This window comes from Scylla paramamosain, chromosome 25, assembly GCF_035594125.1.
Source record: "Scylla paramamosain isolate STU-SP2022 chromosome 25, ASM3559412v1, whole genome shotgun sequence".
Taxonomy (NCBI): domain Eukaryota; kingdom Metazoa; phylum Arthropoda; class Malacostraca; order Decapoda; family Portunidae; genus Scylla; species Scylla paramamosain.
This window is the reverse complement of record NC_087175.1, coordinates 15751191-15813392: the sequence shown is the minus strand read 5'-3', so window position 1 is coordinate 15813392 and position 62202 is coordinate 15751191. Positions and strand designations below refer to the sequence as shown.

Sequence of the window (62202 nt, the reverse complement as noted above, 5' to 3'; positions counted from 1 at the left end):
CAGAATGATAATTTTGTTAATGGTAAATGTAAATGTAAAAATATAACAGCGAGGTTGATGCAAATTCATTTGATCTCAATAATAGGTTTATGAGTATTACAAAATCACAGTATATTTTTTTTTATAACAGTTCTCTACCAAACAGTAATATTTCAACAATATGTAACATGAACATAAGAACTATACCAAAGAATCTACAATATTTCAAAGACAATATTATAGATAATGCTTCTATTGGTAAGATGTTCTTTGTTTAACTGAAATTGGGCTCCATCCTCACTTCTCTACATTATATCAACTTAGTGGCTTTTGCTCGTATACCAGTTTTAGAAAACCCCCAGCGTTGGCGTTGCTCTACAGAGTCTACACGATACAAATAATTGTTTCATTTGTTGATAATCAGTTATCGATTTTAGACTCTCATTGTAACTTCAGGATGGTAAATCTACAATTTTGTCTAAGAACTACATGTTTTTGTGTGTCTACAGATCCCCTAAAGGCAATTATACCAGTTTTCTTAGGATAATGACCGACATTCTTCCCATAATGCGTGAGATAAAATATCACAGTATACATATTTTCGTGGACTTTAATTTGAACTTGCTGAAAAGTAACGAACATAATGTCTCGGAATTTGTTAATGTATTCTTTCGCCTTTTTCCCACTATTTATCAGACGAACGAGGATCGCCAACACCACACCGACTAGCTGATGACAATTTTGGTAACTATATAATTCAAACTAATATTTCCGATCATCTACCCACAGTCTCTCAATTTAAAATTGTACTTCCAGAACAAGAACCTCAGTATATTTATAAACGATTAATAACTGCAGTTTCTACAAAGCATTTTTTGACTGACCTTGCTGCTGTTAACTGGAATCAGGTATTATATTCAAGAAGTATTTTATAATGAATTTTATAAACTATTCGAAAAAAAAATCTCAATTAGAAAGGTGAGTTTAAATAAAAAAAATAAAGTAAGTTCATTATTATTGCAGAAACCAGTAAAAAAAAAGAAAGGCTTGAAAGACGAAATTTCAATTAAATGGCTATCAACATTTGAAAATGTATTTTCACGAAATATATATAAATTAACGTCAGATTTAAGAGCAGGGAAAAAAATATCAAAAGATTTTCAAAGAAAATCAAGTTAATCCTAAAAGGCAATGGAAAACAATAAATTATCTTCCGGAAGAACCATGATTCATAACAAACAAATAATATCAGATCCTTGTTTAAGGATCTGATATATATATATATATATATATATATATATATATATATATATATATATATATATATATATATATATATATATATATATATATATATATATATATATATATATATATATATATATATATATATATATATATATATATATATATATATATATATATATATATATATGATTTTCATTCTGTAGAACACCACATCTCCTCTTCTAAACTTCATCTTCTTTTCCTCACTGGAACACAGGTGTCTGAGGCAACTGACAGTTGCCCCTTTTCTGTTCGCTCCTAGTTTTCCTATCCTCATTTTCAATCCAAGGGTAGATGTTGTGTTATGTGCGCAACCACTTAACGTGATCTAGTGCCCACGCTCTTGAATCTTCCGTGTTTTCCACCATCTGTCAACGACTACAGAGTCACTCTCAAACTAATTTTATTTGTGCTGTATATCTCTCACCTAACTCCTCTGACTATAAGAAATTCTTTGACTACTTAACTTCCAAAGCGGAACACATTCTGACCCTCTTCTCTTTTGCGGAGATCTCCATTCTTGGAGACTTCAATGTTCACCACTAGCTTTGGCTTTCCTATCCCTTCACTGATCATCCTGGTGAACTAGCTAACTAACTAACTGGTGAACTTTGTTATCCTCTACGTCTACGACCTAAAGCAACTGGTGCAACACCCTACTCGTCTTCCTGACCGTCTTGGAGATACATTCTTGATCTTTTCGTAACCTCTTATCCCTCTCCTTATGCTATCACCTTCTCTTCTCCGTTGGGCTCCTCCGATTACAATTTCATATCTGTATCTTGTCTTATAGTTCCAATCCTTCTTCAGGATCTCCCTAAGGAGAGGTGACTTTGGCGTTTTGCCTCTGCTAATTGGGGTGACCTGAGGAGGTATTTTGTTGATTTTCCTTGGAATGACTACTGCTTCCGTGTCAGAGACCCGTCTTTGTGTGCCGAGCGCATAATAGAGGTGATAGTGTCTGGCATTGAGGCGTACATTCCTCACTCTTCTTCTTGACCTAAACCTTCCAAACCTTCCAAACCTTGGTTTAACACTGAACTAGCCTTCAACTTTGGTATCCTCGATGACCTAGAGCAACTGGTGCAACACCCTACTCGTATTCCTGACCGTCTTGGAGATACGTCTTCTTGATCTTTTCCTAACTTCTAATCCCCCTCCTTATGCTATCACCTTCTCTTCTCCGTTGGGCTCCTCTGATTACAATTTCGTATCTGTATCTTGTCTTATAGTTCCAATCTTTCCTCAGGATCTCCTTAAGGGGAAGTGCCTCTGGCGTTTTGCCTCTGCTAGTTGGGGTGACCTGAGGAGATATTTTGCTGATTTTCCTCGGAATGACTACTGCTTCCGTATCAGAGACCCCTCTTTGTGTGCCGAGCGCATAATAGAGGTGATAATCTCTGACATGGAGGCGTACATTCCTCACTCTTTTTCTTGACCTAAACCTTCCAAACCTTCCAAACCCTGGTTTAACACAGCCTGTTCACGTGTTATACTTGATAGAGAGGTGACCCACAAAAGTTACTTCATTACCAGAATGTCATTCATTTTATATTTTTGCCCGGAACCATGCCAAGTCTGTTCTGCAACTAGCCCAAAACTTCTTCATTAATAGAAAGTGTCGAAATCATTACAAAACCTAACTCCCCTCATGATTTCTGGCATCTGCCCAAAAATATCTCCAATAACTTTGCTTCTTCTTCCTTCCCTTCTTTATTTCAATCAGATGACACCACTGCTTTCACATCTTACTGAACAGCTGAACTCTTCGCTCATACCTTTGCTAAACACTCCTCCCTCTCCTCCTACTTCATACTACCTATAAAAATTCTTCGCATTGATGTTTCCCATGCCCTCGCTGGCCTAAACCCTCGGAAGGCTTATGGACCTGATGGTGTCCCTCCTATCGTTCTCCGAAAATGCGCCACCGTGCTTGCTCCTTGTCTTGTCAAACTCTTTCAACTCTTTCTGTGAACATCTTAGTTTGCTTACATTCAGATTGTTCCTATAAAAGGGTGACCGTTATAATTCCTCAAACTATCGTTTTATTGCTATAAATTCTTGCCTGTCTTAAGTTTTTGAATCTATCCTCAGCAGGAAGATTCTTAAACATCTATCACTTCACAACCTATCTGATCACCAGTATGGGTTCCGTCAAGGCCATTCTACTGGTGATCTTCTGGCTTTTCTTACTGAGGCTTGGTCATCCTCTTTTAAAAATTTTGCCCAAACTTTCGCTGTTGCCTTAGACATTTTAAAAGCTCTTGATAAAGTCTTTCACAAAGTTTTGATTTCCAAACTCTTCTCCTGCGTCTTCTGTCCTTTTGTATAACTTCATCTCGTTTCATTTATGACCGTTCTGTTGTTGCTGTGGTAGTCACTGTTCTTCTGCTAAGTCTATTAATAGTGATGTTTTTTAGAGTCTTGTCCTGTCACCCACTGTCTTCCTATTATTCATTAATGATCTTCTAAGCCAATCTTTTTGTCCTGTCCACTCCTACGTTGATTATACCCCACTGCATTTTTCCTCGTCTTCTTGTTGACGTGTCCAAGCATTCAGCAAATAAAGGAGGGAAGCAACAAAACGCTTAACGTCTATTTCTTTTTTTATTGAGGCAGAGCAAACTTAGCATTATTTATTGCCTCAGAAACTGATTTACTCCATCTATCAACTAGAGATAAGATTCCAGATAACTATCCTCTTTTCGTCAGTGACACTCAACTGTTCCGCTCCTCTACATTGAATATTCTCTGCCTGCCCTTTACTTATAATCTAAACTGGAAACTTCACATCTCATCTCTAGCTAAAACAAGCTTCTAAGAAGTTTTCTCATCTCCCCTCCCCCTCTTAACTGCTAATTTACAGCTTTATCCGTCATGTATGGAATATGCTTCATATATATATGGGGGTTGGGGGTTGTACTCATACCACTCTTTTAGACAGGATGGAATGAAAAAACTTTTTGTCTTATCAGCTTCTGTCCTCAAACTCTCTCTCATCTCCGCAATGTTGCATCTCTTGTTACCTTCCACCGCTACTTCCATACTAACTACTCTTTTGATCTTGCTAACTGCATCCCTCCTCTCCTCCCGCGGTCTCGCTGCACAAAACTTTTTTTTCTTTCTCTCACCCATATTCTGTCCACCTTTCCTATGGAAGAGTTAACTAGCATTATCATTCATCACTTTTTTTTCTGGTAAACTCTGGAACTCCCTATCTGATTTTTTTATTTCCTCCTTTCTATGACTTAAACTCTTATCCTCTCCTATATCATTATTGTATTTGACATTTTCTATGTAGGAAGGACACTGGCCAAGGGCAACAAAAATCTAATAAAAAAAATGCCCACTGAAATGCCAGTTCCATAAAAGGGTCAAAGCAGTGGTCAAAAATTGATGGATAAGTGTTTTGAAACCTCCCTCTTGAAGGAATTCAAGTCATAGGAAGGTGGAAATACAAAAGCAAGCAGGGAGTTCCAGAGTTTACCAGCGAAAGGGATGAATGACTGAGAATACTGGTTAACTCTTGCGTTAGAGAGGTGGACAGAATAGGGGTGAGAGAAAGAAGAAAGTCTTGTGCAGCGATGCCGCGGAAGGAGAGGAGGCATGCAGTTAGCAAGATTAGAAGAGCAGTTAGCATGAAAATAGCGGTAGAAGACAGCTAGATATGCAACATTGCGGCGGTGAGAGAGAGGCTAAAGACAGTCAGTTAGAGGAGAGGAGTTGATGAGACGAAAAGCTTTTGATTCCAACCTGTCTAGAAGAGCAGTTTGAGTGGAACCCCCCCAGACATGTGAAGCATACTCCATACATGGACGGATAAGGCCCTTGTACAGAGTTAGCAGCTGGGGGGTGAGAAAAACTGGCGGAGACGTCTCAGAACACCTAATTTCATAGAAGCTGTTTTAGCTCGAGATGAGATGTGAAATTTCCAGTTCAGATTATAAGTAAAGGACAGACCGAGTATGTTCAGTGTAGAAGAGGGGGACAGTTGAGTGTCATTGAAGAAGAGGGGATAGTTGTCTGGAAGCTTGTGTTGAGTTGATAGATGGAGGAATTGAGTTTTTGAGGCATTGAACAATACCAAGTTTGCTCTGCCCCAATCAGAAACTTTAGAAAGATCAGAAGTCAGGCGTTCTGTGGCTTCCCTGCGTGACATGTTTACCTCCTGAAGGGTTGGACGTCTATGAAAAGACGTGGAAACGTGCAGGGTGGTATCATCAGCGTAGGAGTGGATAGGACAAGAAGTTTGGTTTAGAAGATAATTAATGAATAATCAGAAGAGAGTGGGTGACAGGACAGAACCTTGAGGAACACCACTGTTAATAGATTTAGGAGAAGAACAGTGACCGTCTACCACAGCAGCAATAGAACGATCAGAAAGGAAACTTGAGATGAAGTTACAGAGAAAAGGATAGAAACCGTAGGAGGGTAGTTTGGAAATCAAAGCTTTGTGCCAGACTCTATCAAAAGCTTTTGATATGTCCAAGGCAACAGCAAAAGTTTCACCAAAATCTCTAAAAGAGGATGACCAAGACTCAGTAAGGAAAGCCAGAAGATCACCAGTAGAGCGGCCTTGACGGAACCCATACTGGCGATCAGATAGAAGGTTGTGAAGCGATAGGTGTTTAAGAATCTTCCTGTTGAGGATAGATTCAGAAACTTTAGATAGGCAAGAAATTAAAGCAATAGGACGGTAGTTTGAGGGATTAGAACGGTCACCCTTTTTAGGAACAGATTGAATGTAGGCAAACTTCCAGCAAGAAGGAAAGGTAGATGTTGACAGACAGAGCTGAAAGAGTTTGACTAGGCAAGGTGCAAGCACGGAGGCACAGTTTCGGAGAACAATAGGAGGGACCCCATCAGGTTCATAAGCCTTCCAAGGGTTTAGGCCAGCGAGGGCATGGAAAACATCATTGCGAAGAATTTTAATAGGTAGCATGAAGTAGTCAGAGGGTGGAGGAGAGGGAGGAACAAGCCCAGAATCGTCCAAGGTAGAGTTTTTAGCAAAGGTTTGAGCAAAGAGTTCAGCTTTAGAAATAAATGTGATAGCAGTGGTGCCATCTGGTTGAAATAGAGGAGGGAAAGAAGAAGAAGAAGCAAAGTTATTGGAGATATTTTTGGCTAGATGCCAGGAATCACGAGGGGAGTTAGATCTTGAAAGGTTTTGACATTTTCTGTTAATGAAGGAGTTTTTGGCTAGTTGGAGAACAGACTTGGCATGGTTCCGGGCAGAAATATAAAGTGCATGAGATTCTGGTGATGGAAGGCTTAAGTACCCTATGTGGGCAACCTCTCTATCATGTATAACACGAGAACAAGCTGTGTTAAACCAAGGTTTAGAAGGTTTGGACGAGAAAAAGAGTGAAGAATGTATGCCTCCATCCCAGACACTATCACCTCTGTTATGCGCTCAGCACACCAAGACGGGTCTCTGACACGGAAGCAGTAGTCATTCCAAGGAAAATCAGCAAAATACCTCCTCATGTCCCCCCAACTAGCAGAGGCAAAACGCCAGAGGCACTTTCGCTTAGGGGGATCCTGAGGAGGGATTGGAGTGATAGGACAAGATAATGATATGAAATTGTGATCGGAGGAGCCCAACGGAGAAGAAAGGGTGACAGCATGAGCAGAAGGATTAGAGGTCAGGAAAAGGTCAAGAATGTTGGGCACCAATTGCTCTAGGTCATGGAGGATAGCAAAGTTGTAGGCTAGTTCACCAGGATGGTCAGTGAAGGGAGAGGAGAGCCAAAGCTGGTAGTGAACATTGAAGTCTCCAAGAATAGAGATCTCTGCAAAAGGGAAGAGGGTCAGAATGTGCTCCACTTTGGAAGTTAAGTAGTCAAAGAATTTCTTATAGTCAGAGGAGTTAGGTGAGAGGTATACAGCACAGATATGAGAGTGACTCTGTAGTCGTAGCCAGATGGTGGAAAATTCGGAAGATTCAATGGCGTGGGCACGAGAGCAGGTTAAGTCATTGCGCACATAAACGCAGCATCCAATTTTGGATCGAAAATGAGGATAGAGAAAGTAGGAGGGAACAGAAAAGGGGCTACTGTCAATTGCCTCAGACACCTGAGTTTCAGTGAGGAAAAGAAGATGAGGTTTAGAAGAGGAGAGGTGGTGTTCTACAGATTGAAAATTAGATCTTAGACCGCGAATGTTGCAGAAGTTAATGAAGAAAAAGTTGAGGGGGGTGTCAAGACATTTAGGGTCGTCGACAGAAAGGCAGTCCGACCTGGGGACATTTATGGTCCCCTCCCAAGATGGGGACTCCGAGGCTGGTGTAGGAGTTGGAGGCTGGTGTAGGAGTCATACATATATGATTTTAAAATTTTTGAGTGAAGGGTGTGTGTGTTATTAGGTGCTTGTAGTTTTGTGTGGAGGAAGAGAGTTGTCTTTAGAGGGCAGGCTGTGACTGCCCCCTTGTGTTGTGAGACACAAAGGGAAACGTTCAGTGAGGTCACAGCTGGGTTTAATGATAAGTTCACAGCACCCCCTGAACAGTGCTTTAGACCTCACTGGGAGTAATTATCGTTTCGGCAGGTGTCTACTGCCTCCTCCGCATTGCTCTGGGAACTGACACTTAAGTGGACCTTATTCTTATTTATTTATTTTTTTATTTTTGTTGCCCTTGGTCAGTAGACCTCTTGCATAAGAAAAAAAAGAAAGACCATTAGGATATTATTCCATTTAATAATCTATAAGTCATGCTTTAAGATACTTAGAGTATGATGAATTATTTCCCTCTAAGGGGTGTGGGATTATGAACTACATGCCTAAATTGTGATAATTCTGTGAAATGGTCTGATATATCAGATGTGGAAATTTCCAGTAGTATCACGCATAATATGAATGCGTTTTTGGTTTGTGTTGTTATATATATATATATATATATATATATATATATATATATATATATATATATATATATATATATATATATATATATATATATATATATATATATATATATATATATATATATATATATATATATATATATATATATATATATATATATATATATATATATATATATATATATATATATATATATATATATATATATATATATATATATATATAAAGTTATATTGAAGGGTAATTAAGGCTGATATAATACAAACTAAATTAGTTACCATTATAAATAAATTGGGTAAGATGTAAATGTTTGCGTACATAGGTAGCTTTTGTTACTAACGTGGTGGATTGGGAAACAAGATCTCTGTTTGGTCCCTATATCACGATGGAGGGGTGGGGGTATTGCTGGCTTAAAGGATAAATTTAGATTAAGTGTTGTTTCTTTGTTTTAATTAAGAGTTTTTATAAAATTTGGATATTTATTTAAAGTTGTTATTGAATTATTTGCTTTGATTTAGTTATTATATATATATATATATATATATATATATATATATATATATATATATATATATATATATATATATATATATATATATATATATATATATATATATATATATATATATATATATACACACACACACACACACACACACACACACACACACACAAACATACACTCATGGTTTCTGCCCCCCAAAAATTGATCTTGCTTTATATGGTAGCGCTTTTCCCGGTAGTCTATAAGGCAATGGAAAAACTCCATGACAACCAGACTGAGTTTTATTGATGTTAGCTTCTAAATTACAAATAGTTTTCAAAATATTTATCTCTCCTGATACATAATGATATCTCTAGAAATTAGTTCTGTTACCTTGGAATTGTGGAACCTACTATAACGGGGACTATGTTACCTACTCTGTTCATAATATTAACAATTTAAAAGAATATGTTATAACAAGTAATTGGTGCATCGGGGGTTTACCTTATTTATTTATTTATTTTTTTTTATAGAAAACACCCTAACAGTGTAGGGGTTACATTCAATTATGTGTGTCACTAGTGTTTGATTACTACCTTATCATAGAACAATTTTCTTAATCTGTTTACATTCAAAATTTTATTTACCCCCTTCAAACAAAATGGCATAGGGAATTTTACATCCTTCTTCTCTGTAGACAACGATGTCAGTTAGACTCTCACACAAATAATTAATACATGTAGATACAAAAATGGTTATTTTCATATGAAGCAGCTTTAAAGGATCCTGACGAAGGTACCTGTGGACAACGATGTCAGTTAGGCTCTGACGCCGAAATCTCGCGTTCGGGCTTATATAGGACGTGGTATCTCGCGTTCGGGATTATATAGGACGTGGTATATCCCAGAAACTAGTCTTCCACCTATAGCAAAGACTTAATTTTGCAATATTCTTAAAAGACTCCTTCTACATTCACAAATTATTTTTAACATTTTTGCTAACAGTCCCTCGTACTCCTAGATTCTAACACTATAATATGTACCTAAATATTACAAAGAATTTCTTAAAATACATATTATCATCAGTTCTGGCATATTTTCTCCTAACCTACAATGTTTTGTGATTGGAATTTTTCATGTGACTGGCTCATGAGAAACCGAGAATATGGTTATTTTCCAGTTGCCTTGTAAACGAATGGATATTACTCCGCACCATCCCCGAATATCAATAATTAATCTAACGATTTGTAGCTTACAATTTCATTTAATTTTATTGTTGTAAAGTTTTACGAATTCCAAAAGTATATACAAAATTTTGTTTACATAATCAAGAAAGTAAATTTTTATACTCATGACCGTTTCTTTATGGTATAAAATTTATTTCATAGAATTATTATTATTTGAATGGTATTGCCTTCTCCCCCTCCGCCTTTTTTTTGTTTTCTGATTACTATTTTGTCCCATGACACCTGTTGTAGATAGCAGCCGCCAGTGAGCCGTCTTTCTAGTCAGTTCTCCGGCATTCTTAAAATTCATTAATTTAAAAAGGAGCTAAGAAGCACAGAACATTGGATGATAGGAAGGAAAGCTATATTTGATGCATAACATGACCAGCCACTGGCTTCGAACACCAGTGACTATACATTTCTCCACCGCGGCGGTCACCGCTCCCGGTAATTTTGTGCAAATAAGTTATCTATTATATATCATTATATCTAGCGATGCTTTTTGTGTTTGTGTTAGCTGGGAGACGGTAAGGTGAGTGCATAGATCAAAAAAAGCTCCCACATTTGATTTAATGATGTTGATCCCAAGATTACCTTTACTTTGTGTTGTCCTAACATGGTCTATTAATGTAACATTTGCATCGAAATCTAGTCCGTTTTATGGTTTGTGGACGTAATAAAAAAAATGAACCCATTGCATTACAAAACTCACAATATCATGCGGTTAGTAAGATAGAAGAGCAGTTAATGTGAAACAAGTGATAGAGGATAACTATAGATGTTGGATTTCGTTGAAGAGCCAGAGAGAGTTACAACGCTGAAGAGGGTCAGTTAGAAGAGAGTAGTTGATAAGACGACACTGTCTAAAACTGACCCTACACAATCAATATTATTGCTCAATATCCCGTATTGTACAATATTATTGACAGTGAAGAGGTGGTACTGAAGAATGGCACAATATATTGAAAACATCAAAAAGTTTGATATTTTATTGTACAATAAAAATTAGTCAATATATTATGTCAATAATATTGATCGTGTCCACTTTAGTAGTAGAGTGACTTGGGAACTTGAGAGTGTAGGATTTTTTGCCTAGGGTTTGTGTGAGGCGAAAGCAGGAGGTATGGCAAAAGTTAAGGTGATGTTTGAGACAAGAGAAGAGCTGTGTGATTTTTTAACTTATAGAGTTATACAAGTTGTAAGGTGTGAAGTGGTTATGGGGACGAGAGAGAATGGAAAAGGTGAATGAGGTTAAGTACCATAGCCCATATTTACAAAAATATCTAAGTAGAGGAATTGTGATTAGCAAAAAAAAAAAAAAAAAAAAAAAAATTCAAACACGGCCCATTGCGTGTTTGAATTTGTTTTTAACTAAGAAGTTAAGAAAGCAAGATGGGTGACCGTCAAGGAGCCCGAGCTCGCCGCTTCAAGAATTAGCGACCCCGTAAGGATGTTCTCGATGATCTGAGTGATTGTGAACTTTTGAAAAAAAAAAAAAAAAAAAAAAAAAAAAAAAAAAAAAAAAAAAATATATATATATATATATATATATATATATATATATATATATATATATATATATATATATATATATATATATATATATATATATATATATATATATATATATATATATATATATATATATATATATATATATATATATATATATATATATATATATATATATATATATATATATATATATATATATATATATATATATATATATATATATATATATATATACTAAATCGTACAGGAGATAAATGGTGGGAGAGGCTTTGGAGAGCCCTACACACAGGAGTGATGCCCTGACGCCAGAAATGAGAATGTTAATTACACTGCGTTATTTAGGAATCCGTAATGTATATAATATATATAAAGGAAAAATGCTGCTCTGTAATAGTGTTGACCTTGGACCTTCCTGTGCTTTGTTGTTGTAGTGTCTCATTTACTTTTTTTTTTTTTCCCTTCCAGCTGAGTGAGTGAAGAGTTAAATTTCCTCTTTAAGCCTCGTAATGGGATAATTTCCTACATCGCAGCTGCAATTCCTAGACTCCCTTCTGTGTGTTTTGTTCACAATAACAACAACAACAACAACTTACCATAATAATAATAGTAATGATAATAATAATAATAATAATAATAATAATAATAATAATAATAATAATAATAATAATAATAATAACAATAGTAATAAAGAATATTGCTAAAAGAATATTGCTAAATATATACATATTAAATTTCATTTGTGGTTCGTTCCTCCATCCACTTTTCAGTCATCAAGGCAAGGAAAGCAAAGACAAATCCCAGGAGCAACAAGTAGAAAGCACCTTGCAGGTGATCAAGACCCAGGACAACTTCACTTAATCCTTGCTGAAAAGTGAGTGACTTGTTAAAAATAAAGAACAGAGTAAAATATGAGCGGCTAGAGCTCTTCTTTGTCTATTAATAATAATAATAATAATATATATATATATATATATATATATATATATATATATATATATATATATATATATATATATATATATATATATATATATATATATATATATATATATATATATATATATATATATATATATATATTATAATCATAAAATATAGTATTGGCGGTGTGGAAATTCCATCAATGGGGGAAATTCCAATTATTTCCATTACATATGACTTGTTTTAGCTCATTTTATGTCCGGATAACATAATGACAATAATAATAATAATAATAATAATAATAATAATAATAATAATAATAATAATAATAATAATAAAAGGTAAAATAAGATTAATGGATAAATGACCAAATAAATAAATTAGACTGATTACGGTAATATATATTAACATAACATGAGAATATGAATGAACGTTTCCTAGTATGTGATATAACAATGCTGTCAAAGCTCTTGGAGAATTATAAAATAATTCAACTTAACAAAAACTTTACATAAAGCGACTGTACAAAAAAAAAAGGTTAGAAACCTATAATCTTACCTTATATGTATCAAGGTCATAACGAGTATCAGGATCAGGATTTTCCTTCAGTCTGTTCGCTCTCACTCTTTGGGCTACCACATCTTTCGTCCAATAGCTAATGATTCCGGCAGCGTCTAGGCGAATCATCATATCACTGAATCGAGAGAAGTAAGGCGCTCCTTTCCTATAAATTAATAACGATTACAACTTATATGATAATATTGTGCAATCAAAATGATAAGTATGACAGTCTACAAATTAAGATGGCAAGTGTGACAGTCTACAGAGTGCTACTTGCCTGAAACACCATCCAAAGGCTATTACATGTCTGAACCCTTGTTTGCTCACGTAGAAGGGTGTGCGGCCTTGTGCGTCTGTGTACCGAGACTCGATGATAATGCTGATATATTTTTCAAAATCTATTAACGAGAATCCACCCTTCTGTACTTCCTTCAGTCCGGCAGGAGCATCAACAACCTGTTAGAAAGACCATATTCAGTTGGAGAAGCACCACAAAATAAATTCGTAATATTTTTTGGCCCTTTTGTAGCATCTGCACTTTCAGAGTATTATGGTTAGATTTTCCATCGCTTCATTTTGACTCTTGACTCCTCTAACCGACTTTTGAATTAGAAATGTGTCAAATACAACCGCCGGCAATAAAAGTGGCGCACTGATGTTTTCGTTACGTTTCGTGTCACACATATGAATGTTTTTTTTTTTTGCTTTATTTATTTTGCTGTGAGAAATGGTGAAGGATTAAGCTGACACCTTATTAGAAGTGCAATTCTTTTTGACAAAAGTGCAATTCCTTTTGACAAAACCCACCTTCATCCAAGGTAGTTTGTTTTTCTGGAGTGGAATTATTATTATCATGGCATCTTTTCAACCAACATCACAAAGAATGCACAGTTCTCTGTGTCAGTCATGTCTCCCTAGAAATGTACTTAAACCCAAAACTACCCTTGTGGAGGGAGTCAATAAGGGCTGTATTGGTTTGGGATGTTTGAGGTTTACGTACCATTAACACTTAAAACATTACATAAATTTGAAATGTTCGAAGAAATTTGGCATAATTTTCGGGAAAGCGGGACAAGCGCGTGTACTCTACATGTGTATTGGATGTCCGCATCCGTGGAACATCCATCCAACATAGTTTTTTTTAACATCCACATCTGCATTTCTGATAAATCAATCATCAGGATGCGCATTTGCATTTGTGATTAAATAAATATCCACATCCGCATCTACATCCATACCACACACAGAGGATGTGTTGGATACATTTTATACACTACAGATTACAGAGTACAGAGCTTTCAAAGTTGAAGAAAATTTATTAATGTATGGTTACCTAATTATCTACTAAGATTTCACCTTTTATTAATTTTTATTTTAAATTTACATAACCTAATGTGCAAGAGTTTTGCGGAACGGCAGAAGGAGGGATAATTTTACAGTGACCATGTATGCATCATGCAAATATGTAAAAATATGTATGTATGTATTGTGTAATAGTAATGTATGTACTATATGTAATGTATAAATAATTAAGTATGAAGTGAAGCAGCCTTTATGGCAAGGAGAGAGAGAGAGAGAGAGAGAGAGAGAGAGAGAGAGAGAGAGAGAGAGAGAGAGAGAGAGAGAGAGAGAGAGAGAGAGAGAGAGAGAGAGAGAGACAATATATATATATATATATATATATATATATATATATATATATATATATATATATATATATATATATATATATATATATATATATATATATATATATATATATATATATATATATATATATATATATATATAATGCATATCTGTGTATGTAGACCAGTGATTCCCAAACTGTGTGCAGCGACTATCTCCCAAGTGCGCCGCATAATTTTCATGATAAGTATACACTACACTGTCTGTAGAGTTGGTGAGCATTCAAAGTCCAAGATATATTCATTTGTGCACCACAAAGCAATAACGTTTTGAGAACCTTCTCCCTCCTAAAATTCACAAGAAAAATTGTGTAATTAGGAGGAGGCAGTAGACACCTGCCGAAACGATAATTACTCCCAGTGAGGTCTAAAGCACTGTTCAGGGTGTGCTGTGAACTTATCATTAAATCCAGCTGTGACCTCACTGAACGTTTCCCTTTGTGTCTCACATCACAAGGGGGCAGTCTCTCTCTTCCTCCACACAAAACTACAAGCACCTAATAACACACACACCCTTCACTCAAAAATTTTAAAACCATCATGGCGACTCCTACACCAGCCTCGGAGTCCCCATCTGGGGAGGGGACCATAAATGTCCCCAGGTCGGACTGCCTTTCTGTCGAAGACCCTAAGTGTCTTGACACCCCCTTCAACTTTTACTTCATTAACTTCTGCAACATTCGCGGTCTAAGATCTAATTATCAATCTGTAGAACACCGCCTCTCCTCTTCTAAACCTCATCTTCTTTTCCTCACTGAAACTCAGGTGTCTGAGGCAACTAACAGTAGCCCCTTTTCTGTTCCCTCCTACTTTCTTTATCCTCATTTTCGATCCAAAGCTGGATGCTGCGTTTATGTGCGCAATGACTTAACCTGCTCTCATCCCCACGCTCTTGAATCTTCCGAGTTTTCCACCATCTGGCTACGACTACAGAGTCACTCTCATACTAAATTTATCTGTGCTGTATACCTCTCACCTAACTCCTCTGATTATAAGAAATTCTTTGACTACTTAACTTCCAAAGTGGAACACATTCTGACCCTCTTCCCTTTTGCAGAGATCTCCATTCTTGGAGACTTCAATGTTCACCACCAGCTTTGGCTTTCCTCTCCCTTCACTGACCATCCTGGTGAACTAGCCTACTACTTTGCTATCCTCCGTGACCTAGAGCAATTGGTGCAACACCCTACTGGTATTCCTGACCGTCTTAGAGATACGCCCAACATTCTTGACCTTTTCCTGACCTCTAATCCTTCTGCTTATGCTGTCACCCTTTCTTCTCCGTTGGGCTCCTCTGATCACAATCTCATATCTTTATCTTGTCCTATCGCTCCAATCCCTCCTCAGGATCCCCCTAAGCGAAGGTGCCTCTGGTGTTTTGCCTCTGCTAGTTGGGGAGACCTGAGGAGGTATTTTGCTGATTTTCCTTGGAATGACTACTGCTTCTGTGTCAGATACCCGTCTTTGTGTGCTGAGCGCATAACAGAGGTGATAGTGTCTGGCATTGAGGCGAACATTCCTCACTCTTTTTCTCGTCCTAAACCTTCTAAACCAGGGGTTCTTAACCATTTGATTGTTCCATACCCCCAATGGATTGTCGAATATGGTCCCATACCCCCTTCACTTGACTGTTCAAATAATTATCACCAATCCTATTATTTGCCAGTATGTCTTCCAGATACGAGTATTTCAATCGCTTGAATTTACTGTACTTTAGATATGGATTACTATTATAAGAAAACATAACCATTGTTAATTTTATTATTTTTTTACTGAAAGCAAAATTAATAAAGTTATAGTTCCGTTTTATTATACAAAAAAAAAAAAAAAAAAGAACCGAACATAAATGTGCAAGTTACCGCCGTCATGTAGGGTAGCGCGCGCATCGCACTGGCAGAAGGGGAAATTACCAGTACCCAGAAATCGAGTCCCAGACCCCCGGCCTTTGGTTCCCATACCCCCAAGGGCTATGGACACCCCCGGTTAAGAACCCCTGTTCTAAACCATGGTTTAACACAGCTTGTTCTCGTGCTATACATGATAGAGAGGTGGCCCACAAAAGGTACTTAAGCCTTCCATCACCAGAATCTCATGCACTTTATATTTCTGCCCGGAACCATGCCGTCTGTTCTCCAACTAGCCAAAAACTCCTTCATTAACAGAAAATGTCAAAACTTTTCAAGATCTAACTCCCCTCGTGATTTCTGGCATCTAGCCAAAAATATCTCCAATAACTTTGCTTCTTCTTCTTTCTCTCCTCTATTTCAACCAGATGGCAGCACTGCTATCACATCTATTTCTAAAGCTGAACTCTTCGCTCAGACCTTTGCTAAAAAACTCTACCTTGGACGATTCTGGGCTTGTTCCTCCCTCTCCTCCACCCTTTGACTACTTCAAGCTACGCAATGATGTTTTCCATGCCCTCGCTGGCCTAAACCCTCGGAAGGCTTATGGACCTGATGGGGTCCCTCCTATTGTTCTCCGAAACTGTACCTCCGTGCTTGCACCTTGCCTAGTCAAACTCTTTCAGCTCTGTCTGTCATCATCTAGTTTTCCTTCTTGCTGGAAGTTTGCCTACATTCAACCTGTTCCTAAAAAGGGTGACCGTTCTAATCCCTCAGACTACCGTCCTATTGCTTTAATTTCTTGCCTATCTAAAGTTTTTGAATCTATCCTCAATAGGAAGATTCTTAAACATCTATCATTTTGCATCCTTCTATCTGATCGCTAGTATGGGATCCGTCAAGGCAGCTCTACTGGTGATTTTCTGGCGTTCCTTACTGAGTCTTGGTCATCCTCTTTTAGAGATTTTGGTGAAACTTTTGCTGTTGCCTTGGAAATATCAAAAGCTTTTGATAGAGTCTGGCACAAAGCTTTGATTTCCAAACTACCCTCTTACGGTTTCTATCCTTCTTTCTGTAACTTCATCTCAGGTTTCCTTTCTGACCGTTCTATTGCTGCTGTGGTAGACGGTCACTGTTCTTCTCCTAAATCTATTAACAGTGGTGTTCCTCAGGGTTCTGTCCTGTCACCCACTCTCTTCTTATTATTCATTAATGACCTTATAAACCAAACTTCTTGTCCTATCCACTCCTACGCTGATGATACTACCCTGCACTTTTCCACATCTTTTCATAGACGTCCAACCCTTCAGGAGGTAAACATATCACGCAGGGAAGCCACAGAACGCTTGACTTCTGATCTTTGTAAAATTTCTGATTGGGGCAGAGCAAACTTGGTATTGTTCAATGCCTCAAAAACTCAATTCCTCCATCTATCAACTCGACACAACCTTCCAGACAACTATCTCCTCTTCTTCAATGATACTCAACTGTCCCCCTCTTCTTCACTGAACACCCTCGGTTTGTCCTTTACTTATAATCTGAGCTGGAAACTTCACATCTCATCTCTAGCTAAAACAGCATCTATGAAGTTAGGTGTTCTGAGACGTCTCCGCCAGTTTTTCTCACCCCCCCCAGCTGCTAACTCTGTACAAGGGCCTTATCCGTCCATGTATGGAGTATGCTTCACATGTCTGGGGAGGTTCCACTCATACTGCACTTCTAGACAGGGTGGAATCAAAAGCTTTTCGTCTCATCAACTTGTCTCCTCTAACTGACTGTCTTCAGCCTCTCTCACCGCCGCAATGTTGCATATCTAGCTGTCTTCTGTCGCTATTTTCATGCCAACTGCTCTTCTGATCTTGCTAACTGCATGCCTCCCCTCCTTCCGCGGCCTCGCTGCACAAGACTTTCTTCTTTCTCTCACCCCTATTCTGTCCACCTCTCTAACGCAAGAGTTAACCAGTGTTCTCAATCATTCATCCCTCTTTCTGGTAAACTCTGGAACTCCCTGCCTGCTCCTGTATTTCCACCTTCCTATGACTTGAATTCCTTCAAAAGGGAGGTTTCAAGTCACTTATTCACCAATTTTTGACCACTGCTTTGACCATTTTATGGGACTGGCATTTCAGTGGGCATTTTTTAATAGATTTTTGTTACCCTACATAAAAAGAAGAAAAAAAAAAAAAAAAAAAAAAAAAAAAAATATATATATATATATATATATATATATATATATATATATATATATATATATATATATATATATATATATATATATATATATATATATATATATATCAGCAACCGCCTTCTTATCTACAAAATATGTATATATGACATCTGCATACACATCTGCATCCGCAAATCTCTGAATTCTGACATCTACATCTCTAGAGTACTCCTTAAGATCAAGAGTCAACTGAGTGATGGTATGTAGAAGTGTGACGATCGACAGATGTAGAAATATTTTCATAATTTTTCTGTTTCAACTGAGCTGGACACTTCCCGCACAACAAAACAACGGTTTGTTTATCATGCGCGCCACTTCCATTGGCAGCGGGGTGTATAATCATAAACCAGCTTAACACGATAGTATTGATTGTAATCCTAAATGTGGATATGAGAGTCGATTTTAATCATTGTGTGGATGATTCGCTATTGAGATAGATGCACTTACAAATGTGCAAAGCTTTTCGAACATTTACTGATATTCTTTAGCGTGACATACAAAACCAGAATGACACATTATGAAGGCAGTCTTTTTACTCATCTAAATAAATTACCATGTTCTTTAGGGAAATTGCCCGCCTGAAATATGGGCGACAACCACAAGAACAAATATTAGGAAAAAATAAAAATGTTGTAACTCAAGAACCAAGAACAAATGAAAACGTAAAAAGAAAGAAGAATCAAAGAAAAATGAAGAAACGAAGAAATGAAGAAGAAAGTAAGAAGCAGAAAATAAATAAATAAGAGAAGATCATAAACACAAAAGCAGGTACCAAGAAGCTATCACCACCATGATAAATAAGAGGCGAGACGTGACCACCGATGAGAACATCAAGATACGGTGAGTCATCATAACATTTGAGCATTTGAACATTTATTAATAACTAACAGTTACAGTTAGGAGGTATATACATATTTACATAGTGAGGATTAATGTGACTGTAGTTAGCCTTTTTAAAGCAGAGCTTTTCAGGCAAAATATTGAGTAATAATGGGTAAGTAATGTGGCAGATGGCAACAAGGATATAACATGTTGTACAGTTCATTTCCAACATTAGATACTATGATTTATGAAGGTATTTGCAATAAATGGTTACAAAACAAATATAATAAATAAATATGCAGTTATAATACAGATATAATAAATAATAATGATAATAGATAGTACAGATAATATAATAAATAGTAATAATGAATAATACATATATAATAGATAAAATATAGGAATGATAAATATTTCTAGAATATGCATAGTAGATACAATAACAGTAGCATACTGATGATTTCAATATAAACTAGTGTACTAGATATGATAACAAGATTTGATAACACTGTTGCTTTAGAATGAGGTAATAATTCAAATCAGTAGGTAGCTAAGATCTGATTTTAAAATTTTCTTTTAAATGTGGTGATAGAGGGTGCATCCTGAATTTGGAGAGGTACAGAGTTCCATACACGAGGCCCTAGATAAGAAACTGAGTGCTTAAATTTTTAAAGTCTATGAAAGGGAATGCTGAGGTTATCACGGTTACGGGTGTTATGGTCATGAGATGGAAGGAGGTTCTGTATTTTATTCTTATTTGAATACATGTAAGTAGCGATAGCAAATTTAGTAATGTCATCTAGTTTTAACATTTTTGTTTCTTTGAAGAGAGGATTTGTATGTTCTAAGAAATTACTATTGGTTATTATTCTTGCTATTTTCTTGAGTTGTAATTTAAGAGGAATTAAATAAGTTGGATAAGTTGTGCACCATATTGGATTGCAATACATAAGAACATAAGAAATAAGGGAAGCTGCAAGAAGCGACCAGGCTTACACGTGGCAGTCCCTGTATGAAACACTCCTACCTATTTCCATCTGTTATCCCCATCCATAAACTTGTCTAATCTTCTCTTAAAGCTCTCTGGTGTCCTAGCACTAACTACACGATTACTGAGTCCGTTCCACTCATCTACCACTCTATTTGAGAACCAATTTTTTCCTATCTCCTTCCTAAACCTAAATTTTTCAAGCTTGAACCCGTTATTTCTTGTTCTACCCTGGTTGCTGATCCTAAGAATTTTGCTTACATCTCCCTTGTTATAACCCTTATACCACTTAAAGACTTCTATCAGGTCCCCTCTTAACCTACGTCTCTCTAGAGAATGTAAATTTAACCGCTTCAACCTCGCTTCGTAAGGAATACTCCTCATCCCCTGTATCCTTTTAGCCATTCTCCTCTGTACTGATTCTAATAGACCTATATCTTTCCTGTAATGTGGGGACCAGAACTGCACAGCGTAGTCTAGATGAGGTCTGACCAGCGCCAAGTATAACTTTAATATTACTTCCGGCCTTCTACTTTTAACACTCCTAAAAATTAATCCTAGTACCTTATTTGCCTTGTTTCTGGCTTCTATGCATTGTTTCCCTAGACGGAGTTCAGAGCTAACTATAACTCCTAAATCTTTCTCGTACCCTGTACCTACCAGAGTTTGGGTGTTTAATGTGTACCTATTGTGTGGGTTTCCTCTACCTACGCTAAGCACTCTGCATTTATTGATATTAAATTGCATTTGCCATCTATCCGTCCATTCATTCATTCTATCTAAGTCTGTCTGCAAGGCGATGGCATCCGCTTCTGACCTAATTAATCTACCTATCTTTGTGTCATCCGCAAATTTACTAACATCGCTACTAATTCCACTATCCAAGTCATTGATATATATTAGAAATAATAATGGCCCTAATACTGATCCCTGTGGCACCCCACTAATGACATGACCCCACTCGGATTTCGAGCCGTTTATTAGCACTCTCTGTCGCCTGTTACCAAGCCATGACCCTATCCAACCTAACACCTTCCCATCTATCCCGTGCGCCCTAACCTTTCTCAGGAGCCTTTGATGGGGCACCTTGTCGAATGCTTTACTAAAGTCCAGATATAAGATATCATAACTATCACCATTATCTACTGCCTCGTACACCTTACTGTAAAAACTTAACAAGTTTGTCAGGCAAGACTTCCCCTTCGTGAAGCCATGCTGTGACTGATAAATGTTGGTGGATATATGTGGGCATAATAAATGGTCTTAAGTACTTCTTGTGGCATGTATTCTTTTGCTTGATAAAGTAGAGCGACGTGTCTGGATACTTTTAAGGTGAGGTTATTTATGTGATGCCTAAAAGTTAATGAATCATCGTAAGTAACACCAAGAAATTTTATTTCATCAGTTCTTAAAATTATTTTGTCAGTAACAGAGCCGGAGATTAGCAGCAGATTACAAGGAGATACCCTGGTTGCTATCACTAAATTATTATACGAAGGAATCAAGGTCACCGGAAGCAAACGACTTGGACAACACGGACAGCCGGCACGCAATAGGAAACGGCGTCTCTTTGTTCCTGATTAGTAGATGCGATTACCAAAGTTACTCGAGAATGAACCCTATTTGAAAGTTAAAGGAAAATAAACTGTATGATCGAATCGAAGTATGGGAAGATAGTTAAAATGGACCTTACTGAAAGTATGGGAAAATTAACCTTGTGATCAAAGTATGAAAAAGTAAATATAGTTACTCAAAAATTAACCTTATTGAAAGTTATCGGAAAATAAACTGTATGATCGAAGTATTGGAAAATAAATCTTATAGCAACGGAAGCTTTGTTGGGATAAAAGGTTGCTCTAACATCACGTGTATATTATGAGGTGCAGGAGACGGGAAAAGACAGAGCCAGGCAGAGAGACAAGCTAGACAGAGCTATCAGACCAGAGAAGGTCAAGGTGGGCAAGCCGCCTGTCACAGTACCAGTAAATAGAGCCAGACAGTTGTAATGCAATCAGAGTAAAACGTTGGTATTATATATTGACAGAGGGATTGGGTAGGTGTAGGATGTATTTCCTCACTGAATATTAGTTGCGAGGTTAGTGTATGATGCGATTTATCATTGAGTATTAAATATGTGAAGTGATTTGAATCGGAAGTGTAATGCGAAATGTTCAAGATATTTAATGGAATTTATTTGAAGAGAGATGAAACAATTCTCGTAGTTTTTCGTTATTGTCGGAAGTCGTATATGATCGTCTGAGTGTAGACATATGTAAATAATACAAATTAAGCAAAAATTATGACAAACGCGTTACCTTAAACCCACAAAAGTCAGTCTCAGAGATTACGGACGCAGCAGGATCGTGCAGCATAGAAGCACAAAAATACGATTACCAAATTTGAAAACACTGTCACTTCTAGCACGTACCCAAAAACATTAATAAATCTTTACTCTTGCACCAATCTCTCTATTTTGGACGATTTTTTTTCTGTTAGTTTTCGGCATGTTTTCAGTGAATCTCCATGTTGTTTTTCCGCAAATCATTTCTTTTTTTCTCACCCCCAGCCCCTATCAGAAACTAGTGTTTTGCTGTAAAAGCGGAAAGCTGATTGATACAAAACTGACTGAAATTTACCAGAAAAAATCAAATAATAATAATAATTGTTTCGTCCTCATACATAAATAACAGCAGTAACAGTCACTGGCAATGTTCCCCCGAGAGGACCAGCTGCCGCTTGCCTGTGGCCGCCAGCCAGTTGTCACCACCACCAGCTAACCCAACCTAACGAAACTTACCTTACCTGCCTAACCTAACCAAACTAATCTAACCTAATTAAACTAACCCACTAACTAAACAAACCTAACCTGACCAAACAAACCTAACTAAACAAACCTAACCAAACCAAATTAACCTAAGGTATCTAAACTAACCTAATCAAACTAACCAAACTAGCCTAATCTAACCTGACGTAACTGGTAAGGATAAGAAATTAATATGAAGTTACCTTGTTTATCTTCGTAAAATTTGGCAGTACAATGGAAATAATCGAGGCGACACCCACCGCCGACAGACATTTTCCTCAGATTAATTCAATATATCTTGGAGGAAGGATACAGGAGAGGCCATCCCGCATACCGCTCTGCCATGGAGTGTTAAGTCAGTGGGCGAAGCTATGCATGTCTACCCAAAAACATTGGTGAAAGTCGTGCGCAAATCCTCAGTAAAAGTTTTAATTTTTCCTTTAATTCCTCCATATATAATGTGATTAGTAATTATTAATATCATTGAACGGATACAGCATGAATTGCACTTGAAAGTTTCAAAGAAAAAAAAAAAGCCCAATTTCTTTCTTTATTCTTTACACTATGAAAAGTAAATATTTACTCACGCCTCCTGGACAAACATTATATGTAAATCGTGTTAGTTTACCGCCTACACTGAGCTTCTACTAAACTTTTCATCTCTGACACCGATGTAGTCTTCTATGTAGAGCTTCTATGATTTACCACAAATAAAAAAAAATAGTACACAGAAGGAATTTTGAAAAGAGAAAAGACTCACATATGCGGATGGCGAGAGACAGCTCGTCGCCACTTATGTTATATGACCATTTAAATCACTGGTACATCAAGAGAGAGGACATTAAATTGTTCAGACACCAGTCATTGATATATGTTATATTTTGATAAGAGGTGGACTGATCAGTTACTAAAAAAACACAAAACAATCATGCAGATGCGAGCATCACAAACAATTCTACCACAGCCAAAACATTTAAATTAATTCTACAAACACAAACCACAGATCCCAGACATAAAATCCCAAACTGTTTACGTATTATACTAATATGCTACAACACCCAGTGGGGTATGCTATAACAACCAGTAAGTTGAGCAAAAATAAATAGATAAATAAATAAAATAAATAAATAAATAAATAAATAAATAGATTCGTGGGATCTTTGTGACTACCTTTTAGGCGAACATATGTATCAGTATCATATAACATACAGCAAAGATGATTTTCTCTATATTTTTCTTTAAAAGACACGATGATGAGAGTTCCCGATTTAATAGTAGAGAATGTACACACTTGATTCGAGACGAGATAAAAACGTGGCAATTAATTGCTCGCTCTCTCTCTGAGGTGATATGAACTTCTGCATGTGATGATGACTGATCAGCGTCTCTCAAGACTGACAGTTGAGCTGAGCTGAGCGGAACTGAGTGAGAGACCAAGACTGACTGCTGACTGACTCTCGGACGGGGACTGACTGCCTGACTGATTGAGTATATATATATATATATATATATATATATATATATATATATATATATATATATATATATATATATATATATATATATATATATATATATATATATACTTTCAGTGCATCGTTTCATAACTTTATTTTCTCGTCAGACTGGATTGTAAAAAAAAAAAAAAAAAAAATAAAGATCCAGTGGTGAGGTCTTTCGTTACTGAATGTAAGACATCTTCCGTTAAGGTTTGGCAAAACTATCGCTTTTGGTTTCATAGAATGGCATAGAATTTGCATTTCTAATTTTTTTCCATGTGCTCTCTATTGATCTCCATGTACCTTTGTCTTAATTTTTCTTTGTGGCAACTTTATTGCTGTAGTATTAAACTGACATTGTTCTTGTAAGTCCACATAGAGTTATGTTTATTTTTTTTTATTAGTCTCTTGCTTTTATGAATTATCATTTTAGTCAAACTTCCTATCTTATCCTTTTTTGCATTTACGAGTCTGTTTTACACCTATCAGCTTCATTTGCTCGATAGACAATCCGCTCATCAGGAATCAAAAGATTCACGGAGAGAAGATGAAGTGCATCTTACTTCTGATATTTTTGTAATACCTAAGCAGATGAAGGCAAAACTTGAATTGTGGAAATTCAGTTTCCTGTACGCACAACATCAGTTTCCAGAATAGTACTAGTTAAATACCCTCTTCTTTATTGGCATTCATCTGATCTAACCCTGAAGAATGAACTTACTTGGTCTATTCTGCAAATTTAATAACCCTTGCAGGAGTTTCCATGTAAAGGAAATTCCACTCAAAGCTCTACTGGAATGACCCGAATTATAAGCTTCTCACCTTATCTCCCTTTACCTTTTAATTGGCAGTCTTCAGTCTCTCATAGTAGGTCATAAAGTTACTTTTTATGGTAAGTTGTCTTTATTCTGTCCATCCTACTGATGCTCCTTCCGTTTCTCGAGTAAATTGTGGAATTCTCTGTTTGCCCCTTTTTTTTTTTTTTCAAGTGAGGAATAAATATTACAATATATTATACATCTTACCTCCATATGTGCGTATATTTTCTTCACAACCGGATCAGTGTGCTTTGAAAAATAGTGTCGAGGAACGCCGTTCATTAGCCAAGGTTCTGTACCCCATCTCCAGTTGTTTGCTTTCGTCAAATCCTCCAGAGTTTCTATGGGGCTTAGGGTGCCTTGGACAGTCAGGTGTGAGATCAGGGAGGACCGGAAGGCCGTCGAGATGATGAGGCAAAACACAAGCCACCATCCCACTAGGGTCTGCTCCGCTCGCGGGAAAAAAAAAAAAAATAAAAAAAAAAATAAATAAATAAATAAAATAAATAAATAAACAAATCAATAAATAAATAAAATAAATAAATAAGCAAATAAATAAAAAAATAACTAAATAAAAGTGAAAACTGTAAATATAAATAAATAAATGAATAAATAAATAAATAAATAAATAAATAAATAAATAAATATATATATATATATATATATATATATATATATATATATATATATATATATATATATATATATATATATATATATATATATATATATATATATATATATATATATATAAGAATTAAATAACATAATTGATTAATAAATAATAGTATTTATGATAATGATAATAATAATAATGATAATAATAATAATAATAATAATAATACTGATAATAATAATAACAATAATAATGAATAAATAAAATATTAATAAAATATAAATAATAAAATATAAAATGAATATAAATAAATAACTAAACAAAATTAAATAAAAAAAATAATATAGATAAATAAGTAAATAAATAAATAAGAGTTAGAAAGAGTTTTCGGAATTAAATTAACTATAACCACATACTCGTATATCAAGAAATTACACTATATTGCATGAATTACCTGCTCTGATATACTAGTAGAGGGGTCTGCGGGCGGCTGCTCCAGAAGAGCCCCCCATCCGTAGAACAGAGCCGTGATGAACTGAAAACTTCGTCTCCTTCTCAGAAAGCACCCAAGCAGATGCAGCACCCATAGAGTAACTCCCCAAATTATCACGCCAACCCCAGTGGTTAGCCAGACTTCAACTATTAATAACATTATTTGATATTAGTATGAGAAAATATAACGAAACTGTAAAGTAATTATGTCTCTTTACATTGTCAGACTGTTACGAAATTATCAAGAAGAAATAAATATAGTTTCATCAGTCAGTCATGCATTTATTTATCTTATAGATAGTTTTTTTTTTTAAACAACTGTTTATTAGGTTGCATTGCCAACGAAAAGTAAATTATGCGTTTTAAGTGGATCTGGTCAAGGAAAAAATATCCCTTACAGTAACCAAAGGCTTGGCCAGTTTACTTTCTGACTTCCCTCTTTGCAGCAGCCGGAAACCTTGGAAAGATGCGCAACAGAAAGAGGATGGGAGTTCCAAAGTCTACCAGTGAAAGGCATGAAAGAGTAAGGATACTGGTTAACCCTTGCATTGGTGAGGTAGACGGAAAACGTGGTTAAAGCAACTAGAGAAATGTGTAGCGAGAGCGCAGGAGGGAGACGGGAAGCACTATGGAAAACAATGAGATTCAAGACAGTCTTTTAAAGGAGAGGAGCTGATAAGAGCTGAAAGAGCTGTGAGAGTTGATTCTTTCAATGTACATGGTTCCATACATGAACGGATAATGTCTCTGTATGGGATAGGCAGCTGAAAGGTGGAAAAATATAGTCTGAAACAACGCAGACAATTGAACATCAGAAGAAAAGTCTTAACTAGAGAAACGATTTGGAATTATGAGATGATAGTTTTAGTAACCAATAGAAGAATGTAAAGGAGGAGGATGTTTGAGTGTCACTAAAGAAGATGGATGGGAGTGGGGCTAATAGTGTGGAAAGTTGTGTCTTGTGGCTAAGTGAAAGAACTGAGTTTTGAGGTATTTAACAAAGTATGCCGTGCTTCATTCGGAAATTACAGATGGATCGTAAGTTAGGCGTTCAGTGGCTTATTCGCGTCTTTCTGTTTAAATGTTCACTAGCAGCTATATAGACAGGTCGCTGAAACTACAAAAGAAGGAAGTAGCTACTGATTAAAGAACGAGTGTTCAGTTGTGGCGATATTTAGACACAGGAAGATGTGCTTGAATTATGTGTCAGTCTTTGGTGTTGCGCCAATAAGTCCATTTCATAGATTCCGTCTTGAATTCAAGACCCCTGAGTATATGGGAGGCGACGAAGACACTCCATGTAACTATTACTGTGGTGCACACACACACACACACACACACACACACACACACACACACACACACACACACACACACACCCCACCTAGGTCAGGCAAAGCACTACCTTGGTTTCTCGTGCAGAACTCTGCCGTACGTTGTTTCTTGGGCTTGCTGGGTGTTTCCTCTAGAAAGACCCGTTTCTTTTTTCGCTCCTTGCACAGGAAACCTGTTAAATGCGGTTTTTTGTTGGCTCAGAACATCCTCTTTAAATTCAGAAAGAAACTAATGTGATCAACGCGGCCAACGCGAACCAGCGCGACTCTGTCTTGCCACCGGATATGCCATGATACTTTCGCGTCTTGGCCTCAGAGTTAGACAGAACTCAGGTCAGGTCGTGCCTCAGTCAGGGCGCGACCTGACACAAATCCACTATGTTACTTCCACTCTTAATCGTCCCACCAACTCGATACCCTTTCCATCTTAGTATTAATAAATGACTGACTGTTTGCTCTCCCTATGTGGAGCAGTATGCAATCTCACCCCCTGTAACGCACACTGGTCCATTACTTACTCCATTGTCCTGCCACCACTTATCTTCAGTAAGGCCAAAGTAAGATACTCCATATCTGTATGAATGAGATGCTGCTGTTCATGTGGTGACGTACACCCCACACCTGCACATAAGTGCAGTTACCTCCTGTTCGAGTGCTCCGGCCAAAACCTCATGGTGTTGGGGGTTTGGCCAGAGCACTCGGACGGGAGGTAACTGCACTCCAGCGCTTTTTTTTTTTCTTTTAGTCAGGAGGGAGGAAGGGATCGTGAGGACGAAATGAAGGACAAATTAATTCAATCTAGAAAGGTAACAAGCTCAGAGAGGGCGAGGAATAGCTTAAGTGTTTACTATACAAATTGTAGAAGTTTTTTTTAATAAAATAGACTTGCTTAGAGGAATAACATGTGTAGAGAACCTTGTTATCATTGCTTTAACAGAGACTTGGTTAGATATGTCAGAAAAAAGTATTTGATCAAGAGGTTAAGATAGATGGTTATACACTATTCTATAAAGACAAGGAAATTAGGAGAGGAGGAGGCATCGGGCATCACGTTAGGGTCACATTATAATGTTGTATTAACAGTAGAATTAAAATACAGCAAAACAGAGTTGATATGGGTAGATATTAAGGAAGCACCACAATCAGTAGTACTGAGATTACTGTACAGGCCACCGAACAGCATAGAGGATATTAACAGCTCACTATGGTAGGAAATAAATAGAGCAGGTAAGTACAGTCAGGTGTGTGTGGTAGGTGATTTTAATTTTAGGAATATCGACTGGATCCTGATGGTGGGTAACAGTGAAGTAGAAGAATTTCTTAAGGTAATTCAGGATATTTTTTTTTAAACAGGTACTCTTAGAACCTACAGCGGGGAATGATATTCTAGATTTCATTCTAACTAACAGGGAGGAAGCAGTCACGCAGGTAGAAGTTGGAGGACAGCTAGATAACAGTGACCATTGTGAAATAAAGAAAACTTATTTAGTGTCAAGTTTGTCACAAACACTCGTGTGATCAATATTTAAAGAAAATTTTGTGTACAATACCATGATAACAGACCTAATCAGTGAAAATTCTAGAGATGAAGTAATTTTTTTTTTTTTTAACTCGATTGTAGGATCAATTTCCCTAATCATCATCTGGTAACTTGATGAAACCAGAAAACTGTGTCATGTCCAGCTTCCTTTTTTCTTCTATACAATAACATTCAAGGGTGGCTGCCGTGGCTGTCGCGCTGTGTGTGTGTGTGTGTGTGTGTGTGTGCGCAGAATATATCCATCTAATGTGAAATGCCGATAGTGATGTGGAAAAAGCAGACATAAGCAATGGAGTTAGGAAAAGTCTGGGCCAACATTGCATATAATAATATGTACTGCACTATAGGTAATCGGACGGAATGGCGCCGTACGATATGTCGGGGCCTTTTGCCGCTAGGCGATCCACAAAATATTGTTCTCCTGGGTGATGTTTACTCGTACTTAATACACGACCTCCTGGGCGAGAAGAGCGAAAATACAAGAAAGCCGCAGACAATAGGATTATAATAATGACACAGTCCTGTATTTGTTTTAATCCTAGCTTGAAATATGATTGTGACGTAAATTTACGTCTTAATCATCTTGGTCCTGTTAAAGTGGAACGTAAATATGTCATAATCGTGTGAGAGATATGACGATCTTTTCATCTCAAGTAAAGATAACGTTTATTGACCATTTCCTATTTATTCTTTCCCCCAAATTAGCATGTCTTATAGCACTGCTTCATAAAACATTCATAAGTACTTCCAGTGATGTCTGAAGCATTGGATCAGAGATTACTGTGAACTTATCATTAAACCCAGCTGTGACCTCACTGAACTTTTTCCTTTGTGTTTCACAACACAAAGGGGCAGTCACAACCTGCCCTCTAAAGACAACTTTCTTCCTTCACACAAAACTACTTGCACCTAATTACACACACACTCTTTACTCAAAATTCACAATTAGATATGGCGACTCCTAGACCAGCCTCGGAGTCCTCTTCTGGGGAGGGACCACAAATATCCCTAGGTCGGACGGCTCTTCTAGTATCGATCCCAAGTGTTTTGACACCACATTCAACTTTATCTTCATTAACTTCTGCAATATTCGTGGCCTGAAATTTCATTTTCAATCTGTAGAACGTGGTGTTCTACAGATTGAAAATGAAATTTCAGGCCACGAATATTGCAGAAGTTAATGAAGATAAAGTTGAATGTGGTGTCAAAACACTTGGGATCGATACTAGAAGAGCCGTCCGAGGTTCTCTAATAAACCTCATGTTCTTTTCCCCACCGAAACACAGGTGTCTGAAGCAACAGACAGTAACCCATTTTCTGTTCCCTCCTATTTGCTCCATCCTCATTTTCAGTCCAAAGCTGGATGTTGCGTTTATGTGCGCAACGACTTAACCTGCTCTCGTGCCAACATTCTCGAATCTTCCAAATTTTCCAATTGGCTACGACTCCAAAGTCACTCTCAAAATAAATTTATTTGTGCTATATATCTCTCTCACCTAACTCCTCTGACAATAAGAAATTCTTTAACTACTCAACTTCCAAATTGGAGCACATTCAAAATCTCCTTCCTTTTAAAGAGATTTCCATTCTTGGAAACTTCAATGTTCACCATCAGCTCTAGCTATCCTCTCCCTTCACTGACCATCCTGGTGAACTAACACTTAACTCTGCTATCCCTTACGACCTAGAGCAAGTGGTGCAACACTTTTTTTTATTTTTTATATGTAGGAAGGACACTGACTAAGGGCAACAAAAATCCAATACAAAAAAAATGCCCATTGAAATTCCTGTTCCATAAAAGGGTCCAAAGCGGAAGTCCAAAATTGAAGGATAAGTGTCTTGAAACCTCCCTCTTGAAGGAATTCAAGTCATAGGAAGGTGGAAATACAGAAGCAGGCAGGGAGTTCCAGATTTTACCAGAGAAATGGATGAATGATTGAGAATACTGGTTAACTCTTGCGTTAGAGAGGTGGACAAAATAGGGGTGAGAGAAAGAAGAAAGTCTTGTGCAGCGAGGCAGCGGGAGGAGGGGAGGCATGCAGTTAGCAAGATCAGAAGAGCAGTTAGCATGAAAATAGCGGTAGAAGACAGCTAGAGATGCAACATTGCAGCGATGAGAGAGAGGCTGAAGACAGTCTGTTAGAGGAGAGGAGTTGATGAGACGAAAAGCTTTTGATTCCACCCTGTCTAGAAGAGCAGTATGAGTGGAACCCCCCCAGACATGTGAAGCATACTCCATACATGGACCCTTGTACAGAGTTAGCAGAAGGGGGTGGGGTGAAAAAAAACTGGCGGAGACGTCTCAGAACACTTAACTTCATAGAAGCTGTTTTAGCTAGAGATGAGATGTGAAGTTTCCAGTACAGATTATAAGTAAAGGACAGACCGAGGATGTTCAGTGTAGAAGAGAGGGACAGTTGAGTGTCATTGAAGAAGAGAGGATATTTGTCTGGAATATTGTGTCGAGTTGATAGATGGAGAAATTGAACAATACCAAGTTTGCTCTGCCCCAATCAGAAGTTTTAGAAAGATCAGAAGTCAAGCGTTCTGTGGCTTCCCTGCGTGAAATGTTTACTTCCTGAGGGGTTGGACGTCTATGAAAAGCCGTGGAAAAGTGCAGGGTGGTATCATCAGCGTAGGAGTGGATAGGACAAGAAGTCTGGTTTAGATCCTTAATGAATAATAAGAAGTGACTGGGTGACAGGACAGAACCCTGAGGAACAGGAGGAGGAGGCAGTAGACACCTGCCGAAACGATAATTACTCCCAGTGAGGTCTAAAGCACTGTTCAGGGGGTGCTGTGAACTTATCATTAAACCCAGCTGTGACCTCACTGAACGTTTCCCTTTGTGTCTCACAACACAAGGGGGTAGTCACAGCCTGCTCTCTAAAGACAACTCTCTTCCTCCACACAAAACTACAAGCACCTAATAACACACACACCCTTCACTCCAAAAATTTTAAAATCATGGCGACTCCTACACCAGCCTCGGAGTCCCCATCTGGGGAGGGGACCATAAATGTCCCCAGGTCGGACTGCCTTTCCGTCGTCGACCCTAAGTGTCTTGACACCCCCCTCAACTTTTTCTTCATTAACTTCTGCAACATTCGCGGTCTAAGATCTAATTTTCAATCTGTAGAACACCACCTCTCCTCTTCTAAACCTCATCTTCTTTTCCTCACTGAAACTCAGGTGTCTGAGGCAACTGACAGTAGCCCCTTTTCTGTTCCCTCCTACTTTCTCTACCCTCATTTTCGATCCAAAGCTGGATGCTGCGTTTACGTGCGCAATGACTTAACCTGCTCTCGTGCCCACGCTCTTGAATCTTCCGAGTTTTCCACCATCTGGCTACGACTACAGAGTCATTCTCATACTAAATTTATCTGTGCTGTATACCTCTCTCCTAACTCCTCTGACTATAAGAAATTCTTTGACTACTTAACTTCCAAAGTGGAGCACATTCTGACCCTCTTCCCTTTTGCAGAGATCTCCATTCTTGGAGACTTCAATGTTCATCACCAGCTTTGGCTTTCCTCTCCCTTCACTGACCATCCTGGTGAACTAGCCTACAACTTTGCTATCCTCCATGACCTAGAGTAATTGGTGCAACACCCTACTCGTATTCCTGACCGTCTTGGAGATACGCCCAACATTCTTGACCTCTTCCTGACCTCTAATCCTTCTGCTTATGCTGTCACCCTTTCTTCTCCGTTGGGCTCCTCCGATCACAATCTCATATCTTTATCTTGTCCTATCACTCCAATCCCTCCTCAGGATCCCCCTAAGCGAAGGTGCCTCTGGCGTTTTGCCTCTGCTAGTTGGGGGGACCTGAGGAGGTATTTTGCTGATTTTCCTTGGAATGACTACTGCTTTCGTGTCAGAGACCCGTCTTTGTGTGCTGAGCGCATAACAGAGGTGATAGTGTCTGGCATGGAGGCGTACATTCCTCACTCTTTTTCTCGTCCTAAACCTTCTAAACCTTGGTTTAACACAGCTTGTTCTCGTGCTATACATGATAGAGAGGTGGCCCACAAAAGGTACTTAAGCCTTCCTTCACCAGAATTTCATGCACTTTATATTTCTGCCCGGAACCATGCCAAGTCTGTTCTCCAACTAGCCAAAAACTCCTTCATTAACAGAAAATGTCAAAACCTTTCAAGATCTAACTCCCCTCGTGATTTCTGGCATCTAGCCAAAAATATCTCCAATAACTTTACTTCTTCTTCTTTCCCTCCTCTACTTCAACCAGATGGCACCACTGCTATCACATATATTTCTAAAGCTGAACTCTTTGCTCAAACCTTTGCTAAAAACTCTACCTTGGACGATTCTGGGCTTGTTCCTCCCTCTCCTCCACCCTCTGACTACTTCATGCCACGTATTAAAATTCTTCGTAATGATGTTTTCCATGCCCTCGCTGGCCTAAACCCTCGGAAGGCTTATGGACCTGATGGGGTCCCTCCTATTGTTCTCCGAAACTGTGCCTCCGTGCTTGCACCTTGCCTAGTCAAACTCTTTCAGCTCTGTCTGTCAACATCTACCTTTCCTTCTTGCTGGAAGATTGCCTACATTCAACCTGTTCCTAAAAAGGGTGACCGCTCTAATCCCTCAAACTACCGTCCTATTGCTTTAATTTCCTGCTTATCTAAAGTTTTTGAATCTATCCTCAACAGGAAGATTCTTAAACATCTATCACTTCACAACCTTCTATCTGATCGCCAGTATGGGTTCCGTCAAGGCCGCTCTACTGGTGATCTTCTGGCTTTCCTTACTGAGTCTTGGTCATCCTCTTTTAGAGACTGGTGAAACTTTTGCTGTTGCCTTGGACATATCAAAAGCTTTTGATAGAGTCTGGCACAAAGCTTTGATTTCCAAACTACCCTCCTACGGTTTCTATCCTTCTCTCTGTAACTTCATCTCAAGTTTCCTTTCTGACCGTTCTATTGCTGCTGTGGTAGACGGTCACTGTTCTTCTCCTAAATCTATTAACAGTGGTGTTCCTCAGGGTTCTGTCCTGTCACCCACTCTCTTCTTATTATTCATTAATGATCTTCTAAATCAAACTTCTTGTCCTATCCACTCCTATGCTGATGATACCACCCTGCACTTTTCCACGTCTTTTCATAGATGTCCAACCCTTCAGGAGGTAAACATATCACGTAGGGAAGCCACAGAACGCCTGACTTCTGATCTTTCTAAAATTTCTGATTGGGACAGGGCAAACTTGGTATTGTTCAATGCCTCAAAAACTCAATTCCTCCATCTATCAACTCGACACAATCTTCCAGACAACTATCCCCTCTTCTTCAATGACACTCAACTGTCCCCCTCTTCTACACTGAACATCCTCGATCTGTCCTTTACTTATAATCTGAACTGGAAACTTCACATCTCATCTCTAGCTAAAACAGCTTCTATGAAGTTAGGTGTTCTGAGACGTCTCCGCCAGTTTTTCTCACCCCCCCAGCTACTAACTCTGTACAAGGGCCTTATCCGTCCATGTATGGAGTATGCTTCACATGTCTGGGGGGGTTCCACTCATACTGCTCTTCTAGACAGGGTGGAATCAAAAGCTTTTCGTCTCATCAACTCCTCTCCTCTAACTGACTGTCTTCAGCCCCTCTCTCACCGCCGCAATGTTGCATATCTAGCTGTCTTCTACCGCTATTTTCATGCCAACTGCTCTTCTGATCTTGCTAACTGCATGCCTCCCCTCCTTCCGCGGCCTCGCTGCACAAGACTTTCTTCTTTCTCTCACCCCTATTCTGTCCACCTCTCTAACGCAAGAGTTAACCAGTATTTTCAATCATTCATCCCTTTCTCTGGTAAACTCTGGAACTCCTTGCCTGCTTCTGTATTTCCACCTTCCTATGACTTGAATTCCTTCAAGAGGGAGGTTTCAAGACACTTATCCACCAATTTTTGACCACTGCTTTGACCCTTTTAAGGGACTGGCATTTCAGTGGGCATTTTTTTTATTAGATTTTTGTTGCCCTTGGCCAGTATCCTTCCTACATAAAAAAAAATAAAAAAAAAAAATTGTTAATAGATTTAGGAGAAGAACAGTGGCCGTCTACCACAGCAGCAACAGAACGGTCAGAAAGGAAACTTGAGATGAAGTTACAGAGAGAAGGATAGAAGCCGTAGAAGGGTAGTTTGGAAATCAAAGCCTTGTGCCAGACTCTATCAAAAGCTTTTGATATGTCCAAGGCAACAACAAAAGTTTTACCAAAATCTCTAAAAGAGGATGACCAAGACTCAGTAAGGAAAGCCAGAAGATCACCAGTAGAGCGGCCTTGACGGAACCCATACTGGCGATCAGATAGAAGGTTGTGAAGTGATAGATGTTTAAGAATCTTCCTGTTGAGGATAGATTCAAAAACTTTAGATAGGCAGGAAATTATAGCAATAGGACGGTAGTTTGAGGGATTAGAACGGTCACCCTTTTTAGGAACAGGCTGAATGTAGGCAAACTTGCAGCAAGAAGGAAAGGTAGATGTTGACAGACAGAGGTGAAAGAGTTTGACTAGGCAAGGTGCAAGCATGGAGGCACAATTTCGGACAACAATAGGAGGGGCCCCATTAGGTCCATAAGCCTTCCGAGGGTTTAAGCCAGCAAGGGCATGGAAAACATCATTGCGAAGAATTTTAATAGGTAGCATGAAGTAGACAGAGGATGGAGGAGAGGGAGAAAAAAGCCCAGAATTATCCAAGGTAGAGTTTTTAGCAAAGGTTTGAGCGAAGAGTTCAGCTTTCGAAATAGATGTGTTAGCAGCGGTGCCATGTGGTTGAAATAAAGGAGGGAAAGAAGAAGAAGCAAAGTTATTGGAGATATTTTTGGCTAGATGCCAGAAGTCACGAGGGGAGCTAGGTCTTGAAAGGTTTGGACACTTTCTGTTAATGAAGGAGTTTTTGGCTAGTTGGAGAACGGACTTGGCATGGTTCTGGGCAGAAATATAAAGTGCATGAGATTCTGGTGATGGAAGGCTTAAGTACCTTTTGTGGGCCACCTCTCTATCATGTATAGCACGAGAACAAGTTGTGTTAAACCAAGGTTTGGAAGGTTTAGGTCGAGAAAAATCTACTCGTATTCGTATTTCGTATGTATGTAAATATATATATATATATATATATATATATATATATATATATATATATATATATATATATATATATATATATATATATATATATATATATATATATATATATATATATATATATATATATATAAAAGCCCACTCAGATGCCGGTTCCCAAATAGGGTACGAAGCGGTAATAAAAAAATTGAAGGATAAGTGTCTTGAAACCTCCCTCTTGAAGTAATTCAAATCATAGGAAGGTGGAAATACAGAAGCAGTCAGGGAGTTCCAGAGTTTACCAGAAAAAAGGGATGAATGACTGAGAATACTGGTAAACTCTCGCATTAGAGAGGTGGACCGAATAGGAGTGAGTCAAAGAAGAAAGTCTTGTGCAGCGAGGCCGCGGGAGGAGAGAAGGCATGCAGTTAGCAAGATCAGAAGAGCAGTTAGTATGGAAATAACGGTAGAAGATAGCTAAAGATGCAACATTACGGCGATAAGAAAGAGTCTGGAGAGAGTCAGTTAGAGCAGAGGAGTTGATGAGACGAAAATCTTTTCATTCAACTCTGTCTAAAAGGGCGGTGTGAGTGGAACCTTCCCAGTCGTGTGAATCATACTCCGTACATGGACGGATATGGCCTTTGTACAGAGTTAGCAGCTGGGGAGGGTGAGAAAAACTGGCGAAGACGTCTCAGAACACCTAACTTCATAGAAGCTGTTTTAGCTAGAGATTAGATGTGAAGTTTCCAGTTTTATATTATAAGAAAAGGACAGACCAAGTGTAGAATAGGGGGACAGTTGAGTGTCATTGAAGAAGAGGGGATAGTTGTCTGGAAGGTTGTGTCGAGTTGATATATGGATGAGTTGGGTTTTTGAGGCCATGAAAAATACAAAGTTTGCTCTCTCCCAATCATAAATCATAAACGTCAGGCGTTCTTTGGCTTCCATTCATGAACTGTTTACTTTCTGAAGAGTTGGATGTCTATGAAAAGATGGTGGTATCATCAGCTTAGGATTGGATGGAACCAGAAGTTTGGTTTAGAAGATCATTGATAAATAATAGGAAGAGAGTGGGTGACAGGACAGAACCATGAGGAACACCACTGTTAATGCCGTCTACCACTGCAGTAATAGAACGGTCAGAAAGGAAACTTGAGATGAAATTACAGAGAAGGACAGAAGCAGTAGGAGGGTAGTTTGGAAATCAAAGCTTTGTGCCAGACTCTATCTAAAGCTTTGATATGACTAAGGCAACAGTAATCTCTGACAGTGTATGACTAAGACTCAGTAAGGAAAGGTAGAAGATCACTAGTAGAGCGGCCTTCACGGAATCCATACTGGCGATCAGACAAAAGGTTGTGAAGTGATAGATGTTTAAGAATCTTCCTGTTTAGGATAGATTCAAAAACTTTAGATAGGCAGGCAATCAATGCAATATGATGGTAGTTTGAGGAATTAGAACGGTCACCATTTTTAGGAACAGGCAAAATATAGGCAAACCTCCAGCAAAAAGGAAAGGTAGATGGGACAGACAGAGCTGAAAGAGTTTCACTAGGCAAGGTGTAAACATGGAGTCGCAGTTTCGGAGAAGAATAAGAGGGACCACCTCAGGTCCATAACATTATGTAGCAGAATTTCACTTTCGTCTTGTCCTTGGCCCCAAACCATAATTTTCCAGTTATTTACAGGTAAAAAAAAAAAAAATAATAATAATAATTCTGCTTTTTGTGGTTAGAACAATGAATTTACACTTTTGCCTTATTTCATTATATTATGGTTACTATTAGTTTTCATGTCAGGTAAAGACCTTTACAAAAATCTGAATTGCTTACCTAATTGCTTTTGAAATGTTGCAAATAAGTTAAAACAATGACAGAAAGAATATAAAGTGTTCTAAAGATTTTTAATATTGATAACATCATTCTAGAACTGACCAGATCCAGCAAAAAAAAAAATCATATTTAGAAGAATTTGCTTACATTTCAGAAATCTCAAATCTTCCAGAATGTTCTATCAGACACTTAGAAGTGTCTAGAACATTTTAGACCATTATATTAAATGGAAACTTTTCCAGAATACTCTAGAACTTTATAGAATACAGTAGAAATGTGTAGGAGTATCAAGAATTTGTAGAATCTACAAGAATTTTCTAGAATGATTCAGAATATTCTAAAGTAGGTTAAAAAATATTCTAGAAAGACTAAGAACATTCTGGAACACATTTTAGAAAGACTAAGAATATTCTAGAGTACTGCTTGACAATATAAAAGTAGGAGCTAGCAAACTACCAATTAGTTCTGCTTTGGCTGCCTGAGAAGATACATCACATGAGGTGAAATGGCGTCAAAAGGCTGCAATTATTCTCTAGATACATTCTGCTACATATGTAGTCAATTCATCAAAACAAGAGCAAAGAAGCTCTCTGTGACAGCATCAGGAAAAATGTGTGAAACTTACAAAGCATTTTTTTTGCTGTGCCAGTTCGGGGCCAAGACAAGACCTGGGCACCTCAATTTGCTTGTGAGCATTGTAAGAGAACACGAGAAGGCAAAATAGCTGTTAGCTTTTCAAGAGTAAAATCCAATTAAGAATTAAGAACAAAAATAAAGACAAGTATAACAGAAACTTATACTATTGTTCTCTTACAGGATGGTATAGAGGAGAAAGCAGAGCCATGAAATTTGGTATTCCTAGAATATGGCGTGAACCTACTGATCACTCAACTGACTCCTTTTTTTCTGCATGGAGAGAGGTGAGGTGGTGTTCTACTGATAAAAAAAAATAGACATATGGTCTGACCATTTTGAATTGTTCGTTTGGGTGTTGTCGTTTCCGGAGATTCCCTGACCTACGGTGCTGCCAAATCTTGTACTGGGCCGTTTATCGGATTAAAGTCTATGTGTCACTGATAATCTCGCTCACCCCTCCCTCCCCTCTCTCTCTCTCTCTCTCTCTCTCTCTCTCTCTCTCTCTCTCTCTCTCTCTCTCTCTCTCTCTCTCTCTCTCTCTCTCCATTGTGAATTTCTTTTAAATGTGATAGGTTTCCTTTTGGATATGATATTTCTCTTAAGCTATGATGTTATGTTTTTATTTTTTAGTTAACTTTTTTCCATATCTGAATCCAATCTCCTTAAGAATCTTCCGTAGAGATTCAAAGCATCCTTTGAAGGAAACATTTTCCTTCAATTCTTCCTTTACTTTATGTAGTGTTGGGATCACCTTCCTTGCGTAAAATCCCAAAACTGTCCTTTTCACCATTCGTATGTATTACTCCCAGTGAGGTCTAAAGCACTGTTCAGGGGGTGCTGTGAACTTATCATTAAACCCAGCTGTGACCTCACTGAACGTTTCCCTTTGTGTCTCACAACACAAGAGGGCAGTCACAGCCTGCCCTCTAAAGACAACTTCCTCCACACAAAACTACAGGCACCTAATAACACACACACCCTTCACTCAAAAAGTTTAAAATCATCATGGCGACTCCTACAGCAGCCTCGGAGTCCCCATCTGGGGAGGGGACCATAAATGTCCCCAGGTCGGACTGCCTTTCTGTCGACGATCCTAAGTGTCTTGACACCCCCCTCAACTTTTTCTTCATTAACTCCTGCAACATTCGCGGTTTAAGATCTAATTTTCAATCTGTAGAACACCACCTCTCCTCTTCTAAACCTCATCTTCTTTTCCTCACTGAAACTCAGGTGTCTGAGGCAACTGACAGTAGCCCCTTTTCTGTTCCCTCCTACTTTCTCTATCCTCATTTTCAATCCAAAGATGGATGCTGCATTTATGTGCTCAATGACTTAACCTGCTCTCGTGCCCACGCTCTTGAATCTTCCGAGTTTTCCACCATCTGGCTACGACTACAGAGTCACTCTCATACTAAATTTATCTGTGCTGTATACCTCTCTCCTAACTCCTCTGACCATAAGAAATTCTTTAACTACTTAACTTCCAAAGTGGAGCACATTCTGACCCTCTTCCCTTTTGCAGAGATCTCCATTCTTGGAGATTTCAATGTTCACCACCAGGTTTGGCTTTCCTCTCCCTTCACTGACCATCCTGGTGAACTAGCCTACAACTTTGCTATCCTCCATGACCTAGAGTAATTGGTGCAACACCCTACTCGTATTCCTGACCGTCTTGGAGATACGCCCAACATTCTTGACCTTTTCCTGACCTCTAATCCTTCTGCTTATGCTGTCACCCTTTCTTCTCCGTTGGGCTCCTCCGATCACAATCTCATATCTTTATCTTGTCCTATCACTCCAATCCCTCCTCAGGATCCCCCCTAAGCGAAGGTGCCTCTGGCGTTTTGCCTCTGATAGTTGGGGGGACCTGAGGAGGTATTTTGCTGATTTTCCTTGGAATGACTACTGCTTCCGTGTCAGAGACCCGTCTTTGTGTGCTGAGCGCATAACAGAGGTGATAGTGTCAGGCATGGAGGCATACATTCCTCACTCTTTTTCTCGTCCTAAACCTTCTAAATCTTGCTTTAACACAGCTTGTTCTCGTGCTACACATGATAGAGAGGTGGTCCACAAAAGGTACTTAAGCCTTCCATCACCAGAATCTCATGCACTTTATATTTCTGCCCGGAACAATGCCAAGTCTGTTCTCCAACTAGCCAAAAACTCCTTCATTAACAGAAAATGTCAAAACCTTTCAAGATCTAACTCCCCTCGTGATTTCTGGCATCTAGCCAAAAATATCTCCTATAACTTTGCTTCTTCTTCTTTTCCTCCTCTACTTCAACCAGATGGCACCACAGCTATCACATCTATTTCTAAAGCCGAAGTCTTTGCTCAAACCTTTGCTAAAAACTTGGACGATTCTGGGCTTGTTCCTCCCTCTCCTCCACCCTCTGACTACTTCATGCCATGTATTAAAATTCTTCGCAATGATGTTTTCCATGCCCTCGCTGGCCTAAACCCTCGGAAGGCTTATGGACCTGATGGGGTCCCTCCTATTGTTCTCCGAAACTGTGCCTCCGTGCTTGCACCTTGCCTAGTCAAACTCTTTCAGCTCTGTCTGTCAAAATCTACCTCTCCTTCTTGCTGGAAGTTTGCCTACATTCAACCTGTTCCTTAAAAGGGTGACCGTTCTAATCCCTCAAACTACCGTCCTATTGCTTTAATTTCCTGCCTATCTAAAGTTTTTGAATCTATCCTAAACAGGAAGATTCTTAAACATCTATCACTTCACAACCTTCTATCTGATCGCCAGTATGGGTTCCGTCAAGGCCGCTCTACTGGTGATCTTCCGGCTTTCCTTACTGAGTCTTGGTCATCCTCTTTTAGAGATTTTGGTGAAACTTTTGCTGTTGTCTTGGACATATCAAAAGCTTTTGATAGAGTCTGGCACAAAGCTTTGATTTCCAAACTACCCTCCTACGGTTTCTATCCTTCTCTCTGTAACTTCATCTCAAGTTTCCTTTCTGACCGTTCTATTGCTGTTGTGGTAGACGGTCACTGTTCTTCTCCTTAATCTATTAACAGTGGTGTTCCTCATGGTTCTGTCCTGTCACCCACTCTCTTATTATTCATTAATGATCTTCTAAACCAAACTTCTTGTCCTATCCACTCCTACGCTGATGATACCACCATGCATTTTTCCACGTCTTTTCATAGACGTCCAACCCTTCAGGAGGTAAACATATCACGCAGGGAAGCCACAGAACGCCTGACTTCTGATCTTTCTAAAATTTCTGATTGGGGCAGAGCAAAATTGTTATTGTTCAATGCCTCAAAAACTCAATTCCTCCATCTATCAACTCGACACAAGCTTCCAGACAACTATCCCCTCTTCTTCAATGACACTCAACTGTCCCCTTCTTCTACACTGAACATCCTTTACTTATAACCTGAACTGGAAACTTCACATTTCATCTCTAGCTAAAATAGCTTCTATGAAGTTAGGTGTTCTGAGACGTCTCCGCCAGTTTTTCTCACCCCCCCAGCTGCTAACTCTGTACAAGGGCCTTATCCGTCCATGTATGGAGTATGCTTCACATGTCTGGGGGGGTTCCACTCATACTGCTCTTCTAGACAGGGTGGAATCAAAAGCTTTTCATCTCATCAACTCTTCTCCTCTAACTGACTGTCTTCATCCTCTCTCTCACCGCCGCAATGTTGCATATCTAGCTGTCTTCTACTGCTATTTTCATGCTAACTGCTCTTCTGATCTTGCTAACTGCATGCCTCCCCTCCTTCCGCGGCCTCGCTGCACAAGACTTACTTCTTTCTCTCACCCCTATTCTGTCCACCTCTCTAACGCAAGAGTTAACCAGTGTTCTCAGTCATTCATCCCTTTCTCTGGTAAACTCTGGAACTCCTTGCCTGCTTCTGTATTTCCACCTTCCTATGACTTGAATTCCTTCAAGAGGGAGGTTTCAAGACACTTATTCACCAATTTTTGACCACTGCTTTCACCCTTTTATGGGACTGGCATTTTAGTGGGCATTTTTTTTTATTAGATTTTTGCTGCCCTTGGCCAGTGTCCTTCCTACACGTCAACCATCAACGTTGCAACCATCAACGTTGGTTATGGTTGCAGGGCGGTTCTTTGTTGGTGAGAACACAGGTTGTTCTGGTGGCCTTTGTGCCATGTGAACTTCACTGGCATATGAACAATTTTTTGCTGTTCCCTCGCTCACGTTGGTGGCTTTTGCTGTTCTGACAACAGCTCCTTAGGGGTCAAGTAATGGCTTCCTATTAGCCTTTTTCTTCCAAAAATACTTATTTACAGAGTAAATGAACTCTTTTCTCGGCTGTGGAGGTGACGGGAATGAGCGGGAGAGATAGCTTCTATCCTGGTTGGCGGCGCGAAAGGAAGTGACCTATGGATTAACACGGTCAGTCTGACCGTGTGACCTCTCTCAGTCATTCATGGAAAAGTGACAACGCTTGGAGGAATATCGGCATTATTGCCAAATATTGTGGTGTTTACAAAAAAAAAAAAAAATAAATAAATAAAAATAAAAATAAAAAATAAATAAAAATAAAATAAATAAATAAATAAATAAAGTACAAGAATCATAAAAAAAAAAACATATTACATAAACTTCGCTTTTTTTGAGCATCACGATGTATATATACTACAACACCATTTAATTTTGAGGTAGGAAGCACATGACATAAGATGTGTCTGCGTGGTAGTGAGGGAATCCCCGGAAATGACATAGACCATAGGACCGCGAATGTTACAGAAGTTAATGACGAAATGAAATTGAAGGGGATTTCAAGACACTTAGGTTCGAAACCAGAAGAGATTGTGAGAGAAGAGAGAAGATTTGTTGTCCCCTCTCTAAAACATAAAAAAATAAGGGTGTAGTATTACAAGAACGAACCTTGTGTGTTCCCATTGGTGGAGTGGTGAGTTGCTGAACTGTAACAGCTAAATTTGTAGCAACTTCCGTCAGATCGTCAGGTAGCGAATGAAGGGAGGAGTAGGAGTATTAGGTGAACAACGCATCCTCCACGAGGGTGACCGTTCCCAGGGGCGCAGCGAGCCCACCTGGCTTCAGATACGTTGGCGTTTCTAACGCGGCGCCTAAAGCAGTCAAAACTAGCAGGAAAATCATCATTGCTGATAAAAAAAAAAAAAGTGTAATTTTAGGGTCGCTGCCGGAGATTGTAATTTTGAGTGGAATGAGTAAAAGTAAGTGAAGGTAATAGGGAGGGATTACTCGGTATGTACTTGTATTTATCCAATACCGAAGCCGTAGTTTTCTTTAATCAACCGCTATGAATAATTTCTACAGTATTCAGGAAAGGATCTAATACTTCAGATTTTTTTGCCATCTACCTCCCGGAGGGGTCCTCCGGCAGTGAACCTAAAATTACACTTTTTTTTTTTCAGCAATGACGATTTTCCTGCTAGTTTTGACTGCTTTAGGCGCCGCGTTAGAAATGCCAACGCATCTGAAGCCAGGTGGGCTCACTGCTCCCCTGGGAACGGTCACCCTGGTGGAGGATGCGTTGTTCGTCCAACCTTTCCTTCTCCAGTCTCACTTATGTTACTAATACTCTCCATGAACTAAAATTCTCTAATACTCGTAACTCTGAATTTGCTACAGTTTTAGAGGAATCTCTTCTAGGGTATCTTGACCCAGGTGCTTTTAATCCTAGATTGTTGGCTCCTGTCTTTGTCACCATTTATATTTTGATTTCTCTATTTATTCGTGTCCACAAAGCTTTACGTCTTTATACTAGTCTTTGCGCTACCAGAATTGTTCAGTGTTGACTTCAACTTCAAATTTGCCCTGCACCATAATCCTCCGGTCATATACTCTAACTCGGATAGGGACACTTTATACATATATACAACTTTTACTTAGTGTTTTATTGTGTTTTTTTTAGCCTGAGGATGCCTTCAGAAAAAGGCAAAATGTAGCAATTGACATGAGAAAAAAGTTGAAGAAAACTTCGGAGTTTCCCTGCAAAACAAGCTATCAAGAAGACCTCTACAGCATATATATATATATATATATATATATATATATATATATATATATATATATATATATATATATATATATATATATATATATATATATATATATATATATATATATATATATATATATATATATATATATATATATATATATATATATATATATATATATATATATAATGCCTGTATCTTATTTTATTATTGGTGCCCGCGAGGACACGGCAGGTACGTGACCGAGCCATGTTAGGATATGAATTGTTATGTAAAATATTCATATTTATATATTATGTAGTTTCTTTCTTTTTTTTCCTTTTCCCTCACATACACCTTGGGACCCAGGCTGAAGTCAGTCGGGTTTCCCTATAAATTTTCATCTCTTTTTCCTCCTTAGCATCGTTCTCACGGTTCAGTATGGGAAACGAGTTGTTGCCGTACATATATGTATATTACTCTAGTTGGCTTACGGTGACACCTATATATGTATATTGTATCATGATATGTTTTATTGAGTATTATAATTTATTACATACTTTTCTAACATATATAACAACAGTATTAGTAAGAGTCTCTGTGTCCTCGAAGATGGTCTGACACGAGTAAAAGAAAGACGAACCTGCCGTTTGAAGCTAAATTTGGGGCATAAGTTATATTGTACCCAAAGGGGATATTAGTGTTCCACCTCACACGATTGACTATAACGTCAGCCTCTACGTGAGGCATTGATCTGTGCTGCTCTTAGCTTCAGGCAAGGGAAATTGCCTTGTTGGGGCCTGACTCTTGATAGTATTTGTGCTGACGTCCATTTGGTGGGCGGACATTCGTCCCCACCACTCTCATTTCTTAGCAATAAGAATACATTCCGATACACATGATCATCCATTTTCGTAGAATGATTTCAACATATTATATAGAGCTGACGCACATACAGACATACAATATTAGAAGTTATTTACATTAAACACTTGAAACCTGAATAAAAAAACACTTGTCAACAACACAGTTATATCTTTTATAAACTGTTCGGAGCTTTGGTTTCCAAGACCATAAACAGTCTAACCCATACATCGCCACCCAATGTAAGTCTTCATCACTCCACCAGCGGGAACACACAAAGTTTGTTCTTGCAATACTACACCCTTATTTTTAATATTTTACTCTAAACTAGTGTTCGCCTATAGGTTATAATTTGTCAACATATACCACTGCTGTTTGCATATATATATATATATATATATATATATATATATATATATATATATATATATATATATATATATATATATATATATATATATATATATATATATATATATATATATAAACTGTCATATATTGATCTCCAAACAGCCATGTCATTTAAAATCGAACCTAATAGCATTCTTCATACCAATACAACCCTACTTAATAGCAATATTTGAACCATTTATCTCTTCTATGGCTCTCTCAACACCGTTCCTTGTGCTTGCGTGCCCATTATCTTGTGTGCCAATTAACCACATTTCAAAATGACATAAGAAATGGTAGGTATTGTTTTTGGCGATTTAAGTAGATAAGCGACAAATCTAAAAAGACGATGGGAGGTGTGGTGTAAACAGAGAATCTTCACCAATGTTGTGCTCATTTAAAAAAAAAAATTTTTATATGTACCATGATTTATAGTTTTATGTTAATTATGTTACTTAAATGAATAAACAACACTTACATGGAGAGAAAATAATAGCATTTGTGATTATTCGTGATTATTCATCTCCAACCCACGATAATGCGCAATTTATTTAACACGTTTTGTCATATATTTTGGTGTGCTTGATTTTTTATCATTTTATTTATTAATTTTACTGCTGTTTAATCCTCTTGGATGGAATTAGTGACCTTCTACGGTAAAATTTCTTGCTTTATTTATTTATTTGTGTGTGTGTGTGTGTGTGTGTGTGTGTGTGTGTGTGTGTGTGTGTGATTCATGGAAAAATCAATATAGTTCACTCGCATTAACAACACTTCAATCACATTGGCAATAAATTAGAGTGACCGACACGTAACGTGGAGCTTGTAGCTCTTTCAGCTACGTCCACAGTAATAGGTGATTGCTTACTGTAGAGCTGGAGGTGATCTATGTATAATAGAACATCATACCTGAAAATGGTCTAATGAAGGCGAGGTGTCGAGGCAGAAAGGAGGGCTTCAGAGATATTACTGTTAAAGGGTCAGATGGGTAACCACGAAGGAAATCCATGACTTTGAGACGGTCGGAAGAAGGACCTGCGATCGTGCAGAAATCAGAGATTTCGCGCTGCAGCTGACCCATCATGCCATCAAATTTTCCGTTGCTTGCTAATCCAAATGCTTTAAATGGCTCCTCGTGGACTACATACCTGTTTTGGATTGTTATGGGAAAAGGAAATCAATAAATAATTAATTAATTAATCATACATGAACATAAATTTGTAATCTAATATATTTGATAAATATGTAATTGTTTGCATGATGATACGTATGAAGCACTTCATTTACAACAATAATAATGAAGATAAGATATCCGACGAAATGTATGATTAATTAATTAATCATACATAAACACAAATTTGTAAACAATATGTTTGATGAATATGTAATTGTTTGTATGATGATGCGTATGAAGTATTTCACCTACAACAGTAATACTGAAGATAAGATATCCGATGAAATTACTGAATATTACTTTATATGAGGAGGAGGCAGTAGACACCTGCCGAAACGATAATTACTCCCAGTGAGGTCTAAAGCACTGTTCAGGGGGTGCTGTGAACTTATCATTAAACCCAGCTGTGACCTCACTGAACGTTTCCCTTTGTGTCTCACAACACAAGGGGGTAGTCACAGCCTGCCCTCTAAAGACAACTCTCTTCCTCCACACAAAACTACAAGCACCTAATAACACACACACCCTTCACTCAAAAAATTTTAAAATCATGGCGACTCCTACACCAGCCTCGGAGTCCCCATCTGGGGAGGGGACCATAAATGTCCCCAGGTCGGACTGCCTTTCCGTCGACGACCCTAAGTGTCTTGACACCCCCCTCAACTTTTTCTTCATTAACTTCTGCAACATTCGCGGTCTAAGATCTAATTTTCAATCTGTAGAACACCACCTCTCCTCTTCTAAACCTCATCTTCTTTTCCTCACTGAAACTCAGGTGTCTGAGGCAACTGACAGTAGCCCCTTTTCTGTTCCCTCCTACTTTCTCTATCCTCATTTTCGATCCAAAGCTGGATGCTGCGTTTATGTGCGCAATGACTTAACCTGCTCTCGTGCCCACGCTCTTGAATCTTCCGAGTTTTCCACCATCTGGCTACGACTACAGAGTCATTCTCATACTAAATTTATCTGTGCTGTATACCTCTCTCCTAACTCCTCTGACTATAAGAAATTCTTTGACTTCTTAACTTCCAAAGTGGAGCACATTCTGACCCTCTTCCCTTTTGCAGAGATCTCCATTCTTGGAGACTTCAATGTTCACCACCAGCTTTGGCTTTCCTCTCCCTTCACTGACCATCCTGGTGAACTAGCCTACAACTTTGCTATCCTCCATGACCTAGAGCAATTGGTGCAATACCCTACTCGTATTCCTGACCGTCTTGGAGATACGCCCAACATTCTTGACCTTTTCCTGACCTCTAATCCTTCTGCTTATGCTGTCACCCTTTCTTCTCCATTGGGCTCCTCCGATCACAATCTCATATCTTTATCTTGTCCTATCACTCCAATCCCTCCTCAGGATCCCCCTAAGCGAAGGTGCCTCTGGCGTTTTGCCTCTGCTAGTTGGGGGGACCTGAGGCGGTATTTTGCTGATTTTCCTTGGAATGACTACTGCTTCCGTGTCAGAAACCCGTCTTTGTGTGCTGAGCGCATAACAGAGGTGATAGTGTCTGGCATGGAGGCGTACATTCCTCACTCTTTTTCTCGTCCTAAACCTTCCAAACCTTGGTTTAACACAGCTTGTTCTCGTGCTATACATGATAGAGAGGTGGCCCACAAAAGGTACTTAAGCCTTCCTTCACCAGAATCTCATGCACTTTATATTTCTGCCCGGAACCATGCCAAGTCTGTTCTCCAACTAGCCAAAAACTCCTTCATTAACAGAAAATGTCAAAACCTTTCAAGATCTAACTCCTCTCGTGATTTCTGGCATCTAGCCAAAAATATCTCCAATAACTTTGCTTCTTCTTCTTTCCCTCCTCTACTTCAACCAGATGGCACCACTGCTATCACATCTATTTCTAAAGCTGAACTCTTTGCTCAAACCTTTGCTAAAAACTCTACCTTGGACGATTCTGGGCTTGTTCCTCCCTCTCCTCCACCCTCTGACTACTTCATGCCTCGTATTAAAATTCTTCGTAATGATGTTTTCCATGCCCTCGCTGGCCTAAACCCTCAGAAGGCTTATGGACCTGATGGGGTCCCTCCTATTGTTCTCCGAAACTGTGCCTCCGTGCTTGCACCTTGCCTAGTCAAACTCTTTCAGCTCTGTCTGTCAACATCTACCTTTCCTTCTTGCTGGAAGTTTGCCTACATTCAACCTGTTCCTAAAAAGGGTGACCGCTCTAATCCCTCAAACTACCGTCCTATTGCTTTAATTTCCTGCTTATCTAAAGTTTTTGAATCTATCCTCAACAGGAAGATTCTTAAACATCTATCACTTCACAACCTTCTATCTGATCGCCAGTATGGGTTCCGTCAAGGACGCTCTACTGGTGATCTTCTGGCTTTCCTTACTGAGTCTTGGTCATCCTCTTTTAGAGACTTTGGTGAAACTTTTGCTGTTGCCTTGGACTTATCAAAAGCCTTTGATAGAGTCTGGCACAAAGCTTTGATTTCCAAACTACCCTCCTACGGTTTCTATCCTTCTCTCTGTAACTTCATCTCAAGTTTCCTTTCTGACCGTTCTATTGCTGCTGTGGTAGACGGTCACTGTTCTTCTCCTAAATCTATTAACAGTGGTGTTCCTCAGGGTTCTGTCCTGTCACCCACTCTCTTCTTATTATTCATTAATGATCTTCTAAACCAAACTTCTTGTCCTATCCACTCCTATGCTGATGATACCACCCTGCACTTTTCCACGTCTTTTCATAGACGTCCAACCCTTCAGGAGGTAAACATATCACGCAGGGAAGCCACAGAACGCCTGACTTCTGATCTTTCTAAAATTTCTGATTGGGGCAGAGCAAACTTGGTATTGTTCAATGCCTCAAAAACTCAATTCCTCCATCTATCAACTCGACACAATCTTCCAGACAACTATCCCCTCTTCTTCAATGACACTCAACTGTCCCCTTCTTCTACACTGAACATCCTCGGTCTGTCCTTTACTTATAATCTGAACTGGAAACTTCACATCTCATCTCTAGCTAAAACAGCTTCTATGAAGTTAGGTGTTCTGAGACGTCTCCGCCAGTTTTTCTCACCCCCCCAGCTACTAACTCTGTACAAGGGCCTTATCCGTCCATGTATGGAGTATGCTTCACATGTCTGGGGGGGTTCCACTCATACTGCTGTTCTAGACAGGGTGGAATCAAAAGCTTTTCGTCTCATCAACTCCTCTCCTCTAACTGACTGTCTTCAGCCTCTCTCTCACCGCCGCAATGTTGCATCTCTTGCTGTCTTCTACCGCTATTTTCATGCTAACTGCTCTTCTGATCTTGCTAACTGCATGCCTCCCCTCCTTCCGCGGCCTCGCTGCACAAGACTTTCTTCTTTCTCTCACTACTATTCTGTCCACCTCTCTAACGCAAGAGTTAACCAGTATTCTCAATCATTCATCCCTTTCTCTGGTAAACTCTGGAGCTCCCTGCCTGCTTCTGTATTTCCACCTTCCTATGACTTGAATTCCTTCAAGAGGGAGGTTTCAAGACACTTATCCAACAATTTTTGACCACTGCTTTGACCCTTTTAGGGACTGGCATTTCAGTGGGCATTTTTTTTATTAGATTTTTGTTGCCCTTGGCCAGTATCCTTCCTACATAAAAAAAAAAAAAAAAAATATATATATATATATATATATATATATATATATATATATATATATATATATATATATATATATATATATATATATATATATATATATATATATATATATATATATATATATATATATATATATATATATATATATATATATATATATATATATATATATATATATTTTTTTTTTTTTTTTATGTAGGAAGAATACTGGCCAAGGGCAACATAAATCTAATAAAAAAAAAATGCCCACTGAAATGCCAGTCCCATAAAAGGGTCAAAGCAGTGGTAAAAAATTGGTGGATAAGTGTCTTGAAACCTCCCTCTTGAAGGAATTCAAGTCGTAGGAGGGTGGAAATACAGAAGCAGGCAGGGAGCTCCAGAGTTTACCAGAGAAAGAGATGAATGATTGAGAATACTGGTTAACTCTTGCGTTAGAGAGGTGGACAGAATAGGGGTGAGAGAAAGAAGAAAGTCTTGTGGAGCCAGGCCGCGGAAGGAGGGGAGGCATGCAGTTAGCAAGATCAAAAGAGCAGTTAGCATGAAAATAGCGGTAGAAGACAGCTAGATATGCAACATTGCGGCGGTGAGAGAGAGGCTGAAGACAGTCAGTTAGAGGAGAGGAGTTGATGAGACGAAAAGCTTTTGATTCCACCCTGTCTAGAAGAGCAGTATGAGTGGAACCCCCCGCAGACATGTGAAGCATACTCCATACATGGAGTACAGAGTTAGCAGCTGGGGGGGTGAGAAAAACTGGCGGAGACGTCTCAGAACACCTAACTTCATAGATGCTGTTTTAGCTAGAGATGAGATGTGAAGTTTCCAGCTCAGATTATAAGTAAAGGACAGACCGAGGATGTTCAGTGTAGAAGAGGGGGACAGTTGAGTGTAATTGAAGAAGAGGGGATAGTTGTCTGGAAGGTTGTGTCGAGTTGATAGATGGAGGAATTGAGTTTTTGAGGCATTGAACAATACCAAGTTTGCTCTGCCCCAATCAGAAATTTTAGAAAGATCAGAAGTCAGGCGTTCTGTGGCTTCCCTGCGTGATATGTTTACCTCCTGAAGGGTTGGACGTCTATGAAAAGACGTGGAAAAGTGCATGGTTGTATCATCAGTGTAGGAGTGGATAGGACAAGAAGTTTGGTTTAGAAAATCATTAATGAATAAGAAGAAGAGAGTGGGTGACAGGACAGAACCCTCAGGAACACCACTGTTAATAGATTTAGGAGAAGAACAGTGAACGTCTACCACAGCAGCAATAGAACGGTCAGAAAGGAAACCTGAGATGAAGTTACAGAGAGAAGGATAGAAACCGTAGGAGGGTAGTTTGGAAATCAAAGCTTTGTGCCAGACTCTATCAAAGGCTTTTGATATGTCCAAGGCAACAGCAAAAGTTTCACCAAAATCTCTAAAAGAGGATGACCAAGACTCAGTAAGGAAAGCCAGAAGATCACCAGTAGAGCGGCCTTGACGGAACCCATACTGGCGATCAGATAGAAGGTTGTGAAGTGATAGATGTTTAAGAAACTTCCTGTTGAGGATAGATTCAAAAACTTTAGATAAGCAGGAAATTAAAGCAATAGGACTGTAGTTTGAGGGAGTAGAGCGGTCACCCTTTTTAGGAACAGGTTGAATATAGGCAAAATTCCAGCAAGAAGGAAAGGTAGATTTTGACAGACAGAGCTGAAAGAGTTTGACTAGGCAAGATGCAAGCACGGAGGCACAGTTTCGGAGAACAATAGGAGGGACCCCATCAGGTCCATAAGCCTTCCGAGGGTTTAGGCCAGCGAGGGCATGGAAAACATCATTGCGAAGAATTTTAATAGGTGGCATGAAGTAGTCAGAGGGTGGAGGAGAGGGAGGAACAAGCCCAGAATCGTCCAAGGTAGAGTTTTTAGCAAAGGTTTGAGCAAAGAGTTCAGCTTTAGAAATAGATGTGAGAGCAGTGGTGCCATCTGGTTGAAGTAGAGGAGGGAAAGAAGAAGAAGCAAAGTTACTGGAGATATTTTTGGCTAGATGCCAGAAATCACGAGGGGAGTTAGATCTTGAAAGGTTTTGATATTTTCTGTTAATGAAAGAGTTTTTGGCTATTTGGAGAACAGACCTGGCATGGTTCCGGCCAGAAATATAAAGTGCATAAGATTCTGGTGATGGAAGGCTTAAGTACCCTTTGTGGGCCACCTCTCTATCATGTATAGCACGAGAACAAGCTGTGTTAAACCAAGGTTGAGAAGGTTTAGGACGAGAAAAGAGTGAGAAATGTACGCCTCCATGCCAGACACTATCACCTCTGTTATGCGCTCAGCACACAAAGACAGGTCTCTGACACGGAAGCAGTAGTCATTCCAAGGAAAATCAGCAAAATACCTCCTCAGGTCCCCCCAACTAGCAGAGGCAAAACGCCAGAGGCACCTTCGCTTAGGGGGGATCCTGAGGAGGGATTGGAGTGATAGGACAAGATAAAGATATGAGATTGTGATCGGAGGAGCCCAACGGAGAAGAAAGGGTGACAGCATAAGCAGAAGGATTAGAGGTCAGGAAAAGGTCAAGAATGTTGGGCGTATCTCCAAGACGGTCAGGAATACGAGTAGGGTGTTGCACCAATTGCTCTAGTTCATGGAGGATAGCAAAGTTGTAGGCTAGTTCACCAGGATGGTCAGTGAAGGGAGAGGAAAGCCAAAGCTGGTGGTGAACATTGAAGTCTCCAAGAATGGAGATCTCTGCAAAAGGGAAGAGAGTCAGAATGTGCTCCACTTTGGAAGTTAAGTAGTCAAAGAATTTTTCATAGTCAGAGGAGTTAGGAGAGAGGTATACAGCACAGATAAATTTAGTATGAGAGTGACTATGTAGTCGTAGCCAGATGGTGGAAAACTCGGAAGATTCAAAAGCGTGGGCACGAGAGCAGGTTAAGTCATTACGCACATAAACGCAGCATCCAGCTTTGGATCGAAAATGAGGATAGAGAAAGTAGGAGGGAACAGAAAAGGGGCTACTGTCAGTTGCCTCAGACACCTCAGTTTCAGTGAGGAAAAGAAGATGAGGTTTAGAAGAGGAGAGGTGGTGTTCTACAGATTGAAAATTAGATCTTAGACCGCGAATGTTGCAGAAGTTAATGAAGAAAAAGTTGAGGGGGGTGTCAAGACACTTAGGGTCGTCGACAGAAAGGCAGTCCGACCGGGGGACATTTATGGTCCCCTCCCCAGATGGGAACTCCGAGGCTGGTGTAGGAGTCGCCATGATGATTTTAAAATTTTTGGGTGAAGGATGTGTGTGTTATTAGGTGCTTGTAGTTTTGTGAGGAGGGAGAGAGTTGTCTTTAGAGGGCAGGCTGTGACTGCCCCCTTGTGTTGTGAGACACAAAGGGAAACGTTCAGTGAGGTCACAGCTGGGTTTAATGATAAGTTCACAGCACCCCCTGAACAGTGCTTTAGACCTCACTGGGAGTAATTATCGTTTCGGCAGGTGTCTACTGCCTCCTCCTTCTATACATAGGCCACATAAATGTCAAACTAATGAAATATATTACATTTTACAACCGATAAAAGTGTGTGTGCACGAGGACACACACACACACACACACACACACACACACACACACACACACACACACACACACACACACACACACACACACACACACACACAAACACACACACACACAGACACACGCACACACACACAACACACACACACACACACACACACACACACACACACACACACACACACACACACACACACACACACACACACACACACACACACACACACACACACACACACACACACACACACACACAACATACGTGAAGTTGAACTTTTTTGCAAAGGTATTGATGAGTCGACCATCGAGGGAGTCCTTCAAGGTGACGATGGTGCCGCTCTGGTTCATGTCCTTGCCGTAGTCGACGAATGGAAAGTAAGACACGGACACAATTTTCACCTTATGGCTTTGAAAGTTTCGAAATTCATCTAAAACAGAAAATAAAATAATACAGCATTATCACACAATGAACAGTATTTTCTTTATTTACTGAGGTGATATTTTATTCGTAAGATCGTCATTTGCACCGGTGTCGTGCTCGTAGTCGTCCTCTTATATATAGCTGTCCGCTCTTTGTTGAAAAAAAAAAAAAAAACACCTGGACGGCTTTGAACACTGTTTCATCCTTACTTATCCTTTAACCAAGTCTCCAGCCATGCTGTAAACAGCATGTTATGTTCCGAGCTATCGTTTTGTACGCGGCTGTCCGCTCGCGAACTGACCATGCTCAGAGTCTAAGACTATGTTTACAAAAAAGCGAGTTGATAAATATATCTGTCCTTTTCTGTACACAACAAGATGGCTGAACGGTTGGTTGAAAGACCAGAGCCAAAAAAAGCCAAATAAAGGAATGAAACAGACCCTATAAAATGTTCACTGTAGTCTGGGTTTTGTTTGTAAAAAGAGAGCGGATAGGTACGTACAAAGGGGGCAACTACAGACATGACACCCACCGGTAAGGTATGCTCCCTGTGGCGAGGAGGCTCCGTCCCTTTCTACCCTTACTAGCAGATTTTCATGATAATATATATGAAGAAATCAACATACGTGATGGTAGTTATTTAAGATATGTCTCAAGAAAAGTAAATGACAATACAGATGCACTGGCATCTACCATTAACTGAAATATAATGAAAAATAAATTCACATTTACGAAAAGAACACATCTGATTTTGAGGAACACTACATACATATTGTTAGCCTATGCAGACATTTACTGAACGATATCACGGTGCATCGCCAGTACTAGAAGTCCAGACTCTGAGTGACACCAGCGAAAAATTAAAAAAATAAACATAGATCATATTTATGTCTAATATAAATTCAATGGAAAAAAAAAAAAAAAGTTTTGTGAATATTGCATGCAAGACATTTGTTATTGAGTGTTTGACTTTGCAGAAAAGAAATAATGACAACTGAGCACATGGAAAATAATAATAATAATGATAATAATAAAAATAATAATAATGATAATAATAATAATAATATAATAATAATAATAATAATAATAATAATAATAATAATAATAATAATATTAATAATAATAATAGATAAGTTTTAAAATGCCCATGTCTTAATGCCGGGCTTATTTTTGTCCTTTTTTTCTCCCTCACTTTTTTTTCTTTTTTTTTTTATGGTAGATTTAGAGGTCTTGATTAAATCTGCTAACCGTTTCCGTTGCATTTTTTAAAATTAATTAATTTATTTAATTATTTTTATTTTACTCACCACTCCCTTCAGAAACTGATTTACAGAGTACGATGAAGTCAACCAACATGTAAATATTCTAGTTCTCGCATACCGTACGTAAGCGCGGTTATCCAGAAACACTTATTTTCAGCATTCGCTACGGAGTGTTCCATTGGTCTTGCGCCATGGAACTGTTACCAAAACCAACCTAAACCTAAAGCTGCTGTCACATGATCACTTTTCTCGGCTATATTCTGCTAGAAACACAACGCTGGTCCAAAGAAAAGCTAAATAATACGAGGCCGACGCACGCACATCCTAGCGTTGCGTCATAGATTTCTCCTCTCTCACTCACCCTTTATAACTCAGTTGGAACTTACTTTTGAAAATAATAATAATAATGATAATAATAATAATAATAATAAATATTTTCGATAAAAGTAATAATAAAACGTACGAGTATACTGACTTTGGGTGCGTGTTGTTAACTGTTTTTCTTTTCCTTTTATTTTTCCAGCTTAATCCGTGTTTTATCTTTTTATTTCGATTTTTTTAGTAGAGAGTTTTAACCGATGCCCAAGAAAGGAAAGTCATAGTTCACTACAGAAGAATAAAATTCCAGCCAGCCCCTATAAATTTCCTACAGTAATTTATTAAAGAGTTCTGACTTGGCTTTAGGCGTTGGTTCCTGCGACTCATTAGGGCTGGGAGGAAGTCAGTTGGCGGTTTCACTTTGGGAGGACGTACTATTGAAGGAGCTGGTATATCTCCGAGGTTCAGCCTTAATACGTCACACGAGTGATTGGGAGAGCAGGCTGGATATTGGCTGGCTGCCTTTGAGATTAGTATCTTAAATTTTCAATGTCCCTCTTGGGTTTCTGAGTTTTTGATGAGATGATCGCCACTCATTTGTTCTTATTCTGTGTTGCGTCCATTGTTTTATTTATTTATTTATTTATTGTTAGTATTAATGGATGAATGAATGAATGAATGAAGGAAGGAAGGAATTAATTAATTTATTTTTGTCCTTTTGACTCGAGTTGACTCCCTTTTCTCGTGTAATGTAGTGCTACTGGCCTTGTGGGTGTCTTTTTTTTTTTTTTCTTGTTGATAGAAGAAAGATGATTGTTTCGTGCTGTATTCTGCTTGGCAGTCCTTTTCTCTCCGGACCCGTCAATTTGTAAAAGACGAGGTCCGTCTTCTGAGAGATTTGAGATGAGCTGAACACTGACCTGAGTGCCGAAATATTCTGAAGAGCAATGAGTGGACTGTCGTTCGAGGCGGGTTTTGCCCCCCGAATATTCACCCTCATCGTGTGGTATCAGTTTTTCCTGTTTCTCTCTAGCACGTGTCTGCGAATTCTTTTTTCAGCTGTTGGGATATTTTTTTTTTTTTTATGTATTTCCTTTGCAGTTAAGGCAGGGCAGCGACCTTGAGGTTTTACTTTGTGTACAGCCTTGCGAATAGCGTGGACTCGCATGTGTATGCCTCGCACTAGACTATAGTGTGTGGCCTAGGATAGACCCCAGTACAGAAGCAGCTGTTTTTGTGGTGTTCGGAGTGACCCACTGAGAGGGGCTGGGGTGAAGTCGGAATAGAACGGGGGCCCGTTTTCAGGAGTGTGGTGTGATCTTTGGAAAATTGGCGCCCTTTTCCAGCACTGTTTGAAGCCATAACTAGAGAGAGAGAGAGAGAGAGAGAGAGAGAGAGAGAGAGAGAGAGAGAGAGAGAGAGAGAGAGAGAGAGAGAGAGAGAGAGATTGCTATTTCAAATCAGTCATTGACGTGGACCTTATCGGCTCAATGGATCCAGCACTATCTTGATCTAGAATATCAAAAGTATTTGCTATCATGATTGCATATGTTGAAAGAATCTGGAGGGAGATACGTTATATATATATATATATATATATATATATATATATATATATATATATATATATATATATATATATATATATATATATATATATATATATATATATATATATATATATATATATATATATATATATATTTATTTTTTTTTATGTAGGAAGGACACTGGCCAAGGGCAACAAAAATCTAATAAAAAAAAATGCCCACTAAAATGCCAGTCCCATAAAAAGGTCAAAGCAGTGGTCAAAAATTGGTGGATAAGTGTCTTGAAACCTCCCTCTTGAAGGAATTCAAGTCATAGGAAGGTGGAAATACAGAAGCAGGCAAGGAGTTCCAGAGTTTACCAGAGAAAGGGATGAATGACTGAGAATACTGGTTAACTCTTGCGTTAGAGAGGTGGACAGAATAGGGGTGAGAGAAAGAAATAAGTCTTGTGCAGCGAGGCCACGGAAGGAGGCATCCAGTTAGCAAGATCAGAAGAGCAGTTAGCATGAAAATAGCGGTAGAAGACAGCTAGATATGCAACATTGCGGCGGTGAGAGAGAGGCTGAAGACAGTCAGTTAGAGGAGAGGAGTTGATGAGATGAAAAGCTTTTGATTCCACCTTGTGTAGAAGAGCAGTATGAGTGAAACCCCCCCAGATATGTGAAGCATACTCCATACATGGACGGATAAGACCCTTGTAAAGAGTTAGCAGCTGGGGGGCGAGAAAAACTGCCGGAGACGTCTCAGAACACCTAACTTCATAGAAGCTGTTTTAGCTAGAGATGAGATGTGAAGTTTCCAGTTCAGATTATAAATAAAGGATAGACCGAGGATGTTCAGTGTAGAAGAGGGGGACAGTTGAGTGTCATTGAAGAAGAGGGGATAGTTGTCTGGAAGGTTGTGTCGAGTTGATAGATGGAGGAATTGAGTTTTTGAGGTATTGAACAATACCAAGTTTACTCTGCCCCAATCAGAAAATTTAGAAAGATCAGAAGTCAGGCGTTCTGTGGCTTCCCTGCGTGATATGTTTACCTCCTGAAGGGTTGGACGTCTATGAAAAGACGTGGAAAGTGCAGGGTGGTATCATCAGCGTAGGAGTGGATAGGACAAGAAGTTTGGTTTAGAAGATCATTAATGAATAATAATAAGAGAGTGGGTGACAGGGCAGAACCCTGAGGAACACCACTGTTAATAGATTTAGGAGAAGAACAGCGACCGTCTACCACAGCAGCAATAGAACGGTCAGAAAGGAAACTTGAGATGAAGTTACAGAGAGAAGGATAGAAACCATAGGAGGGTAGTTTGGAAATCAAAGCTTTGTGCCAGACTCTATCAAAAGCTTTTGATATGTCCAAGGCAACAGCAAAAGTTTCACCAAAATCTCTAAAAGAGGATGACCAAGACTCATTAAGGAAAGCTAAAAGATCACCAGTAGAGCGGCCTTGACGGAACCCATACTGGCGATCAGATAGAAGGTTGTGAAGTGATAGATGTTTAAGAATCTTCCTGTTGAGGATAGATTAAAAAACTTTAGATAGGCAGGAAATTAAAGCAATAGGACGGTAGTTTGAGGGATTAAAACGGTCACCCTTTTTAGGAACAGGTTGAATGTAGGCAAATTTCCAGCAAGAAGGAAAGGTAGATGTTGACAGACAGACCTGAAAGAGTTTGACTAGGCAAGGTGCAAGCACGGAGGCACAGTTTCGGAGAACAATAGGAGGGGCCCCATCAGGTCCATAAGCCTTTCGAAGGTTTAGGCCAGCGAGGGCATGGAAAACATCATTGCGAAGAATGTTAATAGGTGGCATGAAGTAGTCAGAGGGTGGAGGAGAGGGAGGAACAAGCCCAAAATCGTCCAAGGTAGAGTTTTTAGCAAAGGTTTGAGCGAAGAGTTCTGCTTTAGAAATAGATGTGATAACAGTGGTGCCATCTGGTTGAAGTAGAGGAGGGAAAGAAGAAGAAGCAAAGTTATTGAAGATATTTTTGGCTAGATGCCAGAGATCACGAGGGGAGTTAGATCTTCAAAGATTTTGACAATTTCTGTTAATGAAGGAGTTTTTGGCTAGTTGGAGAACAGACCTGGCGTGGTTCCGGCCAGAAATATAAAGTGCATGAGATTCTGGTGATGGAAGGCTTAAGTACCTTTTGTGGGCCACCTCTCTATCTTGTGTAGCACGAGAACAAGCTGTGTTAAACCAAGGTTTAGAAGGTTTAGGACGAGAAAAAGAGTGAGGAATGTATGCCTCCATGCCAGACACTATCACCTCTGTTATGCGCTCAGCACACAAAGACGCGTCTCTGACACGGAAGCAATAGTCATTTCTAGGAAAATCAGCAAAATACCTCCTCAGGTCCCCCCAACTAGCAGAGGCAAAACGCCAGAGGCACTTTCGCTTAGGGGGATCCTGAGGAGGGATTGGAGTGATAGGACAAGATAAAGATATGAAATTGTGATCAGAGGAGCCCAATGGAGAAGAAAGGGTGACAGCATAAGCAGAAGGATTAGAGGTCAGGAAAAGGTCAAGAATGTTGGGCGTATCTCCAAGACGGTCAGGAATACGAGTAGGGTGTTGCACCAATTGCTCTAGGTCATGGAGGATAGCAAAGTTGTAGGCTAGTTCACCAGGATGGTCAGTGAAGGGAGAGGAAAGCCAAAGCTGGTGGTGAACATTGAAATCTTCAAGAATGGAGATCTCTGCAAAAGGGAAGAGGGTCAGAATGTGCTCCACTTTGGAAGTTAAGTAGTCAAAGAATTTCTTATAGTCAGAGGAGTTATGAGAGAGGTATACAGCACAGATAAATTTAGTATGAGAGTGACTCTGTAGTCGTAGCCAGATGGTGGAAAACTCGGAAGATTCAAGAGCGTGGGCACGAGAGCAGGTTAAGTCATTGCGCACATAAACGCAGCATCCAGCTTTGGATCGAAAATGAGGATAGAGAAAGTAGGAGGGAACAGAAAAGGGGCTACTGTCAGTTGCCTCAGACACCTGAGTTTCAGTGAGGAAAAGAAGATGAGGTTTAGAAGAGGAGAGGTGGTGTTCTACAGATTGAAAATTAGATCTTAGACCGCGAATGTTGCAGAAGTTAATGAAGAAAAAGTTGAGGGGGGTGTCAAGACACTTAGGGTCGTCGACAGAAAGGCAGTCCGACCGGAGGACATTTATGGTCCCCTCCCCAGATGGGGACTCCGAGGATGGTGTAGGAGTCGCCATGATGATTTCAAACTTTTTGAATGAAGGGTGTGTGTGTTATTAGGTGCTTGTAGTTTTGTGTGGAGGAAGAGAGTTGTCTTTAGAGGGCAGGCTGTGACTGCCCCCTTGTGTTGTGAGACACAAAGGGAAACGTTCAGTGAGGTCACAGCTGGGTTTAATGATAAGTTCACAGCACCCCCTGAACAGTGCTTTAGACCTCACTGTTCTATATATATATATATATATATATATATATATATATATATATATATATATATATATATATATATATATATATATATATATATATATATATTTTTTTTTTTTACTTTTATTTATTTTTGCCGTGCTACGGAGTTCATAAGTTCATCACTCAGTCTCTCCACTTAACAAGTGGAGCGTGAAGAGGTAACTGAAATGTTTAGTTGTTGTGAAATTTGCACTTATGGTATAGACCAGAGATGTATCGGATGTCCTCATCTGCATCCACATCCGCAGTTCTGACAAATGAATGCATCCGGATTTCTGATCAAATAAATATCCACATTTACATCCGCATCACACACAAGAGAATGGATGAGTGGATGATAGAAGTCTTTAATTGGTATAAGGGTTATAACAAGGGAATGTAAGCAAAATTCTTAGAATCAACATCCAGAACAAGAAATAGAAAAAGAAATAAGGGGTTCAATCTTGAAAAATTAAGGTTTAAGAAAGACATAAGTAGAAATTGGTTCTCAAAATAGAGTGGTAAATGAGTGGAACGGACTCAGTAATCATGCTGTTAGTGCTAAGACATTAGGGAGCTTTAAGAGAAGATTAGACGGGTTGATGGATGGGGATGATAGGTGGAAATAGGTAGGTATGTT

At 38.9% G+C, this 62202-nt stretch overlaps 1 protein-coding gene across 1 annotated transcript; it reads right to left on the bottom strand.

Annotated features, from left to right (window-relative positions):
- Nucleotides 1–12080: 12080 nt before the first annotated feature.
- On the bottom strand, nt 12081–57592 carry LOC135113375 (glutamate receptor-like). Its single transcript, XM_064028631.1, has 9 exons — nt 57513–57592; nt 56949–57061; nt 54854–55019; nt 47180–47418; nt 26599–26783; nt 25736–25972; nt 13114–13292; nt 12834–12999; nt 12081–12218 (listed from the first exon to the last, which is right to left on the bottom strand). Exons 1-9 carry the CDS (start codon nt 57590–57592, stop codon nt 12081–12083), a joined length of 1503 nt encoding a protein of 500 aa, XP_063884701.1.
- Between the last annotated feature and the right edge of the window lie 4610 nt (nt 57593–62202).

What these genes read in the sequence shown, in the direction of transcription:
- LOC135113375 (XM_064028631.1), bottom strand. Translation starts at nt 57,592, where the DNA reads ATGAGGGTGAATATTCGGGGGGCAAAACCCGCCTCGAACGACAGTCCA. An exon ending in CTACTAGTATATCAGAGCAG is followed by an intron (nt 25,973 to 26,598) that starts GTAATTCATGCA and finishes CGAGCGGAGCAG; the next exon opens with ACCCTAGTGGGATGGTGGCT. An exon ending in ATGACCTTGATACATATAAG is followed by an intron (nt 12,219 to 12,833) that starts GTAAGATTATAG and finishes CTCACTTTTCAG; the next exon opens with CAAGGATTAAGTGAAGTTGT.